General features: G+C 38.5%; 4 protein-coding genes across 9 annotated transcripts; 3 read left to right on the top strand and 1 right to left on the bottom strand.

Moving 5' to 3' along the window:
• The first annotated feature begins 11426 nt into the window (after positions 1–11426).
• Positions 11427–13262, top strand: LOC122652552 (transcription factor ORG3-like). The gene is made up of 3 exons (XM_043846329.1): positions 11427–11732; positions 11839–12195; positions 12848–13262. Exons 1-3 carry the CDS (start codon positions 11454–11456, stop codon positions 12965–12967), a joined length of 756 nt encoding a protein of 251 aa, XP_043702264.1. The 5' UTR covers positions 11427–11453; the 3' UTR covers positions 12968–13262.
• Positions 13263–21645: 8383 nt separating this feature from the next.
• Positions 21646–35353, top strand: LOC122651808 (protein MODIFIER OF SNC1 11-like). Of its 6 annotated transcripts, none has more exons than XM_043845353.1 (6): positions 21646–22043; positions 34272–34352; positions 34502–34627; positions 34760–34820; positions 34919–34975; positions 35230–35353. In XM_043845353.1, the coding sequence occupies exons 1-5, from the start codon at positions 21703–21705 to the stop codon at positions 34952–34954; spliced, it is 645 nt and encodes a 214-aa protein (XP_043701288.1). In that variant the 5' UTR covers positions 21646–21702; the 3' UTR covers positions 34955–34975; positions 35230–35353. The 6 variants fall into 6 exon arrangements, with proteins under 6 accessions (XP_043701288.1, XP_043701287.1, XP_043701286.1 ...); XM_043845352.1 differs by having other exon boundaries at positions 35143–35353; XM_043845351.1 differs by having other exon boundaries at positions 35126–35353.
• Positions 35354–37166: 1813 nt separating this feature from the next.
• Positions 37167–40678, bottom strand: LOC122651807 (probable protein phosphatase 2C 38). Its single transcript, XM_043845348.1, has 5 exons — positions 40200–40678; positions 39508–39851; positions 38326–38693; positions 37754–37990; positions 37167–37674 (listed from the first exon to the last, which is right to left on the bottom strand). Exons 1-5 carry the CDS (start codon positions 40256–40258, stop codon positions 37444–37446), a joined length of 1239 nt encoding a protein of 412 aa, XP_043701283.1. The 5' UTR covers positions 40259–40678; the 3' UTR covers positions 37167–37443.
• A 9997-nt stretch (positions 40679–50675) lies between these two features.
• Positions 50676–71820, top strand: LOC122649745 (deaminated glutathione amidase, chloroplastic/cytosolic). Its single transcript, XM_043842985.1, has 9 exons — positions 50676–50909; positions 51054–51190; positions 51314–51442; positions 53191–53249; positions 64679–64791; positions 64929–65021; positions 66039–66141; positions 71330–71412; positions 71785–71820. The coding sequence occupies exons 1-9, from the start codon at positions 50706–50708 to the stop codon at positions 71818–71820; spliced, it is 957 nt and encodes a 318-aa protein (XP_043698920.1). The 5' UTR covers positions 50676–50705.
• Positions 71821–72089: the final 269 nt, after the last annotated feature.

Here is a 72089-nt window from a genome sequence, read left to right as displayed (position 1 = left end):
TATTGTTTTTGTTGACTATTCTACAAGATATATTTTAATTTCAAGTTTCCTTGTCATCAAATCTACCCTTAACATCCTCTTTGACTATTGTAAGTGAAGCGAAATAAAATTTTCATTGATACAGTGAGGTGAAAAAAGAAAAGGGAACTCTTCAATTTACCAACCTTATGAGAGTATAGTTTCACCACCAGAGTCAATCTCATACCATCCATTTCATCTGGATTTATCCTATGGTCGATCAATCTTGAAGAACTTACATAGTAATCAATGTAGAGCCATGCACTTCTAATGGGGAAGTCCGCTTCTTAGCTAAGAGGCCTTTTTAAGTTTATTTGGAAGAAAAATTAGGAAAAACGAGTTTGTTCAAGAGTGCGGCCCTATAAAATGACCATCCAACCTCCATGAAAAGCCAAAATCCTATCCATATTGATTCTTCAATGTGCACTCCCATTGGCCCTATGTTGACGTAGGAACCACATTCCCAAAGAGAAACTCTCCCCTTTAAAGTTTAAACCATTATTCTTACACAAAAAAAAAAAAAAAAAAATCCATTATTCAAAATAAGGGAAAAAGATCTCTACTTGGTGGTGTTTCCTATGCCCTCTCACAAGGCACTGTGAGATGATGCCTCTACCCCTTGGGTAGATACCCAGGTTTGGTTCACCAATTGGCCCACACATTTGTGTAGGCCATGTGAACAAGTAGAGATCTCTTACCCTATAAATAATTATAGGAAAGCAGTTTCTTGTACGGGACTGTGGCCTATGCCAGCACTCCCATGTATCTATCTCTCTCCTCCTTAAAATAAGGGGGTAGATGTGTCTTTTCACATAGGGAGGAGAGAGATAGACTCATAGGAGTGCTGGCATAGGCCACACTCCCTGACAAAGAACTTTTTCCCATAATTATAATAATAAATAAGGGAAAAAGTTTTCTGTCCAGGAGTGTGGCCTATGCCAGCACTCCCATGAGTTTATCTCTCTCCTCCCCATGTGAAAAGATATCTCTGCCCCCTTGTTTTAAGGAGGAGAGAGATAGACACATGGGAGTGCCGGTGTAACCCACACTCCCGTACAGAAAACTGCTTCTCAATAAATAAATAGAGGAAAGGTGTGCACTGGTGTCGCTCTCCATCTCTTTCCCCCTTCCTCCCAACCTTAGGTTGAGTGTAACTCTTGTCTCGTACGTTATCTGACTGCCATGTGTTTAACTCTTGTTTCATTCGTACGCTGCCATGTGTCCTATAACTGATGGAGGGTAATCTCTTTTTTTTTTTCCTTTCTTTTAGAAAGATAATTGACAAAAATTGTTGTATTATATTATTAATAGGACAAGTGGCAGCACTGGAGCGTTTGATAATTCCCTTGGGTTTGCCTCAATGTCTCCATATTGCAAAAGAGGATTGGCCCATCTACCTACCCCAATTAGGTGGTCCTTCTGTTATTGTCTCCATGTATTTGGTGTCAATTGCAAATATTTGGGTTGGAAGGCAACGTGGCGAGAGAAAGAGAATCGAAACTTAGGCATTTTTTTTCTTCTTCTTTTTAACACCTCCCACTATAAGGGAAGAGACTTTGGATTTAAGACCTTGAGGTGAATGCACTCGGTAGCATGTCGGCTGTAACGATATTGTTGGAAACCTAATACCGATATGGAACGAAATATCAATCGAAAAGTGATTCATTTTTTAATTTACATTCGGATGGATGCGATACAACCCGAATCCGTATTGCATCCATATCATTATCAGTATTGATATTGGCAATTATCAAGATGGCCATTGATACCGATATCTATAACTCTGCTCATCGTCATGGAGTATCTTCTCCAATTCTCTAAAGTGTGCGGTGCGGCAGTTTAGGTTGGAGTTGCCGACACTTGGCAGATTAAACATTCAATGGTCTGAACTCATTGATTTCGATTTTTTCTTTCTTTTTGAACTTGGATTATTGTATGTCTGAGCTACCAAGTGTCAACATCTCCACCCCAAACTACCGCCCAACACACTTTTAGGAAATTGGAGAGATTAAAATCCGTCTCAATATGCCTTTTCAATCCCGAATAAAAAAAAAAAACCTATAATCTAATGACTTTGACAGTTTGACACATACATCATAACCCCATAAACAACATTTCTTAAAAAACAAAAAAAAAAAATTTTTGGTTGAAATTTGAGAATCAACTACAATCACTTATTTTATTTAAAAAAAATGAAAATAAGAGGAGAGGAATACCAAAAAAGAAAAAAAAAAAAAAAAAGGAAAAGAAAAGCATGAAGAACTTATAGCATTACTTGAAATGGCTTTATGTTTTATCTAGACAAAAAAAGCCTCTTTTTTTTCTCCTTTTTTTCTAATTTAATTTTGGGAAGTAGTTTTCTGCACGGGAGAGGACACACTCCCTTGTGTCTATCTCTCTCTTCCTTAAAACAAGGGGATAAAGGTGTCTTTTCACATGGGGAGGAGAGAGATAGACTCATGGGAGTGCTAGCGTAGGCCACACTCCCGGATAGAGAACTTTTTCCCTTCAATTTTTTACCCTTTAATTTAACATATAGCTACATTAATTTTTTTTGGGGGTAGAAACTCCAGTGAATTAGGTCTATATAGAAAGTGTGATTTGATTTGATTTCATCTCATTTCATGTTTGGAAAAACTGGCCCATAAATTGGGCCGGATAATGGTTCAACCTGATGGGACCAGCATTTTCAAAATTTCTGCTTTACTTCAGTGTCATGAAAATAATAAAACATACTCAACCATTAAGATTGGGGGTTTGATGGTTTTAAACTTTAAATTGGCTTGTCTATTGGAGCTGAATGCATAATCACGAGGAAGAAATTAAACAAATAATCACACACATGACAAGGAATTTAACATGATTCGGCACGAATATCTATATTTATCCAAGAAAACAAGGGATTTTTCATTAATCAGTAGAACAAAAATATTTACAGTACTCTCTATCTCAAAATGTGACCTCTCATATAGAAATATATCCTCTCAAGTGTGGTGCATTGCCCCATGCACCGCACTTGAAAGTCTCTCTCATACTTGTGTCTAGGGTTTTCCATAGAGACGATATATAGCAAACCCTATCAAATTTAATTCCCTATCTATTTAACATTACTCATTTACATGTAATTACCCAAAATCCGATCCAAACATATACAAGCTCAATAATAATTATGTGAACCATTACAGAGTACAAGACGTAACCGTAATATCTTTGTCTTGGCTTAGATTCTACAAGCCACCTGAAGAAGACAAATGTTGATGTCGATTTTGCAAAGTTTGTCATTACTCCTACTAGTCTGTCACTCTGTCATAGCCACCCGACATGATCCACATCCTTACCCAGGGTGCCCTGCACAACTCACCAATGCACAATGTGACTTGACTCCACCTCTCCTACCAATACAATTCAATCCGAGATATTACTTCCACTCACCAAATCCAAAGAGAAAGAGACTCATTTCTTTGCAAACTTGCATGTGTTCACAACCTGAGCTATATGTAGCCTTCGTGTCCATCTATACCTCTTACTTGAGTTCCAATTGTAACTCCATCTATTTCAACACTCCTTACAAGTTTATACAGTTTCTCAATCATTCGTCCCTACATCGCAACCATGACCCCTCTTAATCCTGAGAACTCCACCTTCAAATGAGCAGTTGAAACTTCTTGAATCCAATATTCTCAATGAAATCAGATTTTTCTTTAGATCTAACACATGTTTAACTCCAGTCAAAATTAGTACAATTCCATCAAATACGTAAATCTGTGCGGCCCCAATCCCGATAATATTTCTTTCATCATTATTCGTCATTTTGACAGTATCAGTTGATATGTACCAAATTGATCATTGATTACACATATGAAATGAACAATCAAAAATTAAACTTCGTAAAATTTTCATACCTGACGAAGTAGTGAAAAAGATATCACCATCACTTTAAGACATTTCCACGATAGCAACATTTGATGTTTTATCTCCGTTCTCCTCTTTATTTTCTTGTCTGTGGTCGAACTTGATTATTTATTTAAAAAAACAAAGAGAGACAAGAAAAGAAAAAAAAAAAAAGAAAACTCCCCTATTGGAGTTCACACGTGTTGCTTATTAACAATTTAGAATTAGACTAAGAATGTGCCTAACGCACAAAGCCCACAGCATCGTTATGTCCCTACCAATAGAAAGCTACTGGATAAAGGAAATGACACGTAAAGACATTATCATCAAATTAAATCTTTTTTTTTTTTTTGGTAAACATCATCAAATTAAATCATGATCATATTATATTTTATAATAGTGGATTCACCATCACTATATCATTACTATCTCTTAATTAAAGGGGATAATCTTTGTTGAACTTAGGGTTAGTGAAAAAGAAATTGTAGTTTTACTTTTTGTATAACATAACTTTTTTTTTTCCAATTAAGATTTTAAGACAAGTGTCAATAAAGAAAAAAGATTACAACTTCTCCTTCACGCTTTGGTCTCCCATATTTAAATATTGAAATGCTTGACTCATATCTTTCCATAATTTGATAAAGGTGAAGCAGTCATTTCCACAAGGGAGGGAGAGAGACAGACTCAGGTTGGTTAAGGCACCAACGTAGAGGTGCAAGTTTGGCCTTGTTGGCCTGAACCTATCATGGCCCGCATTGAGTTTGAACAGGGCCTAACCTAAAACATTTGGCCCTAAGGTCGGGTCAGGGCTGAAAATTTCTGGCCCTGAGTTAGAGTCGGGTCGAGTCAAGATTGAGGCCTCAAACTGAGCTAGACTCGGCCCTATTTTAAGTTATACTATAAAATATATATTGGTATAATATATATATTATAATTTTTAAATGTCACCCACATTTTGTAATATAATATATTATATATGAAGACAATAAGTGATATAATACATTTTATTATAATATTATTTTACGTAAAATTGATAATTTTTTCTCCTGCCCATTCCAACCCATGCATTTCCTTCCCCCTCCCCATGATCAGGGCCAATCAGGGTCAACCCGGCCTAACCCTAAGGGCTAGTCAAAATTGGATTTTTCTGTCCCTGAGTCAGGGTCGGGTCGGGCCTGGGCCCAGTTAAGAAAACTTTAGATTGGACTAAGATTCTATAAAACCCGACTCAATCCGACCCTATTACAACCCTAAAAATGACCCACCTGCCTTTACCCTCTTCATTAGGCACAACCCAACGACGTACCCAACCCTTTCTTATCTTTTAGATACTAAAATTTTGTAAATATTCTTACAAGTGTGACATGAAGAAATCACGTGAGAGACTAAATTAGAAAAGTCCTTACAAGAAAAAAAGAGAGACTCAATTAGAAAAGTCAGAAAAACTAAAAATATATATATAGATATATTAAAAAGTATAAAAGGAAAAATCTAATACACGATGAGTCATAGGAGTGAACGGGACATGATCTCTATTCAGGAGCTACTAAAAGATAAAAGCAACCATCTATCAATAAGGGCAGCCAAATCAAACTCCACTTGACACAACCGCACAACCCACAACCTATGAAGAGTTACTTATTCTCTTTTTTTTTTTTTTTTTTTTTTGAGTTTCCTTCCGCCTATGATGAATATTCACCACGGGAGGGGGAGGGAGAGGGCGGGAAAGAGTATTGTGGAGGGTATTTTGGAATATACAAAAACTATATGAAGGGTTTGTGAATTCTAGGATGGTGGGTGAACCGTCATCGAAGAAAACTTTGTCTTTTTTTTTTTTGGTTCACTATTCTACAAAATATGTTTTAATTCTCAGTTTCCCTTCCCCCATCAAATTGATCTTTGACACCCTCTTTTACTATTATAAGTGGAGTGAAATAAAATTTCTACGTTTCTTGATTTTAAAAATAAACCCAATATAGAGGGAAGGCGGGTATACTGTGTAGTGCCGTCACTCTCTCCTCTCTAGGGATGTAAATGGATCGGATTCGACTCGGATATGGATTGGATTCAGTTCGTATACAGACCAGATGTGATCTGATCTGGATATTCTCTGACCGAATACGAATACCTCTAAACGGATTTGGATACGGATTGAATTCGAATTTTCAACCATCTGTTTACATTTCTACCTTGTGTAACCTAGATCTTCCTTGGATTTTCAGATCTCTCTCTCTCTCTCTCTCTCTCACACACACACACACACATTGACAAAGAATTTTTCTTCACCATCTCTTTTTTTTCTTTCTCTTTTTTTTTGATAGATAATGAATAGAATATTTAATTTACAGAAAAAACAGAATTAATAATTAGAAAAGTAGTTTTCTGTCCAGGAGTGTGGCCTACGCCAGCACTCCCATAAGTCTATCTCTCTCCTCCTCAAAACAAGGGGTCAAATGTGTCTTTTCATATGGGGAGGAGAGAGATAGACTCATGGGAATGCTGGCTTAGGCCACACTCCCGGACAGAGAACTTTCTCCTTAATAATTATTATATAACTATTAGGACAAGTGGCAGCATTGGAGCGTACGTTTAAAGTTACTACTCTTAAAATTCCCCCAGGCTTTGCATCAATGTCTTTCTATTGCTAACGAGGGGCCTTACCACAAAAATTGATAAAACTGGCCCATCCACATATCAATCGGGTGGTCCTGTCTATCATTGTCCCCATATATTTGGAGTCAATTGCAATTATTTAGATTGAATGACAACGTGGAGAGGGAAGGAGGAAACACTCAGCATTTTTCTCGTGGTCATGGATCAAGGTATCGGAATATCGCTGGAACCTAATGCCGAAATGATATCGATATGGATAGAATATCAATAAAAAGTGATTCATTTGTTAATTAACGTTTGATACAAGCTGGATCTGTCATCTGTATTGTATTAATATCGGTATTAGTATCGATATCGGTATTGACCAATATGGCCATAGATACCGATACCGATAGTTATAACCCTGCGCATGGTCATCACGAGAATGGATCATCGGCGCGTATCAACAGGTGAAAGTACATATGAGAGCCAATCATTTGTTCTATTTGCCATTTACAAGGGAATGAGGGGTTTTTATAAAAACAAAATTAAAATATGATTAGCTCTCACATGGGGTTCACCTGTTGATATGTGCTGAAGAACCGAACTCGTCCATCACAACTCCATAAACAACATTTCTGAATCTTTCTACAATCTCTTATTTTATTTAAAAAATTAAAAGAAAAAGGAAAGGAAAGACATGTATCAATATCTTATAGAATTATTTTGAATATTTTGCTCTGGTCCCAATTTTTTTTGTTGTAATTTTTTTGGAATTACATGAAATTGCTTCATGTTTACCTACCGACAAAGAAAGCCTTACTTTATATTTTCCTTTTTTTTTTTTTTTTTTTTTATGAAAAAAATTTTAATTTAAGGGAAAAAGAATATTGCCTAGTCGCATTAAAGAATATTGTCTAGTTGCATTCTCTTGCGCTCACATAGAAGGGGAGACAAATGATCAACACGTCCCTCCTAATTGGTGCCCTTGAATGCCTCCTCATTGGTCCCATGCTGTTGCTGGAGCCACACGACCAAGCAGCAAACCATTCCCTATTTATTTTTGTTATGTATAGCAAATTAGGGCTATAAAGAAAATGTGACTTGATTTCATCTTATTTCATTTCATGTTTAGAGAAAATAGTTCATAAACTGGATCAGGGTGGTCCAACCTGATGGGACCAGCATTTTCATAATTTGTGGTTCATCACCATCTCCATCTTTTCTTTTTAGATAGAATCCCCAACTTGTTTGTAGTGTTAGCATTCCTCTTTAAGCTCTTCTACTTAAAAACTTCATTGGTGGGAACAAGAATATCTGGTTCTTATTACTTTAGGCCTACTGCCTACCATTGATTTGTCTTTTCTTTTTATGAAAGTGTAATCATACAAACCACACTTCAATCCCAAAAGGTTAACTGACTTTTAGGACCGGGGAATGACGGATATATACTGGCTACCATTATTCATTCTTATTGAATAGAATAGAGAAATATGGTTTACTTGAAAAGATAATCCAAACCAATGATACTTCTTGAATGACAAAAAACCAGCATCATCATCTAAAGAACCACAAAGAGAGATTCCTCTATAGAGCACTAGTGATCTTTGCAGGTTTACATCTATACATGTCTTCCGAGAGAGAAAACCATCATCATCATCCGAAGAACCACAAAGAGAGATTCCTCTATAGAGTACTAGTGATCTTTGCAGGTTTACATCTATATATGTCTTCCAAGCTTAGGAGTCCTTCATATTTTGCAATATGAGAGAAATTATTTGGTTCCATAGGGATCCACATCATTTTCTTTGTGCTCTCTTTGTATGTTTGAGCAATACGTAGCAAGTAAGGATGTAAACGGATACCCGAAAATCTGAATTCAATTCTCATCCGTTTTCATTTAGGGGTATTCAAATTTTTATTTGAATAATTCGGAAAAAAATTATCTGATCCAAGTAGATATCCAATTAATGATATATAGGGTTTTGAAGATTCAACAGGTTCTAAAGATTGAGGAAATGAGAATTATGAGACTAAAACATGGATTGAGAGTGAATTCTATCTATTGGGGAGAGGAAGGTCTATGTTACACAATCAGAGATGTAAACGGATGTCGAAAATCCAAATTCGATTCACATCCATATCCGTATCTGTTTAGAGATATCTGGATCCAATCACATCCAATCCGTATCTAATCCGTTTACATCCCTAGTACCAAGGAATATAATGGAACTTGTTAAAATATAGGATTCAAACACCCTGTTACACTATGAGAAACTCATTAAACTAGCTAAATTATGACCAATACCCAAATATTTGTTCTTCTTGGTTGTGTAGTTTAGTGGATTTTCTCTTAATTTCTTCTCATTTCCCCCTCCCCTTGGCGGCGGCATTTGGAATAGTATAAGAAGGTAGTATAATTTAAAATACAATTAAGGCTGTAATCTAGGAATAGGGGGTCAAAGAGGCATCACATATTCTAATATTCTCTTCCATTGTTGCTCCATCAGAACTAGACATTTGAACTCTAGCTCTTAGCCCAATTTCTTGTTTTTGGTCAAGAACATAATTATTTATTGGGAGAAAGAACGTTATCTGGTGTGGTGCGGGTCCCTGTGCCCAGACACAGGGCTGTGCAAAATGATTGTCCTGCCCACATGAGAAACAGAAATTCTTGAGACCATGGCGATCATTTTGTGCGGCCCTATGTCTGGGCGTAAGGGCCACACGTCCTATCAATCTCTCATGATGTGCTGCTGTTTAACAGTTTAAAATCAGAGTGAGAAAGTGGCTAACACCCATAGCCCCCATCTTTCATCGTTACGTCCCTACCAACACAAAGTTAGTGGGCTAAGAAATGACACGGAATGAAATTATCATCAAGTCAATTCATAATCCTACATATTTATATTAATGGATTCATCATTATTATATATTCATAGAGAAAATCTTGTAATGACAAAAGTTAGTGAAAAAGAAGTTGTAACTTTATTTTTTTTGTCCTTTTAAGATAAGAGACTTTTTTTTTCAATTATTAAGGTAAAATCATATCATTTCATATATATATTCGAACACTTGTAAGATAGTGACAATTATTAAGAATGATATAATGATAATTCACTTTTAAATTATTTTAAAAACCCTTTTTAAACCTTATTTAAGGAACATTTGGAATTAAGACAATTGGCAATAAAAAAAGGTTACAACTTATCAGTTAACCTCTTTGATTAGAACAAGATTCACCCATATTTAAATGTTATAATACTTGACTAATATCTTTCCTCAATTTGATTACATTTGAAAACACTATTATTTATTTTGGATGCTAAAAGTCTGTAAACATTGTTGCAAGTGTGATATGAAAGCACATGAGAGTCCTTATTGGTGTAGGAAAAATTTATAAGATTTTGAAAATATTTTTAGGGAGAAGGTTCCTTGCAACTCTAATGTGGGGAGGAATCCACACACCATACCAACGGCAATGAAGAAAATGATATCATCCATTTGGTCAAACAAGGTTTTTGAAATATGCAGCACTAGCTATTGTCAATGTATGCATTTTTTAGCAGATTACCGCCACTAAAAAAAAGATTTGGTTCACAACTCGAAAATTGGTAAATATAATAGCAAAGACTTGCCTTGATGGGATTACGCATCGAAGCTAGCCATAGAAAATGGGCTCTTCAAGTCGGCAAGGTAAATAAAACAACCGTGAAAATATTATATTTTTTAAATTAAATAAAAGAAATATTAGTAGTGAAAAAAATATTGCCACTAAATTAAATTTTTTTATTCAAAATAGATAGGAGGAGCCACGAAGGACCAACACTTATTCCAGAAAATAACAGACTTGCTGCAGGCGATAGGAGAAGAAGGGTCTCGAACTTGAGACCAACATACCTAGACATCATTACAACCAGTAGTCCCAACCATCAGTCCAAGACCGATGTCCCTAGAAGTGTTTTTTATAAACTATTGCCCTATATAATTACCCCCACTGAAAGTCTGAAACCTTACTTTTAGTGGCGGCAAAAAAATTACTGTAGCTAAAAGTCTCATTAAAGCATAGCCATTATCTACTTTTCTTGTAGTGGCATTCTTTTCCAATATTTTAAATAGAATGAAACAAAAAAACACGTGGAGCCCTTTCTGTTATGCCACCTCAGCTGCCACATTAAAGGTTTTTGAATGCCTATAAAACTTTAATTAGTTGACTCGTGGGAGTGATAACAAAATCTAACTTAACTCTCTCAATAATTTGAATTAGGTATTGAATTGAGATGATATCATATGCTTGTAAAGTGTGATCTTCATGGAAAGACAACTAAAATCTATAATAAGGGAACCCCAACACTTAGGAACTTTAATAACCCAAAAACTTTAATTAGTAACAGCTAATATCCCCTTCTAGAATCTAATTACTCCCTAACCCTTATTATAGATCATATAATTATGGCCTTAAGAGAGAGAGATGATTGGTGTAAGGAAGCCGAAAGCTAAATCTTGACTCTGCAATGGGACCCATTTTGTGTGTTTGGTGTTTGGCAATCTAAGTAGTGTTTTCAAACGTAGGAAACAATTGGAGAAGGCCACATCAGATTTGTCTAACGCGTCGAAACTCTATTGGCTTCTTATGCTTTATTATAATCTAGGTTAAAATTTGTTGCTTTCTGATAATTAATTTCATCTCCACTTCTTTAGATTAATAAAGCCAAGGGTTGTTTTCGGTTCTTGGTTAAATCTTTATAAAGGAAAATATATGAAAGTGTCAATGAACCACTGCTTCTGCCATGTATTTATTCTTTAATAATTGAGAGACTTTGAATAGGAAGATCGCCATGGAAGATTTACTATAAAAGCACGAGATTTTAAGAGTCTACGTCCCCTCCTCTCAGAAAGAAAGAAAAAAAGAAAAAACTAGTGAGTTCGTTCCCAACATTTTTCGCAAAACAATGTTGGCTAACTCAACTCCATTTCCAAGCTTTGGCTTGCCAAGACTTGATGAGCCTTTCATGAACTGCAACTACAAAGAAACTGGAACTTCAGAATCATTCTTATGTTTTCCTTCTTCCCAGCAATTAATTGATCTTGATGGCCCAACAAGTGCTTTAAGTGGTGATCAAGAAGCTTTCAAGAAACTGAATCACAACGCAAGTGAACGTGATCGAAGAAAAAGATTGAATGATTTGTATTCCATTCTTCAGTCTCTACTTCCTGAAAGGGATAGAACGGTATTGAGATTTTATTTTCTATTATTTCTCTGTTTCTCTCTGTTTCACTCTGTTTCTCTCTGTTTTCTGTAAATTGTTTCTCATGAATTGAATTGGGTTCCTGCAGAAGAAATTAAGTATCCCAGCTACTGTTTCTTGTGCACTCAAGTATATACCAGAGTTGCAGAAGCATGTCCAGAAATTAACACAGAAGAAAGAAGATATATTATCAAGTATCTATAAGCAAGGAGATACCATCAAACTTCACAAGCAAGGGAAAGGTACCGGCGGGGGATCATTGCCGAGTGTTTCGGCCAGTAAAGTCGACGAAAGAGAAATTATTATTCAGATTTGTGCATCCAAATCCAAGAACATTCCTCTTTCTGAGGTTTTAGTTGATTTGGAAGAAGTAGGGGTTCAAGTCCTGAGTGCTTCAACTAATGAATCTAATGGGGAAAAGGTCTTCTACAACCTCCATCTTCAGGTCTAAATCAAATTCTTCTCTTCCTTTCTTTATTACTTTTCTTATGGAATTTTAATTCCAAGTTGTCTTAATTTATATCAGCAAGCAACAAAGACATTTGATCCCATTTATGCTTTCTAATTGAAAGATACACCTTGGTAGCCCATTAGTTAGTTGTGCCTAAATTGAAAGAACCCACTTACCTAACCCAAATGCAATCCACCAATCCAATAGCTTATAGGTTTTGGGTCAATAAGGGTTGGTAATCTCAACCCAATAATAGGAGACTTGGGTTTGTTTGATATCTCTAGATAATTAGATAGGCTAGTTCTTAATAGTTTCATATAGGGATGTAAATGAATAGTCAAAATTCGTTTTTGTATCCGTGTCCGTATCCGTTTAGCACTATTCATATTCATATGGATTCGGGTAGTGTTATGGCTATCCGAAAAGCTTTATTTACATGAAAACAGATAAAATATCCGATCTGTATCCATGTCCATATCCATTTAGCACTATCAGAATCCATCCGAAAGCTAATCGGATGCGGATTGAAGAGGGTTCAGTTTGGTTATCAGTGATCATCAGACTAAGACTTGAGAGAGATTTTTTTATTTTATTTTTTATTTTTTTTCAATTCTAATTCTTCTTACCCTCACTTGTGATCCAACAGGGAAACGAAACTCAGAGAATGGAATCTGAGGTGTTGAGTCAGAAGCTCAAGTTGATGTATCAAAATAGAGAAGAGTTGAATTCATCATATTTGACTACAAAGGCAGAACCAGAACTTTAAAAGTAAAATGCAATGAGGAAGAAATTTGAAAGCTTCACCAAAAAGAATGAAAATGGAGTGGCTGAAAATTTTTAATCCTATGACATACATAATTCTTGTACAATTGGTTTGGGGTGTTTTTTTGCTACGTGTCTCATGTTCAGTGGATTAAGCCTACCTCAAAGATTGCCCACCAAAATTAGAAAGATGAAGCAACCCTTAACCGTCTGATCAGTAGTTTATTTGAAGCTTCTAAATTCATTTTTCACCAACTTTTCAATAATTAAAAAGGAAAAAAAAAGATACACTATTGTGATCATACAATTACGATGGTATGTCTATGACAAAGGCAATCTTTGAGTTGGGACCCATCTCATGGTTGGTGTGGATCTATTGGGTGTCCTACGATCGGAATCCATCGATGAAGTGCTCCAACATTAGAAGTCTAAATTAAGTGTATTGTTTATACCATATACTTTCCTTTTCTAATCATAAACTCCCCCCTTTTGTACATTATAAATCAGTCCTTAACAGAGGCTGGTTTCTCAATTTATCCCCTTTTTTTGGGCTTTATCAAGGGAGGAGAATTATCCTTGTATAGAGGATTTACAACTTTGTATATGGGCATTCCTGTAATTTCAAGTGTCTAAATTGTTAATATAAATATGCTTTACCATGTCCACTTGTCAAATTTAATGGCTTATTTCAACCAAATTGTTGTATTTGTTTATTAGGATTATGGATTTGTCTATGTTTTCTTACAATATAGGTTTTGTTGTTAACTTATTTGGTTTTTTTGATTTGCAAGTGGTGAAATTGGAAAAATAAATTTCAATGCTAATATCAAATAACCAAAAAGTATTATCATTTTTATGGGCCAGCCTGATAAGCCCAGCCCAAAGGCATTATCCTTAAGTGGGTTGGGCTAAGGATTGATTAGTGACCCAAGCCCAAGGTAGGAAACTTTGGACTGGGTTAGACTACCCCAAGCTAGCCTAAGGCCCGATTTGGTATGATTTCTATTTCAATTTTGGATCGATTTCTTGAAATAGTCAACAAATAGATTTTTGGTCAAAATATTGAAATTGTTTTGATTGTATCAATATGAAATATTTCAAGAATAAAAAAATCCATTTGATAGTTCAAATTCTAAGAATGGATTCTCTATATTTCTTTGGGAAGGATGGTGGTGGTGGCGGGGTAGTGGTGGTGGTGACGGTGGTGGCAGGGTAGTGATGATGTGGAAGTACTGGGGGTGGGGGTGGTGGCGATGGCAATGGTGGTGGTGGCAACAATAGAGGTGGCAACGGTAGTGGTGGTGATGGCAGGGTAGTGGTGGTGGCGGTGGCAATGGTGGGAGTGGGGTGGTGATGGTGAGACCATTAGGAGAAGAAGGGTGGTGTTTTATTTTTAATATGAAATTACTATTTTGCCCAAGAAATTAACCATGTGTTCATTCAAGAGCAAGAGTGCTAAATCAAATGAAATAGAAATTCTGAAACAGCTCCTCAGCTATTTCAGAATTTCTATTTCACTGAAATAAGGTGTAAAAATCAAACCAAACAATTTCACAAATAGAAATCACCCCCTGAAATTGAAATAGAAATCATACCAAATCAGGCCTAACCTAAACCAATTCCAATAGATTTAACATTTATTCTATTCGGTCAATCAAAAATCTTTTTTTGGAAGGTGAAAATATTCCTTGACCCATGGTGAAAGGTTCACTCACAAACCTAAAGTCATCACTACTCCTATATGTTGAAGGTCTTAAATGTCTTACAGTCCCCGACTTGGTCTGACGGTTCAGCATGTCTTGTCGAAGCATGCTCGGGGCTTTGATTGGCATGTACCACCTACACCCCCACCCTTGATCTCCCCCACGGCCCCACCTCAGGTAACCCCTTGGGCACCCAACTAGTGGTCTATGGGCCTTTGATAGACTAAGTTAAAAAAAAATTCCCTTTCACTATTCCTTGTCACTCATCCAAGCCAATGATGGCCATATAGCCGTGGCTTATGGAAAGCTGAGTCATTTCTATAATGCTCATCGTCTTTTTTGAAGATCATCAAAGCCAAAATCTTTTATTTCTACAACATTTTCTTCAGGTCGAATAATGTATATATATTGGACCGTTTTGAGGCAATTATAAACTTTGAGAGACAATTCTAATTGGTCAATAGAAGTGTGTGTCCATATCATTACTTTTATGATCATCTAGGCCAAAATCCTTCATTTCTATAAGATTTTCTCCACTCTTATTTAGAAGGTCCAATGATGTATTTATATTGGACCTTTTGAGGCAATTATCGAACTTTGATTGTACTAAAACTTAATACATGAGTAAGAAACTTGTCGATCCAGGACTTGCCCTGGTGGTTCGTTGCTCCTTTGAGAAAACAACGTCGGGAACATGATCGATGGTTCAAGTCTCCTTAGCGACACCTAGACCACATTTTCTTGCTTTCCAAGACGTGGAGCAAAGATAAGAAACCTAAGATGGGATATATGAGCAAGGATTTAGTTCATAGTCGGATTTAGATGAGAGGAATATTAGATGAGGTCAGGGAGTCTTGAAAGGGAAACTGTAGACACTGAATTTTTTCACCCCCCGACGATGATGACAACAGGACACAGACAGACAACGGTATCTCTCTCTAGAAGGGCTCTTGTCCCTACATCTAAGCCAAATCACCTAAACATCCCTAAAATGACTTATAAGACCCTTTTACCCAATGCTGAAGGAGGTATTGCTCACCTTCCCCAACCACGGCGCGGAGCCCCCAGACAGAAAATTTTCTAAAGAGTCAAAAGGGAGAAAAAAACCCAAGAAAAATGAGACCCATAGGTCCAAACATACTCCAAACACCAAAAAAGCCCAAAAAAGTGAAAAGAGGGGGACCAACTGTCCACGGCACCGTGGACAGTGTCCCACGGTCCTGTGGAGGTTCTCCATGATGATGGTGTACGAAACCACGCCGCCGCGGAGAGCTACGACATCAGTAGGCTGACGTCATCCACGGTGCCGTGGATAAGTCCCCCACGGCGCCGTGGAGGACCTATCCAGGTCAAGGGGTGTGGGATACCCCCTATAAATAGGAGGGTCCCCCTCCCCTCATTTCATGGATTCCAAGCCTAGGGAGACCCTCCCAGTCCGATTGTTGCCCTCTTTCAAGCCTTTGTGAGTGAGTTTTGAGTAGTATTCCGAGTTGTGGGTAGATCCATCGATTACCCGCTTGAGTGAAGAGTGCTCATCTCCTAGTCAAAATGTTATTCCGTTCGTATACGAATAACAAAAGTCTCCTTTTATAGCCGTTATTCTGTCTGTATACAGATAACGAGAATCTCTTATACAGCCGTTGCTCTGCCCGAAGTCTGAGTAACGAAACCCATCTCATATAGTCCTTACTCTGTCCAACAAGAGAGGGGCAAGCCGATCGTCCGTCTCCACCTGAGCCGTGGGACATCACATCTTTCGTATTTGGTACATTTTCATTTATTTCTTGTATTTCTTGACAGGTATCTGTCTCTTTCTTATTATTTTTGGCATAATGTTGATAATTAAAATAACTCGCTTTAATGTACATAGTACATGATTTTTCTTTCTTTGTCATGAGTAGTGCATCATAACTTAGCCTTGCATGTTAGTATAGGATATATTATTAAGGGGGAATATTCGAAAACAAGCATCTAGTCGAAAGACCGGTTTATCCGGGCGAGGTAGGTGCCTAATACCTTCCCACTCTTGTAACCTGACTACTTACCCTGAATCTCTGACCAGACCATATGGAATCACGTAGTTCTTTCTGTTAATCCCGAATGGGGCTACACCCATTGGATCCTAGGCCCTAATCCTAAGTGGCGACTCCATTTTTTTTATGACGCATGATCTTAATACCCATGATGATATGTCGGAACGATATGCCATTATTCATCAAAACCAACCCCTATCGTCATAAGGCTGAGGAACCCTCGTTCCGAGGACCGCGGTACTTACAAAAACCTTTTAGCGGGATTGGGCTCAACTATACCAGCCCCCAAGCAACTGCGCTAGGCGGTTGTGCTCTAACCATTTTTTTAAGAAACCTAAAAATGAAAGTATTCTCTTTTTTCAGCATTCCTGAGCATGGTTTTAGGGATCAATAGCGGATTTACAAAATCACCTGGATCGGATCAATATCAATTCTATGGCAATCTCGTATTGGTGGATTAGTACTAACCATGGGTAAAAAGGTAATAAAACTATATTTTAAATGAAAATTAGGGGTAAATCTGTTCGATTCAGACTGATCCAATTTGATCCAGATCGTATCTGATACTGGTTCCTAAAACCTGCACCCTAGTCCCTACTACCCAATAAGCAAGATAAGGAATTCAATAAGAGAGAGAGAGAGAGCGAGAGAGAGAGAGAGAGAGAGAGAGATCTCCACGTGGGGACAGGGGGATAGATCTCACGAGCTGGGATCCCACGAGAATGGGTGTGAGACGGTCCCACATGGTGGATGCCATCTGGGCGACTCACACCCATTCCCGTACATTTTCATAGGAGAATGGGATCCCACTTCCATATCTCACATCCTCCATGGAGTGTGGGACCCCACTTCTGACGCATTGGACTCATACCCCATGGAGGGCCTGGATCTATTCCCATTCGTGCCCACGTGGGGACGAGATCCAAACTCAATAAATTTTGCCATAAAATTTTATTCCTAGTTCTTGAAGTACATGTATGATGTGTCGCATGTCGTCCTCCCAAGATGATAGGATAAATGTGATCAGAGAAAAGAAAGAGAAGCGGATACACTTTACCCTATATAATTGAAGGGAAAAAAATGTTGTTTGATCATGCACCACGACGTTCAGATACAAGGGGTGGCGAAATGACCACACAACCCCCATGTTGGATGTCTAGGCACCTACTCTCTCTGGCCCCTCACTAATGTAGGGCCACGTGACAAAACAACATTCTCTCTCCAATAATTGAAATACTAAATGTCAATATGATTAGTGAAGTGTTACGCTTTGTGGCAAATAGTGTGTTATACTTCCCTATGCATAGTGCAGTCTAAGAAAACCCAACAAAAAAAATTAGGGTCTACTAGTGCCTCCCAGTGTTTCTCTCTCTCCTTCCTTTTATGAAATGCCATATTTGCCCCTTATTGTGAGAAGAGAGAGAGATAGAGAAACGCTATTGTATGCTACGCAATCATGGAACTCAATCCCAATTAAAATTAGGAAAACGGAATTATGTCTAGGAGCGTGACCTACTCCAACATTTTCATGTGTCTCTCTCTCCTCTCTATGTTAAAAAGACATCTTTTCCCTTTATTTGAAGAGGAGAGAGATAGACACTGAGACCGTTGGCGTATACCATGCTCCGGGGCAAAGAACCATTGATTGGGCTTCTCTCGAGCGCACCTCCGAGCTGGAGATCGTCCAGCGCGACAGTAGGAATCAACATGTGGCCTAGGTGCCATTTGGACGATGGAGAGAAGGATTGAAATCCTCATTTCCAGCTCGATCTGCGTCGTCCAAATGACACCCAAGCCACGTGTTCGAATTGTATTTTTTAAAACACCCTTTAAGATCCCATTTCATTGGCTGCCAGAAGTAAGGTAGTAGGAAGAAAATTTTTTTCGGGGGTAAGAAGTCCAAAGGAGCAACTGATGAAACAACAATTCAGCAATGATTAAAGAGAAACCCGCATAAGTGCCGTACTAATTCAATCACTGCTCATCTGCTTTGCTCAGTGCCCACTACTATAGACTTTTAGTTTGAGTTGTCTCGAGTATGATGGATTATTCACCCGAGTTTTTGTTAATTGTACGAAATAACAAGAATTTTGCTTCGATAATTTTGTTCCTAATTCATGAATTTCTTTTGACCAAAAAAAAAAAAGAACTCAATACTCATGGCATTTGATCAAAAAGCCAAGAACAAACAAACCCAAGAACACGAGCCTTTCTAATTAATATTTTTGTTTCTTTCATCATTTTCATTCCCTATATGGTACACGGCTGCTGGTGGTCGTTTGGTATGAAGCACTTACTGACCTCTCTATTTCTCTCTAAGAGTTCTGAGCTTTGACACAATGACACCCATAGTATGGTAGGCAAATCCATTTGGATAAGGCTTCTTCAATTGCTATGTTACCTATGTGACACCTCTGTTTGTAGTATCCATTCATTACAACATGTTTTCCCACATTAAAGGAAAAGAAAAAGACATGCATTAAATATTAAGGATATCTACAAAGTTTTCAGATATAACAAAATGAAGAAATATTAGGTACTTGATCGGTACGCCAAAAGCTCTGAAACTGATGGAACGCGTTAAATCAAGTCATTTAACCTATCCTATACTAAGCTAACCCAATCTAGTGCCCATATATTAGAGTGGGCCCCTATTAGGCACATAACAGACCACCACGCTTCTGCAGCCGTCGAGTATGACAGCTCTCACTCTAGACAGCTTTTACACTGGCAGTAAGTAACCCTTTCCACCAAGGTTTTTGCCTGGCGATAGGTAGCCCTTTCTTGACAGCTTTCACTCTACTCCAGGTAGCCAACTTCGTGACTCGAACCGGTGACATGGTGCTCAACTCTAATACCAAATGTTAAGTATTTGACCGATACGCCAAAAGCTCCGAAATTGATGGAACGCGTTAAATCAAGCTCTTTAACCTATTCCATACTAGACTGGTCCAATCTAACACCCATACACTACAGTGGGCCCCATTAGACACATAACAAGACATCTTACAGCTATAGAAGCTAAATGCTAGACATAAACTGTTTGAGCATGTTCATTAATACAAAAGATAGCATTGTCCAAACGAGAATGTAACTTAAGAGACAAAGAAACTAGGTGGCAAGGACATGCATTGTGAGCGGGGATTGTAATGAAAGCTCCAAGATCCTTGTTTGCACTCCAAACTTCTTTAATCTTCCAGCTCTTTTGCATAGCATGGTCGAGTCCCAAAGAATTCCATGTACATCAACATCTACTTGCTGTCTTGTATCTTAAAATCCTACAACACCCAAAATGAATTGTCCATCTAAAAAAATGTAAGAGGTCCAACTAGAAATGTTTAGAACTGGGTTAGAAATTCTTACGTAAATGAGGATAAGATACTTTTAAAACAGGAAGAGAAACAGAGATACTACAAGGGAAGAAGTGTTTAATACTATATCTTTATTTAGTATATTAAACACACATGTGTACGGGAATTTATACAATATACAATACAATAACAATAATTGATAGTGTGGTAGAAAGGATCCTATATTAGAGGCCTTATCAGGAATAGCTTGGAAAGACTAATCTTCGCCTTCTCATCTTTTGTTGGAGTTACTTATTCTGTAGTGGGTTCTACCAAAAAAAAAAAACAAAACTTATTCTGTATTGGCTGAAGCCCTTGCTGCTAAAATGGCTCTTCAGATTGCTACTCAGCGTCACCTCACCAAAATGTTATGCTGAATGGTGATTCTCAACTAGTTATTGACATTTTAGTTAGTAGAATTTCTGAGGTTCTATGGAATCCTCTAGTATTGAAGACTATAAAAGGCTGAGTCACTGTAAAACAATAATTTCATGTTAAGGACCTCTGTGGCATTAGCTATTATAAAAAGGGACAATCCTGGTAACTAAGGGTGTCAAAACCCAAACAAACCGATAAAACCGTCCCGACCCAACTCGATCGAGCTTGATCCAAAATAATTGAGGCCTTATTGGTTCCACTTTAGTTTATGTAATTCGATTTCAATTTGGTTTGGTCTAAACCGGCGGGCCACCAATTGGCCCATTCGATAGGATCGAACCCGAACACTCTAAACAACCCCCAAACCCTAAAAACTCTACCCAATCCCTACCCAAAACCAGTCTATACTCGGGTTTCAAATCGAACCGAAATGAAACTGATATCACAAACCGAATCAAACCAGAGTCCAACCCAAGCCGAAAAGTCCTTACTGGTTCGTTTTTGGTTTCCTTGAAACTCACACCGAAACCAAAAAAGAACCGCCCGATTGACACCCTTACTAGTAACTAACTGTTAGGAAACAAAGGCATGATCTTCATAAAAAAAAAAAAGTGGGTGGGGTGGGGTGGGGTGGGGTGGGGTGGGGAGGGGAGGGGAGAATGCAACTTGGTCATGCACGGCGTGTGGCTCTTGTGCCTAGACACTGAACTGTATGAAATGATCACCGTACCCCCATGAAAAAGCACAAATCCTCAAGGATGCTGTGGTCATTTTACACGGCTTTGTATCATAAAAAAGACACAAAGCCATGGTACATATTAACCGTTGGATTCCGTTCTCGAAGTCCTAACGGACGGTTCACAGTCTAAATCGTGGGTTACTAGCTGATTCACCAAATCATTCAAGTAACATGCAATAAGCCACGTGTCATATTAATCCGGAATCATCTTCTATATATAGAAAGACATTTTTTTGAGAATAAAGACAACACGTTAATCACGGAACAAAAGGACACAAAAAAGGAAAGGACGTAGGTACTGCCTTGGAGGATCTGAACAGTTGGATTAGAATTTTAGGGTGACTACTGTAATTAGAGGAGAGAAAGATGCTGACTAGATTCCAATCTAACGTTAAAATTCGGCAGAACCTCTGTAAGAGCGAAAAATCTCCAAATCCTCTCATTCGTCTTCTGTAGCGCACTCTAGCTCTCGCTGTCTCTCTCTCTCTCTCTCGCTTGCTCTGTTCCTGCTGCTTCGACAAGCTCTAGTTTCATCAATGGCGTCGACGGAGATTCAGAAACCTAAGGAAACAGAAGTCTCCGAACCACTTACTATAAAAAACCTAGACACAGTTATTCACCAGGCATCGCTTACAGAACGTCTCGATCCATCTACCGATCCATCTAGTCGACCTTCTGATCTTGCAACGGATGCACCGAAGAAGGAAGGAGAAGAACCAAAGGAAAGTTTCGCTGTGATAACCGAAGCTATGATTTGTCCTACTGATGCTGCCGCCGCAACTGTGTCCCATCTTCAGAAAAAGATCCGTCGTGCAGAGCGTTTTGGGGTGTCCGTTCAACTCTCGGAAGAAGAAAAGCGGAACTCTCGAGCGGAAAGGTTCATTTTTCCTTATATTTTTCTCCTAATATATTTTACTGCGGAGGTTTCTGTGAAGGAGGAGGGTTTAGTGTGTTCTATGATAAATGTTAGGGTTCTTGCGGTTTACAGCGTAAATTGCGTTATTGCTGACAATTCTGGGTTTTCTGTTTTCCCTTTGTTACTTAAGCATTAACTCTTTCGGCTAAATTTGGTGCTTTAAGCATTTGCAAGCTTGCTATTAGGGAACTAGAAGAGTCTTAGTTGTACTTCCCGGTCCCATCATTCGTGGACATTTAGGTAGGAGTATATTTGTAAGGATTTGACCTAAGATTGTGCATTTTCCTACTCTTTATGATGTGCTTTCTCTGGTCAAAGGCAATGGATTCCATTACTTTCAGCTTTTGAAATTGCTCGAGTTATTGTGGAACTTATTTTGGTTCGACTCTTGAAGATGCCACATTTACTGCGTTTCTAGAGTGAATCCCATATTCTCCAACTCCATCTAGATTCATGTGATACAGAACACCAAATTGGTTGCAACTAGGGCTGTAAACGGATCGGATTCGGCTCGAATAGTGCTATATCTGCATTCACATCCGATTAGCTATTGGACGGATTCGGATAGTGCTAAACGGATACGGACACGGATACGGATCGGATATTTTATCCGTTTACATGTAAATATAGCTTTTCGGATAGCTATAGCCTATCCGTATCCACATCCGTTTAGCTTTCGGACGGATTCGGATAGTGCTAAACTGGTATGGAAACGGATTTCGGCTATTCATTTACACCCCTAGTTGCAATTGCACTCTCTGTTGTCGACCATGTAGTGGATTGGTTTAAAGAGATAACAAGGAGATTCATTAGGGATGTAAATGGATATTCGTAAATCCGTATTCGATCCGTGTTCGTATCCGTTTAGGAGAATCCGAATCCATCTGAAACTAATTGGATACGAATATGATAATCCCCCTATCCGACCGATTAATATTCGATTCGTTTAGCAGTCCGACTGTAATAAAATATCTGAAATATAACTCTGTGTTTGTCTATCCTTTTAAGTTACTTTATTGGATTTTGTTATCTTATTTTTATAAATTTATAAGTTAAGATAATGTGATTCTTTTTCTAGATTTGCTATTGGTTTATATATATTGTTTTATGCAATGTGATACATGGAATTACTGAATAATATATCTATTAAAAACTCAAAAGTAAAAAACGTAAGAAAATAAAAGACTAAGAAAAGTAGAAGAAAGGGTAGTTATTGAACTCTCAAGTCTCAACCCTAATCCTCATCATAAAAACGGTAAATATGTCAATGGATAGTCGAAAAATCGTATTCGATCTGTATTCATATCCATTTAGGAGAACCTGTATTCAAAAAATAACTATCCGAAAATTATCTGAACCCGACTGAATTCGATCCGTTTACATCCCTAAGAGTCATGCCTTTGGTTTGGATGGTGGCTTGAGGTCTTTGTTACCAATTCGTTTTGAAACCAATGCAGTGGAATGCTCTCTCAAGAACTCTAGTCCATTTCTTTTTCCTCTGTGTGTGTGTGTGTGTGTGTGTTGGGTTGGGGATGGGGGGATGGGGTTCATGAGAAATTGGTCAGCCAATGAAGAAATGCAGCTTCTTCCACTAGACTATTCTTGTGAGGTATCATCAGGACCTTAAAGTGTTGAGGATTTGGACTTTATTGTAGTAACAATCATTGGAGGAAATGAGAAAATAGCTCAATTGAACTTGACTTAGGCTTAGCCCAAGTACTGGGAAACATTGACGACTCTTTCACATGAAAAAGGGCGTACCCAGTGCATGAGGCTCCTGCCACTGCAGGTCTGAGGTGGGTCATATTGTGCGCAGCCTTAACTCCGCTTTGCGGAGAGGCAGTTTCCTGATTCGAACCTGCAACCACTAGGTCGCAATGGAGCAACTTTACTGTTGCACTGAGACCCACCCTCTATTGATGACTCTTTCACATAATATGATAACTGTTGGATTGTTGTAGAGCAAAGTCCTTGTTATTGGACATGGTTTATGCTGTCTGTTCTTGTTGGTTGCTAATGGGAAACTTATTGAAATGGTAACTTTTCCATGTCATCTGCACCAATGTATACATAATACATGACACTCAATTTCTCTGGAAAAAGGTGTACAATAACATAACCTCGTATTTCTTTGAATTCCTGGTTTAGATGAAAAGTTTGGCTCTCTATAAATAAGAAGGTAAGCGATTGGATCTTGTATTTGTGCTTATCATCAATGAGTCCCTTTAATGTGTTTTTATCAAGGACACCCTTACTTCGCTTATGGGTAGGTCTGAAAAAGTTAACTCGGTTTAGGATTTTATCGTGGGAAGGAAAACAATTAGAGCTTTAACTGTTCCATCCTACTCTTTTTTATGTAACTTTCAAGCCTGGAATCTTTTAACTTTGACGTTTTGACATTAAGAGGGGACTTACAGAGACTACTTTGGAAGGATTTCAAGCTTGAAAGTTAACTTCAGTAACTGGTAAGAGTAGGATGGGGGGTGTGAACCTAAATTCATTGAATTTTGAGATGTGGAGGTTGAGGTTTTTTGCAGTATGTCTTTTAAAAAAACCTACATATTCTTGGAGGCTGGACCAGTATGTTGAAATCTACTGTGGCTGACCTCCCCGATCTCTATATCTTAGTTATAAGGATTCTGTCACTTGTCAAAGAGTTGGAGATCTAATGAAAAGGAAGTTTCCTGTTGGAGCCTAGTGTGACTACAAAGGACCATCTGGCTTGCCATGTATTAGTGCATTCACAAAGGGAATGGGGTGAGCCGGGGGGATTGTGGTTAGGAAAATTGTAGCATGTTGCATGTGGATTGGTTTAGATATGGAATTTTAGGTGGCAGGTGAGGCTCCTGTCCAGTCAATTGATTAAACATAGCTGTGATGTAGAAAAGGATTTGTTGGATTCTTCCTGAGTTTGTGAATGTTTACAGAAATTGCATGGTTAAGGTGATCAGATTCACCCATGGATGAACTTGTGTGGTGTCAGACCATTGAATGTTGGCAATGGTCTATTTTCTGTATCTAGATGCAAACCTAAGACCTCTTTGCAGTGTGCCTCTGTGATGAAGGAGTGACGTGTGGCTTTAACAATCATGAGGACCTTCGAATCGGAAATCTGACTCATGTCGAGTACCAAAAGCTCTTCGTCTTCACCAACTATGTGAATTTTAGAATCTAATGGTTTATACATGTGGACTTTTTTTTTTTGTTTTTGACACTGAAAAGTGGAAGTAATGCTTCTTTACCTATAATTCATTCAACTTAAAATTTTTTGTTTTTGGGGGGGGGGGGTGTGGTGGTTTAACTTGGAGGAAGTTCTACGTCTGATGCTTCAGGAGCATCAAAAGGGTTTTGCCTCTTTCTGCAAGTGTGTTGAAGTGCAGGGCTGGGGGAGTTTGACTTATTTTTTCATTTATTTGGGTGGGTGACCCAGCACTTTATTGCAGAAGAAAAGATAACATGGTACTTCCTTTTCATTAATCTGACTGGGTAGAGAATTTCTCAACTACCTTTTCAGTCATAGCAAAGTTTTGAGGATATGTTGTTTTTCTACCTGAGCTGGGTGTTGCGAAGAGACATCGTCAACCTATTGTGGAATTGGTGGAATGCTCCCCTTGAAAAATAAACAGGACTTCAATGTTCGTACAGTTTCATATTGGTGCTTAGCTTATGGAACATGTGGGGGTAATATTTACTCTCTCCCTCTGATCAGCAACAGGAAAAGGTTTATTAGGAGCTTAGGGGCTTACTGCGTTTTCTTGCAACCTTATACTTGTTTATAATCAGATGTAGGAGAGAGGTGGCTTACTCTTGTTCTCCTCCCAATCTTCATTCCCTGCCCAATTTAATAAAGTGCTGAGATGGTGCTTCTGCTTGGGCCTCATCAGACTCAATTTTTATAGCTGTTTTATGTCAATTGGCAAACCTGCAATATGGATTGTGAGAATGGCAAGTAACGTTCTTGATGATCTTGTGAGAGGAGTTGTTAGAAATATTATGTGTATTGGGGATTTGATTCGTTTGTGAGATATAGCCGATTGTATTTTCTCTTCCATTGCTGTTTCAGGTGAAGCTATGCTCATTGCTTGTAACCTTGCTTTTCTCTTGAATGAAATTATTAATTGTTAAAAAAAAAGAGGAATGCCCAAGATCTTTGGTTCTATCTCAAACATGTCATTCAATTGGACACATAGATCAGCCATTTCCTTGCAAATGGGCTAGTCAAGATGGAGTAGACAATCAATGCATGGTTGTCGATCTGATGTTGCATTATTTGGCTATAGAAATTGTAGAAATTAGTGAATGGCTTGATTGATCAATGAGATCAGTCAAGCTCTCTATTTATAATAATAATAATAAAAGAGATTACAAAGGGAAACACTGTTCACGACACTGTTCACGTGAACAGTATCACAGCCCAAATATAACTCTAATTCTAACTAGTTAAATAGAGCTAGAATAGAACTAGGAAAGGGAAAATAACTAAAATAGAAATAACACCCCATGGGTCGATCTTATATCATGGATCGACCCATGTCACACGTAATACCCAAATACCCATATTCCAACACTCCCCCTCAAGTTGGTGCGTAGATATCAGTCATGCCCAACTTGCACACTAGAGGTTGAAAAACTTTTCCACTTAAGCCTTTGGTGAACACATCAGCCAACTGTTCCCCAGATTGCACATAAGGAACACAAACCATCCCATTATCCAGATTCTCCTTGATAAAATGACGATCAATTTCAATATATTTCGTCCTGTCATGCTGCACTGGATTATGGGCAATGCTTATTACTGATTTACTGTCGCAATAGAGTCGCATAGGCAAAGTAATAGGAATACTCAAATCTTGTAACAAAGTCTTGAGCCACAATAGTTTACAAATACCAAGAGCCATAGCTCTAAATTCAGCCTCTGCACTAGAACGGGCCACCATTGTTTGCTTCTTGCTGCGCCATGTAACACAATTTCCACCCACAAATGTACAGTAACCTGTGGTGGATTTTCAATCATGGGAACCAGCCCAATCTGAGTCAGTGTAGGCCTCAATCTGTAGATGATCATGACGAGAGAATAATACTCCTTTACCAGGAGCCGACTTCAAGTATCTCAAAATCCTGAATACTGCTTCCAGATGATTAGACTGGGGATCATGCATAAATTGACTGATAAGACTCACAGCATAGGCAATATCAGGCCTAGTGTGAGATAAATAAATTAGTCGCCCAACTAGCCTCTGATATCTCCCTTTGTCCACTGGTTCACCATCAGTGTCTCGGAAACGAGCATTTGTCTCAATGGGAGTATCCACAGGAGAACAGCCTAACATGCCAGTTTCAGAAAGAAGATCTAGAGTATACTTGCGTTGAGATAAGAACAGCCCTTGAGAAGAATGGGCCACTTCAATCCCTAGAAAATAGCGAAGTATGCCTAGATCCTTAATCTCAAATTCCTTGGCCAAATAATTCTTCAACTTGGAAATTTCAGCAGGGTTATTTCCAGTTACAATTATATCATCGACATATACTAGGAGGAGAGTAATAATGCTGCCCGATGTCTTGATAAATAAAGTGTGATCTGCATTGCTTTGTTTATAACCAAATGTCAACATCGCCGTCTGAAAACGACCAAACCATGCACGTGGTGATTGTTTCAGACCATACAACGCATGCTTAAGTTTACAAACCTTGCCATGAGTTGCAGTAGATGAGAACCCAGGAGGGGCATCCATATATACCTCTTCCTCTAATTCACCATGGAGGAAGGCATTTTTAACATCAAGCTGCTGTAGACTCCATCCTAAGTTCACAGCACAAGAGAGAATTACCCTGATAGTGTTCATTTTGGCAATAGGTGCAAAAGTCTCCAAATAATCTATCCCATATGTCCGAGTAAATCCGCGAGCAACCAGCCTTGCTTTAAAACGATCAACAGTTCCATCAGCTTTTTATTTAATTACAAAGACCCACTTGCAACCAACAGTCTTTTTTTGTGGTGGAAGTGTGACAAGATCCCATGTACCACTCTTCTTTAGAGCTAGCATTTCTTCGATCATGGCCTCCTTCCACCTAGTATCTGCAAATGCCTCCTGCCAAGTCTGTGGTATGGAAACAGAGGATAAAGAGGAAACAAAAGCATGAAATGATGGGGATAAAGATTCATACGAAACAACTTGTGATATTGGATGTTGCGTACAAGACCTTTTTCCCTTTCTAAGAGCAATGGGTAGATCAAGTGATGGATCAGAAGTAATAGGAGAAGTAGCAGCATCTAAAGGATTAGAAATATTACCAGAGGAGGTGTCATTCGATCCTGGGTCAGAGGACAACTCTTGGTTTGATAATGCTGCAGTGGTGGGCTGTTGTTGCCCTTTTTCTTTCGATAATACTTTGTGTGAAATCTTTCACCGGCTGTACTGCTGCTCCCCTTGAACATCATTATCTAAAGGTACATGATAGTCATCAATAGGTTTATGTAGAGGAGGAATGGGAATCGGCACTTCTTCTAGAGTAGGAATGGACTCCCCCTGAAGAGGTGCCGAAGATGGAAAGAAAGCCACGGCCTCATGAAAAACGACATCCATGGAAACAAAAACACGACGAGATGTAGGATGATAACATTTATACCCCTTTTGGGTGGGAGAATAACCAATAAAAATACAGCGGAGACCACGGGGATCATGTTTGCCATGGGCATAGTGGTTTTGAACAAAACAAACACCCCCAAAAATTTTGGGAGGAATAATATAAGAAGAAGACCCCTTCAAAAGATCAAGAGGAGATTTATAGTCAAGTACCCGAGAGGGCATCCTATTGATAAGATAAGCAGCTATTAAAACAGCCTCCCCCCAGAAATGAGAAGGAACATGCATTTCAAACATAATAGAGCGAGCTACATCAAGAAGATGTCTATTTTTGCATTCAGCCACTCCATTTTGGGGTGGAGTGTCAACGCAACTGGTTTGATGAATAATACCTTGAGTAGCAAGAAATAATTGAAAGGCTCCATCTAAATATTCACGACCATTGTCACTCCTGAGAGTTTGAATGGTAGCTTGAAACTGAGTTTGAACCATGCTATAAAAGACTTTAAAACAGGAAAAAATTCATTCTTGTGTCGCATTAAGTAAACCCAAGTGGTGCGTGTGTGGCAATCAATAAAGGTGACAAACCACTTAAAGCCAGAAATAGAAGAGGTACGTGAGGGACCCCAGACATCAGAATGAATCATAGAAAAAGGCTTAGAACATCTTTTATTTGAACTAGAATAAACAGAACGAGCTTGTTTTGCAAAAACACAAGCCTCACATAATAAAGAGTGAGGGTTACAATGTTGAAATAAAACAGGAAAAATCTTAGCTAAGGTTCCTAAAGGTGGATGGCCCAGTTGACGATGCCATCGGTGCAATTCAGATAAATGATGTTCAACGGAAGTAGCAAGAAGAGCCTGGCCGACATAGTAACGAAATGAGAGATAAGATCATCGTCAAGCAAGTAGAGACCACCACGCATTTTACCAGTTCCAATCCTTCTCCCTGTCCCCAAGTCCTGAAAGACACAATGTGAAGGATAAAAAATAGCTTTGCAATTGAGATCAGATGTCAAACTACTGATAGAAAGCAAATTAGAAGTTCACTTAGGAACATGTAAAACAGAGGACAAAGATAAAGAAGGAGAACAATGGATGGCTCCCTTCCCTGAGACAGAGGAAAGAGAACCATCGGCTATTTTAATTATATCTTTGCCTGAACAGGGAGAATAACGAAAAATAAATTGGATTGACCAGTCATGTGGTCAGTGGCTCCGGAATCGATTATCCAAGGAAGAGATAATGCCGAAGCACAATGACCAGCGAAAGAAATACCTGGTTTGGAGAAAACATGGTTCGATTCAGAAGAGGGAACCACAGTCGAGGTAGAGGTAGGTGCAGATGAAGAGGCGAAGGTAATCATCATACGACGAAAGGCAACAAGTTCCTCTGCAGAAAATGTGGTAGTAGGGGCTGTTTCAGTAGCTTCAGAAAGATGGGCCTGTGTGCCACCACGACCACGGCCACGGCCTCGACCACGACCACCACTACGACCATCAGAAGAGTCAGATGGCCGACCATGTAACTTCCAGCAAAAATCCACAGTATGTTGTTCCTTTCCACAATGAGTACATTTAAGAGGTTCCTTCTCAGACGAGGAACGTGTACTAGTACTAGAAGAGCCACCTCTAGAAGAAATTAAAGCAGATCTCTCTGGCTGTGTAGTTGGTAACATGGTGGAACGACGAGTATCTTCCAATTGTATCATAGAGTAGGCTTGCTCCAAAGTGGGAAAAGGTGAACAACTCAGAACTTGAGACCGAAGCTGATCATATTCCACATTAAGGCCAGTCAAGAAAGTGTATACTCTGAATTTATCCTACCTGAGCTGAAATTTGGTAATATCAGAAGAACAATCAAGCTGAAAGTTATCATAATAGTCAAGCTCTTGCCACAGGCTACGGAGTTCACAGTAGTATTCAGATAAAGTAAGTTCACCCTGTTTGGTTGCATGGAGTTTTCGTTGAATATCATAAACTTGTGCATCATTCCCTACCTAGGAATAGGTACCGTTAACAGCTTTCCAAATTTTTGCGGCTGAATCAAGTAGTGTATAGCCACGGGCAATGGATGGAGTCATTGCACTGAGAAGAAAAGCCATAACAAGAGAGTTGCTGGAACTCCACTTGTCTTGTAATGTACCAGCTTCACTTGGTTTGACAGTGGTACCATATATATATCCCTTATAGCCCTTTGAATCAATGGAAAGAAACATTTATGTAGACCAAAGTAAATAATTAGTGTCATCGAGCTTTATCGGGCTGACTGGAAAAGAGGGATAATCATGATGGGTCCCTTGTGTAGAAGATTGGCCAGTGTTGGTGGTAGCAGTGGATGCAGCTGAATCAGGCATACTGATAGAACTTCAGTAACCGAGAAGTGCAGGAATTTGCAGAATATTCTGCAATAGGCAGCAGTTCTTCAAAATAAACTCTGCGGGTTGTATAAAGAAACAACTACAGTGTTGTCAAACAAAGAGAGGCTGCAGATTTGTATACAGAAAAAAATCTGCAGGGCTTAAAAAAAAAATACTGCACTACTGCAAAAAAAAATCTGCAGATCTTCAACAAAAAGGCTGCTGTAGGTCTTCAAAAAAAATTGCTGCAGGTCTTCAAAAAAAAGGAGGAAAGGAGTCTGCAGATCTTCGCACAATATGGATTTGCAGGTCTCGAAAAAAATTCTGCAGGTCTCGAGAAAAAAATCTGCAGGTCTCGAGAAAAAAATTTTCAGGTCTTAAAACATCTGCAGGTCTTCTAAATAAAATTCTGCGGTGCTTCAGTCTTCAAACATGGAGAAAAAAATACTGCAGGTCTTCGAGAGAAATAAATCTGCAGGTCTTCAATCTCTGAGAAAAATAAATCTGCAGGTCTTCTAAAAAAATTCTGCAGTGTTTCAGTCTTCAAACATGGATCTCACTGTGCATGGAGATCATAAAATAGGATAAAGTAAAGGAGGTAAACTCTAGGGTAAGTACTAGATCATATTTAGATCACCTCAAAGTACTGCCCGCATGAAATAATGGAAACGAGAGAAGGGAACAGAGAAGGAGGGTCTCGGTTGATTTAGGGTTTTAGGGTAATGGGTTAGTTGATCTAGGAGAGATCAATTGTGGAGGGAGACGATGGAGGAGAGCAGAATTAATTTCTCAGATATCGAGTTTAGGCTCTGATACCATGTAGAAATTAGTGAATGGCTTGATTGATCAATGAGATCAGTCAAGCTCTCTATTTATAATAATAATAATAAAAGAGATTACAAAGCGAAACAGTGTTCACGACACTGTTCACGTGAACAGTGTCACAGCCCAAATATAACTCTAATTCTAACTAGTTAAATAGAGCTAGAATAGAACTAGGAAAGGGAAAATAACTAAAATAGAAATAACGCCTCATGGGTCGATCTTATATCATGGATCGACTCATGTCACACGTAATACCCAAATACCCATATTCCAACAGAAATGTTCAATGGTTTCTCTCTTTGGAAGCTTTATCATGCTTATCTTTATATCTTGTGTTATTAATAAATGGAACTACTTCCTGTGGTATCTTTCTGTGTTGAGGTGGGACAAGTTAAAGGGAATGGTGACTGTCTCTCAAGGTTTACACCATAAACCTATGTTGTTGATTATTAATAAATACGCATGATTTCATTCTGGATTTGAGTTTGCCCAAAGAGGAAGATTTTGCATCTTGGTTCACTTGCAGCAGTCTGAGATCTTGGGAAATTGGGAAGAGCTAAATGTGTCCTATAAACAGTAGATTACAACAATTTCTTTTTGAAGGACATTGTGGAGAATGCAGTCTGATGTCTAATTGTCGCTTGTTCTCCAAGGAAAGAGGAACATTGCTGGAAGTTATATCAATCAATTTGGGGTGGAGTGAATCAACAAAGAGTGGACAAACCTCACTGACGTGTGGGGGATTGGTGTATTTGGTGTATGTTGGAGGAGATATTTCATAGTTGATACCCAAAGTCAAGAGTTGGGGGCGTGAGAGGGTGCCTTGACAAGGGATATTAGCAGGGGAGAAGGTTGCTGGAAGAGGTCGAGGGCTGTCTAGTATCTTTTGGCAGTACTTCGTGGATTTCGTCTGTGTTAATGGTTGTGGAGAAGTTGCCTTAAAATTTCTTGGGATGGATCAGTGTTTAGTGAGTTAAGTGTAGCTTGATGTAGTTGTTCTTTAGCATTTCCCTCCATGTGAGGGAATCTTGGTTTTCTGTTAGTTTTGGCTGCCATTTTTGTTCTATTGTTGTTAAATATCGCGATTGATGTCATTTCCCTGGTTGTGTTGTTCCCTATTTTTCGCCCAGCAAATAGCCTCTTCTTATTTGAGAGTTACTTCAACCTGAATCAGATATATGCTAATTTTTTAAGAAACAGGCTATAGAAAAAAAAATTCTGCGACTCTGTCCATTGCTTCTGACAGGCTTGAACATATGAGTTCTCTGGTTGGAAGGGACTGAAATTGCAACAAAACTAAAATGGAAACTTTTATAAGCATTATGAACAATGATTGTGTAACTAACCCAGAATAATTTCAAATCTAGTAGTTAAATTTCACCCTTTGCAACCAAATTCCTTTCATATGAATAGGAAAATAAAGATTTTTCAAAAGTTTATTATCGTATTTGGTTAGATAATAAGTTAGTTTCAGATTCATGATTACAAAAGGTTCTAGTTTTGTGTTTTAATCCCTTCATTTCCCTTACTTGCAATCAGACAAAGCCTGAGTCAACCCAAGGTCCTGGCAGGTTCTAGACTCCCGGCTAACTCAGCTTTTTACTTGCTTTGTGGGAATCCTTCTATGCTAAAGGATCTCTCTCTAACTTTGAATTTTCTAAATGTGGGATTTGTTTACCAATGGTGCAAATGCATGTTCTAATCCATTGGAAAAGGAAAAAAAGGGGGGGGGTATTGGGTCAGAAGACAATGTCCTGCCTGATTCCATCTTAGGTAGTTACAATTGGAGGCTAAGATATTTTATTTGTTCCAGTTGTTGGGCATCAACATAGTTGTCAAAGCCTCACCTAGGCCCCAAGGCCCTTCAAAATGGCAAGGCCTGCAGTTGCCTAGTTTTTCATGGCTTGGCCTTTCCTTGGTCGCCAAGGCCTCGTGTAGGTCTTTCCTTGGGCACCAAGAAACATTGCCTTTGTCGCTTTGGCCAGGTTTTGACCTAGGCAGGCACCATTTTGGGTCTTAGTTTAATGTATGGCCATATGATTTTACGGTACCTTATTGCAGCTTTTTCGCGTCTTTAAGGGGGTTAAAATTTAAAAAACAAATATATCCGAGTCCTAAAATCAGGGTTATGAGAAAAATTAACACTCTTTAATTACATTTTATAATGAATGTTAAATGATCATTGATTGATTGGTGAATGTATTTGTCTCCTCTTTTGTTTATATGCATGCCTTGATGAATAAAGTGAGGCATTAAGCCCTTGCCAGCATCTTGGCACCTTGAAACTTTGACCAAGAACTTTTTTATTGAACAATAAATTGCATTAGGTTCTGCTTTGCTAAAACTATGGGGTACATGTTATTTTTTTTTTTTCTTCCCTGTTTAAGCTTGTAAGACATGGATTCTATCCTGTTGTCAGGTTTGGCACTGCACCTGCCTCACATGGATCAAATGTCTCACAGAAATCTGAGGAACAGAAGAGGAAAGCTAGGGCGGAGAGGTCTCCATTTTTGCACAAATTTTCTTTCATGAGTCACTTGTGCTGCCAGTATATTGGATTCATTAATAACTAACAGATCTGTATCCTATGCGCAGATTGTGGTAACTACTAGAAAGGCTTTGAGCCCATTTCTTTATGTTGTTTCACAGGTTTGGGCTTCCGTCACAGTCGCTGACCAATGAGGAGGCAAAGAAGAAGGCTCGTTTAGCCAGATTTGCAACAGTTTCCAAGATGGATAATGCAGATGAAGAGAAAAAGGCGGCAAGAGAAATCAGGTCTGTATTTTGACTTTTATGTTTCCTCCTATGTTGGTGCTTTCATCAACTATAATTGTTTTATTGCAAGAATGTTAGCTTGGGGTGCCTGAGCTTTGTATTCGGAGCTGACAGGTTTTTGTATTTTCTCAGGTTTTCAGAACCTTCATCTGGTGTTTCATCACAGGTCAGTGGGAGGGCCAATTCTGTGCAGGTCGTGCCTTTTTTATTGCCTTATTGGGATAACTTAACTGGGTTTAATGGTTGGTACATTTGCTTTACTGATCTTTCTGTTAATTGTTAATTTCACAGACGGCTATTGTGGGTAAGGTCCATGGCGGGACTTGAGGATGGGGGCTTTATTTTAGAGTAAGTTGGTTCTGATATTCTGTTTCACTGGCAATTTTGAGATCTAAAATTTCCAATTTGTTGCATATATGCCTTTCTCTACTTCAATTTGATGGAGACATTTATGTTTTTTTTTTTTTTACTTATTGAACTGTTCTTGAATTATATCAGGCTCTCCCATTTGGCAGATATGATCTTCTGGCATTTTGTACTTCCCCTGATGGCTTTTTAAGCCAATGTTTACTTTTGCATATATGGACTTGCAAATGACTAAGGTTGCAGCTCTGCTAGTTCTCATACAATCATATACCTCTTCTACAAGGATGGAGAAAAATGTTGGCGACAGGGAGATGCTTTCTTTACGGTGATGCAATCTGGATGTATTTATGATGTGGGAGCTGGGAAAAAATCATGGACTGTTGGACTGGAGGGATAGATAGGTTCTTGACATGACTGACATTTTATTTGTTTTAGCTCCAATTTAAATTGTTTTATTTACAAACATTATTTATCGTCATTGGAATGATTAACAGTGCCTGAGTTTTGAACTCGGCTTCTCCGGGAAAATGAATGGCCGTTGCTCTGTTGGAGGAAATTGTGCATATGAGTTTTAAATAGGGTACTCTTCGGTTCCCCGAGTTGCCATTTATTAATCTTTTCAGTCTCTGCTAATTGTGATTTCTACACCTCTATATTATCAGGAGTTAGGGAAAGGTGGTAAAATTATTGTTCACTGCTTTAAGTCTCTCCTTTCTACAGTGACCCTTTGTTCACAAACCTCAACTCTGAAGTCAAAATTCAGATCAGGACGACTTGCTTCTCTAAGAAACTTTATAAGGTTACTGGGAATTGTTTTGTAGTAAAGTAATAGAATATTGTAACCTTTCTCCCGTACTCCCTTCTTTGGCCTTTGCTTTCAAATGTTGGAGCCACAGTAAAGTTAATTCTACAACAAGGTTTAAGTAAGTGGAATCGGCAATGAGATCGGCCGTAGCCGCTTCCAGACTGAATCCTAGAAATCCAATATGGATTGACCGATCAGTTCTGTAGGAATCTGTATAGGGCTCGTTGATTTGGCAGATCTGATATCGAATTTTAAAGAACTCTGTTTTACGAAGAGTGGTGGGTGTAAATGTCTACTCTGGATGAAAGAACAAAAGATGGCAAAACATTCTCTTTTGTCTCCTGGTAACCTGACTGCCCAAACGTATAGCAACTCTAACACGATAAATTAGAGCAAATCCGAGTGTTGCCCCTATTCATGATAAGTTGAGAAAAACTCTTTGAGATGGCATGGACATGTCCATTGGATGCTTTTGAATGCTCTAGCTTGTAGAAGTGATTTCTTTCAAATTAAAGGAACATATTTTTTTTATGAAACAAAGTGTAATCACACAAACCACACACCAATCCCAAAAGGTTAGCTGACTTCTGGGACCGTGGAGAAGTGGTAAGGAAAAACATGTATAACTTAGGACTAGAATCTTGTATGACTTTGAATAGAGTTGATTGGAGAAATAGGATCCATATGGCCGACATCATTCTATTGTGATAAGGTTGAGTTGAGTTGATGCGATAAGATTGAGTGGAGTTGATTTAAATTCGTATTATTTGTTCAAGTTCAGGATGCATTTGATATTCCTTCCAGTTTTATAGAATAATTCTTTTGAGATAACTTTTTTTTTGGGGGAGGGACCAATACATTTCTGGTGTATATATATGCACATGGAAGGAAAAGGAAGTGCATTACAGTTCGTATACAGGGGCCTCTATGTGATCAAGGAGGAGAGAGTGTGCCAGTCAAGAAAAAATATGTGTAAAATTTTCTTCTATTTTATTTAAATTTTATTTTTATGTTATTTTTACAGTATCATAAATGATTCCTACAAAAAATGACCAACTGATTCTTAGGATAAAAAAAGCTGTCTTAAACAGAACCCCTCTAGAAGAGCAAGAACTCAAATAATCATTGTGAAGAATCAATTTGTGCCAAAAGCACAATTCCATACAAAATCATCTGAGAAGTGGACACCCTGTAATTGGTCTTGTTTATGAATTGCCTCCTTTTAAAATAACCATTTGGATGGCTCTTGATGCATTTACATACAATCAAGTTGCTCTAACTCTTAGTGTGGTTTTAGTTTTTTGATACATTCAGATGATTCCCAATTTTCCTTAGAAACCAAATTATGGTTCTTGTTCGAGTTTGGTATCCAACAGCATCAGTCATCAAACCAGACTTTTGTAATTTTGAGTTACAGATGCTGAGAAAACCCAAAGCTGTTAAAGATGGCCTCTGTTCTAGGTTTTGTGCCGACCCCAGCAATTTTTACAAAGATTTTTTCCCCAAAGCATTCTCAGCTTAAATCAACATCTACTTTGTCTTGAGAGAGCCTGAGGTTAGTATACATAAATAATTTTTTGCCTTCTTCCTTGTACAAATGGGGAGAAGGAATCAAAAGAAGATGTAGAACTTCTTACTTCTTGGACTAGTATTTAGCATGTGTGGGCACCGCCCCGGCTCCTCTGATTGAAATAGAAGAACCACCACATGAGCTCCGGCTAACAAGATCAGGGTCTAAAAATAATACTATAACTGTGATATCATCGTGGAAATGTCTTCTCACCCCTCTCTCAATCTTTTTTAGGTCTGAGTACCTCATTTCTCTTTTTCTAGCTGCTTCTTGGAGTGCAGTTTTAATGAGTCTCCGAGCAATCCCCTGAACAAATAAGGAGGTATCAACACCAGCAGGCAAAAATACCATTAATGAAACTCAAAGTGAGCAGTTCTAATCTCACATTTCGTGGATGGTGATGGACAATGTCAACAGCCTCCTGATTGCTGAGGTGCTCCCATAGACCGTCAGAGGCAAATATAAGAAACTGATCTTGAGGGTGGACTTTTTGAACTAATATTGATGGCTCAGCACTAAGGATTGGTTTGTGGAAAGGTTTGGGCAGTCTAAACCTTGACAGCAGAGGTTCTCTGTTGAACTCTGTCCTTTTCAGATAGGCATCACCAATGGATCTTGAAACCTGCAAGTGACCAAAGTGATTTATCACAACAATGCTTTCATACAAGAGGAATTGTTCTGTGAGGTTTTTGTTGCAAAGCAGAAACAAGTTATCCTCATTAACGATGTATTTTGGTATACATTTTCGGAATAGATTTTGGGTCTAGAATGCATTCTCAAACCCGATTCTTCTCTATTTTCTTGCTTCAGAATACATTATAGACCCAAAAACTATTCCAAGAATACATACCAAACACAGCTTAAAAGTAGCATATGGTGCTAAAAATGATCGAGCACCAATGCATAGGAAAGAAGCATGGGAAAACTAAAAATGAAATAGGGTGCAAAGAAAATCACCTGTATAATGCCCTTCACACGCCAAACCTTGTGTTTTAAAACTACAATTTGTGAATCATCAGGATGCAACAAGTGCAGCTCCTCTCTCACAGATTCGATACTTGCATTATGCTCTGTTGACAACTGCATAGCTCTGACCTCTTTGGTGGCCATCTCTGATCTCCCTAGAACTGCCCGAGAATCTCCAGCATTTGCAATATATAACAATCCATTACATATTATTCCAACCAAACAGCATGAACCCACTGATGCAATTTGTGGGTTATTTTGCCACTGCTTCTTTACGAATGATAAGAATTCATCCTCTGTTGTTGAAAATGCTTTGCTGATAACAGCAGCTGACATCCCCTGATTTTCTGATGTGAATTCTGCATGGCAAATTATTGTCGAGTCAGAAACCATAATTAGCCATCTCTATTGACTGATACATTCAAAGGGAAAAGATGGCTGCACAAGGAGATCAAAGATTTAACTCGAAGGTGCATAGAATTGGAGTAAGGATTCATGGCTCAAATTTGATTCTTTCCTAGATTTGTCTGTCCTGGTTACTAAATTTCCAGATTAATACAAATCTTACAGTAGAGTCATTACTTTCAAAACCTAAAGTTGCTACACCTGTCCAAGTAACTGAATTCCCTCTAGGAAATGCATTTTAAGTGACATGGGGAACATCTTGGATTTGACCCTCGTGAGATGATTTGTAGTAAAATAAATTTGATTATGGTACTCCTCATTTGTCCAACATTTTAAATTTTGTGTCCTGGTCATGAATCCACATTTTTCAGAATAACCTTAACATCGAGCTGACCAGCTACCGACCATTGGGTTTCTTATATGTAGAACTAGAATTTGTAGGATCAGTATCTTTGGTTTCATAGTCAGGAGCATAATAAGTCAACTTATAATCTCTAACACCAGTTTTAAATCCGACACTTGCTTTAGTCTCTGTTTGTGATGACATAAGTCCCTCAAAGCAATTTGTTATGAAATTTCTGTTCAATTATGAACAAAGACATGAAAGTAGCTGACAACTGACATGATAACTATGGTGGGTATTTTAGTAGAGAGAACCAAAAATAGACTATGCTTGATAATCCCACAAGTCATACATGCTGGCATCTAACTGAAAGTTTTTCAAAATAAAAAATGGAGTAATAGAGAGTGATCAGATGAAGAACATACTCTTGAGATTATGAAAGAGGTGGTCATTTATGAACCGAGAAGCCTCTGGACCTCCATGACCATCATAGATCCCAACGAAAGTCCCTTGTGGACCTGTAATGAGTGAGCTCAATGGCCCTGATTCAAGTTGACTCTGATCCTCCAACAAATTGTTGGCTTGAATTACTGCCATTGAGAATTCGCCATTAACATGGTGACCTGAATCCTTGTACCATAATAACCCCTCCGTCCGGCCGCTTCCATCTTCGCTCCTACTAGAATCGTAGCCCCTTCCGGAAGGCTTCCAACAGAGTGTAATGATGTTCATTAATCCAGATGATACAGATGATACCATTACCTCACATCTTTCATCCAAACCACCCAGCAGTTGAAAAATTTGTCAATTCAATATAAAAAAATTGAGACTCATACCCAATTTCAATTCCAGCTTCTGCTTTGGTTTTAAACTCACCACCCAATTTCGACCCAGACCCAATTTCAATTCAACTTTCCATCCAGATTTGGAACCCCAAAACTTACTGAACCTAAATACCCACGAGCAAAGCAGAACCCTGATACCATTAACACGTCCAGATCTCCCAGAAAAATGAAATGGGTATGGGCAGAAACCACAGTGGATGAGTCTGGAACAAGAAATTCAAAGATTTTTAATACATATTCAGAGAGTTTAGAGGGATGTTCGTCTGACATACCTTGAATCTGGTTGTTGGGATTTTGACAGCCTATGTGTTTCATCTTCTACTGGCAGCATTAGCTGGACAATCCCATCTAGATTTCTCGCGTCACCTTTTGATCAAAGAGATCGGGAGTTGATGAAGAGAAGGAAGTGAGATTTGGAATTTTTCGGATGAAAATCTTGGTATTGTTGTGTTGTTGTCAAAGAGTGAAGATCTCAGAAACAAATAGCAGAGAGAAACGGCACTTCTGTTCTTACTTCCTCTTCCTTGTTGAGAGGAAGAATTAACTCAATATAAATCTCTGATTTCATTTTCTCTTCTCTCTTATCCCACGAGCTAAGCTCTCTTTCTCTCTCAATGCTTTAATCCGTGCGTCAGTTGATTTTCAAATTCGTTGGTTGATGTTTTGACCTTGACAAAAAAAATAACCCACTTTTTTAGGCTGCTTTTCCGCTCATCTCTCCTAATTCTTGTTTTCTGGTTTGAAGTGTGACCTTACCAAATTGAAGGCAACGCAGAGACATAAATTAACCTCTAGAGAGAGAGACCCAGACCCCAGGGGCCAGGGGTGGGCGTCTGGTCATGGAGAGAAGAAGGAAATGTTATCCAAATTTGTGCTCAAAACCTATTTAATCTTTGATGAGATTGTTTTTTTTTTTTTTTTGGGCAAATATAAGTTTATTCATCTGAACGAGTAGAACTTATGAGGTTAGAATTACACAGATCCTGAATCCATGGATTGGAATATGATCATTCTATCCTACTCGTTATGGATAGGGCTTTCCGAACCAGAGAGTCAACCGAACTGTTACACACTCTGGGCGTACATTGGAACTTACAATTGTGAAAGTAGGAGGCTAAATGGGTAATATCATTTACAATCGGCTGGAGATCAAGGCTGGTTGGGTGGTTACTCTATTCAAGGCCAAAATGATTTCCAAGCAATCAGAATCAACCACCAAATCTTCAATTCCTTCTGATAAGGCTTGATGAGATTGATTAACCATTACCCTTTTGAAGTTGTAACTTCTGTCTTAAAGGAGGAGCCTAGGAATCACGTACGCACCAGAACCAAACTGAAAAACTACAGTGCACGCGTTAGCCCAACGGTGCTCGTAGATTCGCTTTACTCCGCACAAGTGCTTGCTGGATTTGTGCCCTAGCTGATCTATAACCAAAGAAGCAACGGCTAGCTGATCTACGACCAAAGAAGCAACTATGAGCTGATCTACGGCCACTCTTTCCCGGTGGTCGAGCTGATCATAGAGCACTGTTGTGCGTTAATATGCTTTGACGCGGGAGCACGCTTATAGGTTGCACGCGCTTTACAAAAATAGGGGCTTTAGCTGTAGTGGGGCCCTTGATTTTTGGCTTCGCCGTATCTTGCTGGGAATGAATGGGAAGACTGGAGTAGTATCTTCATAAGCCGAAAGGAATTAGTCTCCACTAGCGTCAAGAACGAACAAGAAAAGAGTTACTGATTGGGTAAGATAGATGGAATCAGTGTTGTGAGGCAGCTCAAGGATACATGAGCCACACTTTGACACTATTCCTCATGAAGAGACATGGGCTGGGTGGGTATTCAATTTTGAGAGCTAAGTAACTCTATTGATAGAGGGCATGCCTTGGTGCAATGGTAAGGTTGTTCTATTGTGATCAAATGGTCATGGGTTCGAGTTTGGAAATAACTTTTATGTGAAAGCAGGGATAAAGCTGCTTACATTATGACCCTCCCCAAACCCCCACAATGACGAAAACCTCGTGCACTCAGTATGCCCTGCCCTTTGTAAAACTCTATTGAGAATTGGCATGGGCAAGGTTTTTTTTTTTTTTTTTTGGGGTCTAGCTATCAAACATTTTCCATGAGACTTCAACTACAGCAATTAGAAAGGGGAGGAGAGGGGAGGGGAGGGTGCTTAAGGCATAAAGTGGGGATAAGAGAATTGAATCCGTGACTTCTAGGGAGCCTGCACAAATCAAATGTGATAGTAATTGTCTTCAGCATGGGCAACTAATCATAATTGTATTTTGGTGCAAAATTAGAATGTGCTCCTTCTTTTCTTTGTTGCACTAAATTTGTGATTCATGAATGTGACTTGGTTGGGCACCTTCGGTGTGCAGCCACCTAATCTGTATGTTCTCCTTAGGCTCCTAGTTGCAAGCGCAAGGAATGTGAGGAAAGTAAAATTGGTTTTAAAAATAAAGAAATTTTTTGTAATCGATCCAGATTATGATTGTGTAACTTATTTGAACTCTTATCATATAATTATATTCATACCAAAAAGAAATATTTGATAATTATACTTTGGGAGAGAGTTGGGTTCGCTGCCGACTTTCGTTAAACTAGTGGCATGCACCAATCACAGTGTTGGATACAGGAGGGCAAATGAGTGTTTTCCAAAGGGGGAGGAGAGAGGATGACACATGCTGGGCATCGGCACCTTGCCCACGTAAAATAGAATCTTTCACACAAAGATAATGGGAACATGGAGGAGGCATCACACGGTTCGTATATAAAGGGGTCCACATGTCAAGAAAGAGAGTGTAAGAAGGGGCATGACACCAATAGTGTAACTGCAACCATCATTTTAGCTAAAATTTAATGACTAAATTTGAAAATATTTGAAATTAGTCACACAGTCGTGTTAGGTAGTGATTAAAAAAGTTTGCATTTTTTGTTTTAAATTAATTTCAGTTTCCCCTCCCCCCAACTGTTTATTTCCCTTGCAACCAAACAATGCCTTAATAGTAAGCTTATTAGATTGCCACTTTCGATAAACCAACTGTTTATTCGTGCTTGAGCTTGATAGCAACTAGAAACAAAATATTTTGATCATAAAGGTTGATGCTTCAAAAATAAAAAATAGACTTGGTTACCAATCACTGTTTAGGTGAGTTGGAAGCAGCACTGGTGGTATTTGTGAAATAGATGAAAAGTAGAAATAAGTTTTATTTAAGTATGGGAAAAAGAAACACATGATGCATACATATTCTAATGTGCGTTTTCTTAAATAATGAGATGTGGGGTCCACACTAACACCTTTTTTTTCTACTTCGATTCATGTGGGCTCCATATGGATGCCCTCATATGAATGGTACCATTCTCTGCACTGCTAATAGTGTGACATGCATATTCCTCTTCGCACTCGCAGCGTAGAAATATTATTGGTGATATAAAGAAAATAGATACTAATGCTCCATGCACTAAACAAGCGTGACAGCCATGCATGAATCATGCATGTCTGAAAATGAGATCCATAGTTCTAAGCTGACTAGTTAATTTAACTCATTATAGCCCATAGGAAGAAAAAGGAGTGTGCCTAATAAGTAACCCAAAGGCCATGGAAGATACTAATATGAGTAGGGGATTTTTTCGCTCTTAGCCTAGCCTATCATATCTCTTATGTGAAACAAATGGGCATAAACGATGGAATGCCTCACAATTCATATGAATCAGACCCTACATAGTCATGAAGGAGAGACTGTGTCAGGAAAGCCTTATATTACGTGGTGGAAAACTTCCTCCTCTTTCCGTCCTCTCTTTTGTGATGTGGAGGGGAGGGGAATAAAAGCCGGCCTAACCCTCAATGTAGAAAGTCAATTCACATACCCAACTGGAAGCCTCAAAAAATAAATCCAATTCTTTAAATTGGGTGATGTTCTCTGTTCGGAAGGGTATGGAGGCACAGGCTGCACCCAGACACATGGGGTACTAGATGGAACGGTCATTTCAGACATTTAGGAGAGCAAGGGGGTGAACCCTACCACTTAATTCATACCATGGTGATTACGTGAGACTTTATATAGTTGTTGGAGATAGCAGAGACCTTATTGAGACATGGAACTTTGGATTTATATGTTTACAGTTGTCACTCAGCTTCATTAGTCCATATGGCTTTGTTGTGTTTCCTGCTTCTCTCCTTGGCTTTTGCTTTTGCTTTTGTTAGGTGTTATGGGGGCTAGCTTTTGAGCAACTAGAGAAGAAAGAATGACTTCTCTTAGAGTGTGAGAAAATGTCAAAACAAGAAGAAGAAGAAGATGGCTTTTGGGTTTGCCCTAACTATTGCCTTATATTGGAAGTATGGGAGGGAATGATATAAGCCTTCTCATCAGATCTTAGTCAGGCAGGGACCACTGGTGTGTACGCCGGATTTGGTGAGGCGTGAAAAGATCACCTCACCCCTGCCTGAGCGCTTCACCCGAGCAGGGGTGAGGCGGTCTTTTCACGCCTCACCAAATCCAGCGCTGCACATGCAGCCCGGGCAAGATGCTGAACAGAATCCTTTTGATGTGTATGCCCCCTTGGCACATAATGCAAATAGGTCAGTAAAAATGGTGAGGAAGGATTTACTCTGCTCCTGCACAGCTGAGAGTTCAGCCATTGATACTAGCTATAGAGGTTCAAAGTCATATCAAATTAATGCATTCTTGTAATTTTCCACAACTTTGAATACGACTTTTAATGCATATACCGGCAGGGGTGCCAATCCGTCGGTTTCACCAATTTTGGTGTACGAGAATGAGTGAATTCAAAACAATCCAATAAGGGTGCATCAGTTTGAATTCAATTTGGATTTGGTTTGGTTTCAGTTTTTGTTCGAATTTTTTATCGGTTTGGAATCGAATTGGGTTCGATCTACCATGTAAATGTATCCATAAGTATGGAAAAAATCGCTATTTATTAACTTTGGGTTGGTATCGGTTTTGGTTTGGTTTCAATCTGGTTTTCTAAAGTTGGTTCGATTTCTTATCATTTTTGTGCAGTTTGATTTGGTTTGGTTCGAGCTGGGTTTGATTGGTTTGGTTCGATTTCGGCGAGGTTAGGGTTTGACACCCCTACATATACATTAAGGTGTTAAAATCGGATGGAAATCGGTAGCTTTCCAATTCTCCTTATTTGACCTGGGCCAAATTTATACTGAAAAAACCCTAGATGCTTGGAATAAACCAATTTTAGGACCGATCTAGATCGATGCAATTATTTTTAAATTGGCCACGACCGATATGGATCCCAATTCTGAGTTTTCAAACCCTAATATGCATTTTATTTTAAGTTGAAATTTAATTAATGAAATTTTTTTGTATTAACCAATAAGACCAATTGTACTAATTTTTTTTTAACTACAACATTGTGATTGTTATCAGCTCCAATGTGTTTGATTAGTCTCCACCTTTGGTCATTTCCTCTCACTCAGCTATCATTAACTTATCTAACCAAAAAGGGTATTAAATTTTGGATTGAATCACATTCACCCATCACCATATGATACCAAAACTATGAGTGGTCACCTTGGAGACACATTTGTAATGGCCCATCTATGGTTTCCTTCTTCATGTGGTATTTTCTCTCATTATCTTTTACAAGAAAAAGAATTTTAGCAGTTGCAGGTTTGTTTAGCTCAGTGACGCAATTACAGATCTTTTGCCTTTTCTCAAGATTTGTCCAACCACATGGACTGGTGGTGTATTGGAGTCACCTTTCTCTCTGGTAGTAAAGTCCATGCATGGGATGTGATACCAAAGGTTCACACTCTGGCCCAAAACCTCGAGTCAACACCATGGTTTTAAAAAATGGTATCCGGATCAGTCTCAGTCAATATCGATATCGATATCAATTATCGTTGATATTGATGTGTATCAACTAGGGATATAAACGGATCGGATTCGGCTCAGATAGTGATATATCCACATCCGCATCCGATTAGTTTTCGAATGGATTCGGATAGTGCTAAACAAATATGGATATGAATACGGATCAGATATTTTATCCGTTTACATGTAAATATAGCTTTTCGGATAGCTATAGCCTATCCATATCCGTCTAGCTTTCCAACAGATTCGGATAGTGTTAGACGGATACGAAAATGGATTTCGGCTATTCATTTATATCCTTGTATCAATCATATTAGTAAATCCATGGATTAGACACTAGACAGCGGGTCAGATCAAGAGTTGCCACCCTTTGTGTGGGCCAATGTGGTCAGCTAGGTGGATAAGAATGGACCCGGCCAATACAAGGTCTACCTAATTAAGTTTAGTGTTTTAAGGCATTAAGCAAAACAATTTGGGTTGGATAGACTGTCTTTATAAAGTTGTTTGCCGACTTAGTGAAGAAAGTCACAATGTCCAGTGAAACAAAACTATTTTTCACTTCTATTCTAAACATGTCAATTTTCTGTAGGAAGAAGTTTTCTCCTTCACAGTTTACACCACATTGTGAAGGATAACGGTCCCCGTCAATAGCTATAAAAATCTATGCTCCTATTCACGAATGGTCGAACATATCAAAGGTCACAGTCAATGAATACCTCACTAACCTCACTAATTGTGTTTGAAGGAAAACTTAGTTCTTTTCTTTATTTTAGGAAAAAAGCTGATTTTTTAGTACACGTGCTTTGAATTATAAACCTTGTCCTTAGACAAGAAATACATGAAGAAAGAAGTCTGAGTCTTGGACTATATAGACATCGATAGTTATTGTTGAGGATTGATGCATTGTATTGGGTTATGGGCTATCTTTGAAAGCTTGTTCAAAGTTTGATGGGTATGAAAAATTTTAGGGTTTTCATGGGGTAACTTCAGAAATTGTATCTTTATGTTTTTTCTTTAAATTGTTAGGGACGGAGAGTCAATAGAGTTAAGAGGGAATTCTTTGTAAAAAAACAAAGAAAGGCAAGAGAAAGAGTGTTTGTAGCTCTATTTTCCATTGCTACTGAAGTTGTTCGATCTCATAGACATAGACACCTTGCGAACCACGTATTTGTTGTGGTTGTTTGATTGTTTCTTTTTGATAGGTTTCAATTTCTACACTTATGTCATCCACCTTTTATTCTTTATTCATATGTCTAGTTTTAGACATGGTTTGAGAAAGCAGATCGGACTCGTTGGAATCTGCCGCTTCAGATTGAAATTGATAGAATTCGTCGATTCAGATCGAAATCGATAGAATTCGCCGATTCTGACAAAATCAATTGATCCTAATCAAAATTCTGGCAGAACCAAATCGATTGATTCATATTAGATTTCTAAAATTCATGACAATTCAATCAAAATCGAGAACGGGGGAGATTGATCCCATTGCCGATTCTCCTTACTTGAACCTTGGGTTCAGCAAGCATCAGTTATGACTTCAAAACCTGCATCAGATTTTAAGACAATGCTTGAAATGCATTGTGTTAGATGATGATTTTTTTTTTTTTTTTTTTGATGAAATAGAAAATATATAAAGAGATTAACGAGAAAACATATACATAGACTGCGTCAAGCAAGCTGACTTAGCAAGATTGTTAGCTAATGTGCGACAAAGAGAGTTAGTCGAAATAGTATAGTGTATGTCAGGGCCTAGGTTATGTATATACAAAAAATCTTTTAGTAATGACCATGGCCAAGGATTGGATGATGGAGATGGAAGAAGGTCAGCGATCTCTTGATTGAAGCACCAAACTTCTTTAATCTACGCGCAACCCCAAACTTCTTGAAATATCAAGTCCATTTCTAATACTAATGACCTCAGGGTCACCTCCAATGTTGTTCTTAATATACCCTGCCACAAAAAAGGTGAAAATCCCATTAAGCAAAAATATACACGACCACCCTGCTGAAGTTACTCCAGAGTTCTGGTAGACACGACCATCCTGTTAGATGATGAAACTTGGGCTAGGCTTTATTTCCCTATTGTCAACCCTATCTCAGCTTGAAATGTTTCAAGGCTGAGCCCGATCTAATCCCCAATTATAAATTATATACAACATACATATTTCCTATGACATTCAATTATGTTGACCATTGATTTAAAGCAATAAAACTAGGGAAAAGAAACGCTAATCGGTGCTGGGTGTGGGCGTGTACCTACGCCCAGACTGGTACATGCCCAGACACAACCCGACGTGAAAAGACCACCACACCCCTTGGAAAGATGGAAAGGTCCAGGGGTGTGGTGGTCTTTTTATGCTCGGCTGTGTCTGGGTGTAGGTACACACCCACACATAGCATCGATTAGCATTCTTTCTCCTATTAAGGACAAGAGATCTTTACTTGGTCGCATGGTCTCTATACAAGCGTCTGGACTAATGAGGGAACACCCCTGGGTATCTACCCAGGGGGTAGAGGCGTCATCTCACGATGCCTTGTGAGAGGGCATAGGAACCCCACCAATTGAGATCTTTTTCCCATAAAGTATTATAAACACCAGTTGACAAGGTTTTCACTTTTAAGCTCATGGGTTCCAGCCTATTGTTCAATCTTTTTGGTCTCTTTAGCATCTTTCCCCTGTATTTTTCAACTCCATCTATTTTATTTTAAATGTAATAAATCTTTAAATTAAACTTATACTACCACATTGCTGACTCTGATTGAATTCAAATTTGACTGATAGTCAGGGTACTATATATATGGAATCTAAATGCACACAAAATTAGATAGATTTCTAACTAATCCATCACGTGGCAAATACTATGACCACCACAACAGTTCCTGGGTGGAAAATATTTGTTTTCTTACAAAAATTTAAGGCAAATTGGTTTTTTTTTTTTTTTGTTGGGGGGGGGGGGGGAGGGAACGGGGTAAGGCAAGTGGTTTTCTATCATGCATAGACCACACAATTTCTCTACAAAATTATATTTTTCCACATGGAAGGTTGATGGTTGTGGAGTATCTAGAAAATATTCTAGATTGGTCAACCTTTAAAATTTTATTCTCAAATGTATACCATCTCATGTATGCCCAAGTGTCATTGTACTTTGCCGGCTGTTCATGTTTTGTCATGCACCCTTTGATAGTTCTGGTTTTTCTATAAAGCTATTTTCCTATATGCCACCTCACTGGTTAAACTGACAGCGAACGAGGCTTTGAGGCATACCTGTCCACAATATTAACCAACATCTAACTTGTCATATGTCAAGTAATGAGTACATACCAGGGATTCTTCTATCCAAATTTTGATCTTCTTCAAGACAAACTACCTATGAAGTTGGTGATTGATACCTTTGTCTGTAAACATTATTAGAGCTTCTAAGAGGTCATGGGATCAATTTTTTGATTCACTAGCTAAAGGAGTTGGAGTGTTCAGAGGTAGAGTTTAAATATAATATATTTCATATATGTTTGCCTTTCGATCTAATTTGTCTACACCCTCTAGGTGGAAGAGATTCATTGATGGTGATTTAACGTTGTAACTGAATTCTAGGATCATTAACTCACACCCACTATTGTTGAAAGATTAGAAATACTCTTCACCAGTCTAATGAGAGGGTTGCGTCTTGTGGCTGAAGAGATTATTTCTTCACCATAGGTACCTTTTATTTATCTTTTTTTTTAAGGGGATAATTTTATCACTCCATTATATTTGTCTTATAATTACTCAAATTTCCCTACTTTAAATTTTTTTTTTAATCCCCATAAATCCAAACTTTCAGCCTTCTTTATCCCTTCATATTTTGAAATCCCTAATTATCCCTCAATTTCTCTCGCAACTCCTCCTACAAGCCCTATTCTTGCATCATCGCGTATCTGTCTCTCTCTCTCTCTCCAATTGTTTTCCTTAGGATCTAATCTTTCCTTTTTTTCCTTTGAGATCTTCAACATTTCTTATCTCCTCCTTGTCTTCTTTGTGTTCTTCACTTGGTTCTTCCTTCTCTAGTTTTTTTTTAAACTTCACCTTTTCCTTTTGTTTTCCTTCATCCTTTCTTTTTTCCATTTCTCATTTAGATTGAGCTTTGGTTTTTAACTTCTATGTGGTTGGACTCTTTAGAATATTTATATTAGATTCATTAATTTAAATATGTATGTATGTAAAGCCTCTAATACTTAGTTTTTTTTTCTTTTAAATTTTATTCATTTTTTTAATGTTGTCCTAACAGTTTTAAAAGATCTCATGGGGGAGTGAGGACTCCGTGCGCACTCACCGATGTGAGATTATTTTAGTCACCCTTAGGGTTAATTTTTACCTAAAACAAGGGGCAATTTTGACATTTTAAAATACCACCAAGAAAGAAAGGTCAAGATTTAGAGTTATGGAAGAATTATAAAAGAAGTTTTGCACAAGAGAGTTTGAGTTATTACACCATAATTATAGGAAAAATATAGTTCCACTTCCACGCATGATTTTAAAAGAGGTATTGGATCTTATGGTCGATTCGTATTAGCATTTTGCCGTATCGATATGACAATTCAGATCTTCTACGGCGTAGGTGCCCGTAGCGGCCCATGTGGTGCAGACTGGGCCACACATGTAATGACCGCCTTACCCCTGCTCGGGTAAGGCGTTTGGGCAGGGGGTAAGGCGATCTTTGCGCATGAGGCTAAGTCTACACCGCTCAGGCCACTACGGGCAGCACACCATAGAGGATCTCGATCCATCGATACGATTGTACCCCACCTTGTATTGGTGAAATAGTTCCAATTAAGAGTACATCACGTGCGTGTTTGCTGGTCCCACTATTAAAATTTTAAATCCCAATAATATCACTCTTTTATGAGAACCTGAAATTGGCAAGAATCGGGCCGATCCTCGCGTGCTATTTGATGAAGACGATGTTCATGGGAGTTGGCCTGACTCCAAACATCACCCGTAGAGTTCTTCGTCCCCATTCGATTCGTTTCCGTCCATTCGTCTGTGAGCACTCCTCCTCCTCCTCCATGGCCAACACAGTGAGAGTTGCCGCTGTCCAGATGACCTCTGTCAACGATCTCTCTGCAAATTTTAACACCTGCGCTCGCCTCGTCAAGGTAAATTTCACCTTCCTCTTTTTTTCCCCTTTCCAAGGTTAGAGAAAGAGAGAGATGCGAATCCATCTACTCCTGTGAGTTCCTTGTCGCGCATGAATTTGTGTTCTGATTTATAAGATTCTTTGGATTTTTAACTCCGTCAAGGAGGCAGCTGCTGCGGGCGCCAAAATGATTTTCTTCCCTGAAACCTTCTCTTACATGGGTGCCAGAGACGGAGATGCTCTGAAGATCGCAGAGAGCTTAGATGGCCCCATCATGCAAGGATACTGTGCTCTTGCTAGGTCAATATCCAATAACTTTTTAATTTACGCTTAGTTTCTTCCCTCCCTTTTGAGGTTTCCGGGTTCTTTTATGTTTGCAAATGGTTGTCCTGTGATTCATTTGCAATTTATTATATATTGCAGAGAATCCAACATTTGGTTGTCACTCGGAGGCTTCCAAGAGAAAGCATCCGACGATTCACACCTGTTTAATACGCATGTCATTGTTGATGATTCTGGCAACATTACGAGCACTTATCGAAAGATACATTTGTGAGATGCTTTGACTCTCATCTTTCACTGAAATGTTGCCCTATAAATTTGGAGGCAAATTATGCTCTATTCCCCCCCTCCCTCTCAATACCACGCAATACTTAATCTTGTATCTAAATTTATTTTTCCCTCTTTCCAACATATGTGGATTTGCTTCTACCACTCCCTTTCCTTGCTCCCCAGCATTTACACCTCCAATCAAGATTGTTTGTATCCTATTTGTGATTATTACGTCCGTAACAAGTTTATGCTTGTGGGAAGCAACTGAAAATGCAGACCATACTGAAAAAAATGTTACTACTGACCATTTTTTGTGGGAGTGAGGCTTAGGTGGTCCCGGCGATGATTGATGAATTTGGGAAGATTTATATTCCAGAGGGGAGGGTTATGCTATGACACTTTCTTTTGGTTGGCAAGGATGGATAAAGATAGAGATGGGAAACTATAAGTTAGTGATTTGTTACTCAAAAAGTGGCCTCCTATGTTATACGGGGCCTAGAAACGAGTTCTACAGGAAAGACACTGTGTTGATTCTACAGAAAAGGATTGCCTGTCTTCTAGTGTCAGATAAGTTTTCTAAAATGCTTATAGACAGAACACATAAATCTTTTCCTTAGCTCTTGAAGCAATCCTATATGCATGTTCATAGCATTTCTCAGAATACCTTTGCTTGTTACCCTTCTGGTTGAATCTCTGCCTGTTCCATAACCTTAGCTGCCTCTCAGGGTTACTTGGCGTCACTCAGTAAAAACCAGCCCAACCTCAGAATTTAAAGCACTGAGAATGAGAAGATGAACATTTTCAGCATCAATTAATTGTCAACTTGCTAACTTTCTTGATTGTCCTAGCAAAAGAACTGAACTCTGGCTGCAAAAACAAGCGTATTGAATGAAAGAGTGGTAGGATTGCAAGTTGTTGGGTGTGGTTATGTCCAGCACTCATAGTCGATTAAATCATTGTTTAGAGTATCTCCCAAATCAAATCATGATAAGATATGGATGTTTTGAATACCTATCAAAGTGAAGACCTTACTCCAAATACACTATGTTCTTTTTTTTCTTTTAATTTTTAAATAAATTGGTAAGGAGAAGAAAATCCTGCCTCCCCAAGCTTTAAAAAATAGGACGTACCCAGTGCACGACGCTCCCGCCACTGCGGGATCTGGGGAGGGTCACCATGTATGCAGCCTTACCCCGCTTTTCCCTACAAAAATAGGAAATCTCACAATCCAATAATGGGAAGTATTACTTTCGAACAAACAAAAATCTTGGAATTTTGAATATATTTCTTCTTTCCTTTTATTTGTGTTGAGGTGCTGTATCACCCAGTTCAGCTGCCCCATTATTTTTTGGTGCCTTGAAAAATTATGTGATCCGTTGGACACACAGCAACCAGGAAAATAGATCAATCAGTGTATGGTGACTTTGCATGCTCCCTTGGGAAGGGAGGGGATCCTATGCTAGCTTTGTCTCCTTCTAGGTCTGTGGGCTATCTCATCTTCTATGTCCTTTATTTTTCTTCTTGATTTCAATAAATTTACCCTACTTTTACAAGACCAAGAAAGAATTTTGAGGATATTTAAGTATCACTAATTAAATGATCCAACTACTTTATACCCTTAGCTTTGTATGAATTGAATTTGTAAACTAACCTTTACATATCTAGATTAGTACTGCTGTTATAAGTTGTTATTGTAGACTCTCATTAACATAATAAGCTTTATGTAAGGTCTTTCTTTCTCTTTGAAGGTTTGATGTGGATGTTCCTGGTGGAATGGTGTATAAGGAGAGTAAATTTACAGAAGCAGGTACCCAATACCTTAAATATTCTTTTAATGTGTAATTCTACTCAGTATTATCATCTTGTATTGTTATATCTAGCTCATGAGATTTACTCAATATTTGGTTAGTGTAAATAATAATGAAGTGAAAGAAAAGGAGAGAAGGAGAGAGAGGCGGTAGAGGTTGCTGCAACTCTGGGAGTCACAACTGTTAAGTTGTAACTCCCCCAATCTATTCAATATATATAAAGGCATAGACCAATTATATAACCACACAATAGGGCTGACCTAATAAAGGATAAAAGGGAATATCCAAACCAAAACTGAAAAGAGAAGAAGGGGAGGTGAGAGAGTCGAGATTAGAGCCAGGTGCTAATCACGACTCGTCTCCCCCTCAACCCGATAACTTCTAACACTCTTCGTCAAGATGGAGCATAGATGTCAATCATGCCCAGCTTGTTACAAATATAATTAATCCTCCCACTTCCTAGAGACTTTGTAAACTAATGTGTCCTAGATTTGATGTACTCAAACTAGAAACCAAACCAGAATCTTTACTTAAAGGACGGTTCAACTTAGGGTTCAAATCAGGGAAATTGAAATTTGGTTAAAGTTGGAATAATTGGGAAGCAAGATATGGGAGGTTAGGGTTAATAAAGGGAGGTTGTCTCACTGATTTTAAGGATGTAATAACCTGATTTCAGCAAGTGAAGTGGTAGAAATAGAATCGGCAGCAAGCTAATAGGGATTTTATAGGGAAATTAGGGTTAGGGTTTAGAAGGGTGAAAATAGGTTTGCTAGGGTTTGGCTGGACAGAAACAGCCCAAATTTGGATTGAGTTTCCCAATGAGGCAGTACAGCACTTGACCAAAGTTTGGGAGGATTCCCACGGTTGGAAGTGGCTGGATTGAATGGAGGTCTTCAAAAGAAAGAGATGGAGATCTAGGGTTTGTGAATTAAGCTTACTAGTTGATGAAGAGAACCTTGATATCAGATTGCTTGACAGTAGAATAACAATAGAGATGTAATGAAGAACCAAAACGATCCACCCTGGCTTCCCACCGCAAGGTGTCAATCGAATCAAACACCGATTCCTTTAGCCTTGATCAAACACAAGACAAATATCTTCAGCAAAGAAGACAAGTTGCGGAGCAGCAGCTTTGGACCCGGTTCAATTTAAAAAAAAATACATCAAAATAAAATAAGTATGGAAGCTAAAATAATAAACTAAATACTAAACAGCTACTTGGACTTCTTCCTCTTCTTACAGATGTAAGTCTTTAGATCTGCATCATAAGTACATCTGTAAGTTGTTCTCTTGTTCGAATATCGCTCGTAGAAATAATCCCTTGTTGGGGCAATCTACGTCAATGTGTTTCGTCCTTTCATTAAACATTGAATTTGATGCAATGTGAACTGCAGCTTGGTTATCACACCACAGTTGCATGGGAGACGGATCTTCAAACCCAAGTTAAGCAAACAACTGCTTTACCCACATCAACTCGTACGTTACATGTGCCATGGCTCGATACTCAGACTCTGTACTGGATCTTGCCACTACACTTTGTTTCTTGCTCTTCCACGACACAAGATTCCCTCCAACAAAAGTGCAATAACCTGTAGTCGATCTTCTATCAGTAGGAAACCCAACCCAATTGGCATCTGAGAAGCCCTCAATTCCTCTATGTCCATGATCAGAGTATAACAGACCACACCCTGGAGCTTTCTTGAGTTATCTTAGAACTCGAATAACAACATCCTAATGAGATGTCCGAGGAGAGGACAGAAATTGACCCACATAGGTCGAGTCACAGTCAAGTAATTCAAAATTTCAACTAATCTTCGATACTTCTCAGGATCATCTAGAGCATCACCACTATCAATTGTAAGCTTTATGTTAGGATCCATTGGAGTATCCAGAGGTTTGTTCCCTAACATCCTCCTCTCTGTAAGCAAATCAAGAAAACGTACTTTCGTTGTGAAAGTGAAATGCCTTTCCTTGATTGAGCCACCTCCACACCCAAAAAATATTTTAATCTTCCCAGACCTTTAGTTTGAAACTTATGTTGTGAGTCGTCAAACTCTTAATACCTTTAGAGTCATCTCCGGTGATCACAATATCATCTACATATACTATGAGAAATTTTCTCCTTGCACTGGTGTAAGAACCAAGGGTTCCGAAAAATCCAAATTCCGCCCGACAGGGGGTTGGTTCTTCTCAATACGAACCGGGTCTCGCCGGTGAAACCTAAATCAAGGACCCTAATTCCTCCTAAGAGGGTAAACGGTTCGGTAGGAAGCCGCCACCTAGAAAGGGTCTAGGGCCCTCAGATTTCTCCCACGAATGGGGAGAAACTAATGACTCATTGGATAAGGTTGAGGTCTACCTAGGTCAATGGGTAAGTGTCAAGTTTCGGACTGGGAAGGTGTTAGGCACCCAGTCCGCCCGGCCCAGAGCCGGTCATCCTTCTTTAGACCATTGTTATGCCTAAGCTTGCTTGCAATCCCTAAAACTAGTTATTCTAGACTGGGCACCTAAGACTAGGTATCTATGTACAAAGATTTACAACCTGAACCAAATTTCTAAATTATTCTAGGCTAAAGTGTAAAAATAATTAGACAAATGATTAAGCTAACTAAGCATTACACTAAACATGCAAAGATATACTAAGCACGGAGCATGGAATACAGGACAATGAGCATGGAGCATGGAACATGGAGCATGGAGCAAAATAATCTAGCTAATCACATCATGAGGATTTTTAAAACATTCACGGGCTAGATGACGGGCTAGCCCAACTCCCGTCCTAAAGATCGTGCATCTACGTCCCAAGGGAACCCCAAATCAAACGTATTTCAACTCGGGCCACTGGTGGGCACTCTCTCTCTCACACACTCTAAATCCATGACTGATCACTAGGCCAGTGCTTGGACGCCCACGACCCAGACGATTCCTAAACAGGGTCTCAAGTGATCCGAAATGGGGTGGGGGACCAACATGAGAACTATGCCGAAGGATTGGAATTTAAAATCCCGATACAAGTCATAGCCTCATTGGTTTTCACGGCATGATGTCGAGATCACATAAGACCCTATATTCTACCCAAGATGTTTTTTTTGAAAATCATTTGGAAACCCATAACCTTGATTCGAAATTGAATGAATTCGGGGGAGTATATTTATTTAATCCTAAATTATAAACTAAACGCACTCAGACCCAAATCAAATGGGCCCCAAACTCTCCACTCGATCCAATTTTGGTTGATGGGTCAATTCCCAAACCAAGGCCAAGGTCAATTGGCTCCCAATCGAAATGGGCCTAAATTGGAAATACAGCCCATACCCAAAATCCGAATTAAATCAAATCCATGTCTCATAGCTTCAAACTCAAACCCGAATCATGATTAATTGACTTATCAACACTGGAGGCCCAGCCTGAATCTAGGCCCAAACCCACATTCAGATTCATTCACATTGAAAACCATAAACCTAAATTATTTTAACCTTCCCATAGCATGGATCCTTGCTCAAAATATTATTCAGGCCACATTGACCTAGAAATGGGCCCAAAGGCCCAAATGACAAATAAGCCCCAAACCAAAATTAAGACTAAACAAAATTTGATTGTTGTATTCGGAACCTGGTTCAATAGGAACTCGGCCCATTCAAAAATCCTTTTTATTAAAGACTAGAATGACCCTAACAGATGGAGTTCTCAATTCACCATACTCAACAAACCCCATGTGACACCTAATGTTGCAATTATATCCATGAAATTTAACCCAAACTAGAATTTGGCTATTAAACCCGAACCGAGATTGGGATTGAAAACACATACTTAAAACAAAATCCCACTTCTTTCTCAAAGTAATCTGGCCAAGCGTAGACCTAAAACCAAATAATATGAGAAACCAAATCTAATATCCAACCAGCCCAATGAAACGGACTTCAAACAAAGCCAAATCGGATTAACACGACATTAACTGCAAATCATAAACAGAGTCAAAACCGATCAAGAAGATGGCAGCCATATCACATACAAAAGAGAGTATTAGAAGCAGGAGACTATGGTCATGGCTTAAAACTGAATATAACAAGAGCCTAACAGGGTTGAGAGCATAGCATACCAGCAAGAACAGATAATAAGAGGTAAACCAGAACCTCAACATTCAACAGAAATAACCTCGAATGAAGAAGACATGGAATGAAATGTACTAAACAGAGATCAAATCATGCATAGCAACAAAGGGGTAGGGATATGGTAGCAATGGCAGTATATAGATAAACAAAATGAAAATAAAGAAGAGGTTAAGGCAATTCACAGCAGATGATAGTATTTCACAGACTCATGAAGGAACAATAAAAAGAAAGAAGGAGATGGAATGGTGAAACAGGGACAGACTTATTCACATCAAATAAAATAAGGGAAATAAAATAGGGAAGAAGGATATACCTGCGGGTCTTCTTGGAGCTCCCTAGTGCAGCCGGCAGTGAACTTGAGATCAATGGATAAAGAACTTATTACAGATTGGGGGTTGAAATGGGGAAGGGATGATTACAATCCACTCAAAGAAAAATAGCAGAAGCAAAATGAAGTAGAAAAATAAGAAAATAAAATAAGAAAACTAGAGGATGAAGAGAAGGATTCACGATCGATTGCAGCAGTTCCTTTTTCCTGGCTCAGGGAAGCTCGCAGCTCTCTGTCTCGGTTCCCATTTCATCAAAATCCAATCTCTCTTCTCTCCCTTTTCAATCCGTTTTTTTTTTGTGTGTTTCTGTCTTCTTCTACTCTTTCTCCCTTTTCCCTCTCTGATCTTTTCTTCCGAACGACGATCTAGACCCTCCTTTTTCGTTTTCTCTGAAATCCCTTTCACCCCGTTTTCCTCTCCATGAATCTCTCTTTTTTCCTCTCTTTCCCCCCTTTGTCACTCCGGTCTCTGCTCTCTGTCCTTTTTCCTTTTTTTTTCTGTGTTCCCTTCCTCATGACGATGACCCATTTTCCTCTTTTAACTTCCTCGTTTTCTCCCCTTTTTCCTTCTCTCTCTCCTGGATGACAGCTCTCCCCCCCCCCTTTGAAAATTCTTTTTTCTTTTCTTTTTAAAGCCTTCTCTTATCCACTTAGGGTTTAGGTCATTTTCCTATTCTACCCTCTTTCCCAAACTAGGTTTAGATATTTCTTTTTCTCTTTCCACTTTACCCCTTCCCTCTTTTGTTTCTTCTTTTTATTTTCCATATTTACCCTCCCCCTTCAATCAGTTAGGGTTTTCTTTCTTTCTTTCTTTTTTATTTTCCTTTTTTACCCTCCCCCTTAAATAGGTTTAGGTTTTATTGTTTTTTTTCTTTTTTTGTTTCCCATTTTGCCCCTGCCAAATTAATCCCTCAATGGGCTTGATCCAATAGACCTTCATGGGTCGGGACCTAGGCAGTCTAGTTTTTTATTATGATTATTTATTATCATTTGTTTTTTGGTATCTGAGACAGAGATTGCCGGTACTCCATGTATCGTCATCGCCAGGGGGGTGACAAAAAGTAGGTGTCTACACCTGGATTGATGATAAAACACTGAATGATCACTATTACATTGTGACAGCCAAACTCAAGTACAACCTCATTGAACTGACCAAACCATGCTCGAGGGGGCTGCTTCAATCCATATAAAGATTTCTTGAGCTTGCATACTAGGTTAGACTCTCCCTGAGCAACAAAACTAGGGGGTTGCTCCATATATACTTCCTCATGGAGATTACCATGAAGGAAAGTATTTTTACCATCCAGTTGGTATAACGACCAATGATGAGAAGCTGCAAGAGACCAGAATGCGAGCAGAGGCAAGTTTGGCAATAGGGGAAAAAGTATCTAAATAATCAACCCCATATACCTGAGAATACCCCTTAGCCACCAGTCTAGCCTTCAAACGAGTTAGAGAACAATCAAGATTCACCTTAACAACATAAACCCAACAGAAGCCAATAGCAGACCTACCCACATGTAAGGGCACAAGATCCCTAGTTTGATATTCCTCCAAGGCCAATAGTTCCTCCTCCACATAGTTTGAAATCTCACGATATCTCGGTATCTCGGGCTGGTTGAGATATCTGAAATATTCGAAATATACCGAAATTTTGCTGAAATATGGTATTTTTTCTGCCATATTTCGGCACCCATTTCGGTGGGTTTTTGGCCATATTAAGGCCTGATACTTCATGTACACCCTTATTTTAGCTAAATAAACATATTTAGACCTTCATATTGCAAAAATGAACTCAAAGTGGTGTTTTGGGTTTGCACCCTTGATTGGCAGTATACGGTCGGACCCCGATGTATAAATTGTTAAATACACATTGTTTAAGTAATATACCGAAATTTCATGAAATTTCGACCAAATATCACGAAATATTCCAAAATTTGGACTTTTTTCATTTGTATGGTCATCTTATCTCGGGAGTGTCGAGATATCTGAAATAAACCGAAATATCGGCGATATATCGCGAGATTTTGAACCATGCTCCTCCATAGCTATCCTCCAGCCAAGGCTAGACAATACCTTTGCAACAAACATAGGGATAGGATGACAAGCAACAATAGAAAGACATGAATCGAAAGAAGAAGATAAACCAGAGTAAGCCACAAAATTGAAAAGAGGATGTTGATTACAACTCCGAACACCCTTATACTGAGCAATAGGAATATCAAGGTCAGAGAAAGAAATACTTAGCTCAGGATCAACAAATGAAGATGATATGGTGGAGGCCGGAGAGACGAGGGGTGCAGGATTTGCTTGAGGACGACGACTGTAAACAGACTTGATAGCTGGAGGAGGACGCGGCTGTGGAGCAGAAGGAGCTTGTGAAACATCATGTTGAACAATATAGATAGGAATATTATCATCTAATTCAGAAATAACAAATGAGTCATACTTATAGGACATGACTCAAAGAAAGAAACATTTGCCATGACAAAGTATTTATTCAAGTCAGGAGAGTAACACCAATATTCTTTTCGAGTACTAGAGTATCCAAGAAAGAGACATTTGAGAGCTTTGGGATCTAATTTCAATAACCTAGGACGATGATCACGAATAAAACAAACACACCCAAAAACTCGTGGAGGTTAAACAAATAAAGGTTCAGAGGGAAACAATAATGAATGAGGAATACCACCACATAATACGGAGGAAGGTATGCGGATAATGAGATAACATGCAGTCAGAACAGCATCAACCCAAAATGGCTTAGCCACCTTCATCTAAAAAAGAAGAGACCGAGTAACTTTCATCAAATGTCTATTCTTCCGTTCAGCTAGACCATTTTGTTGAGGTGTATCTGGACAAGAAGACTGGTAAATCATACCATGTTGAACCATAAAACGAGAAAATGGGTCAGAAAAATATTCTTTGGCATTGTCACTTCTTAGGAGTATTAAATTGAGTCTAAATTTTAGCAACAAACGCACAAAAAATATAGAATAATTCAGAACGACTTTTCATCAAATAAAGCCAAGTGGCTCTGGAATAGTCATCAACAAAAATAACAAAGTATTTAAATCCCAACTTAGAAATAACTAGCCAAGGACCCCACATGTCCGAATGAACTAAAGTAAAAGGGTGCGGATACCGTTTATTGACTCTAGGGGAATAACTCACACGATAAACCTTTCTAAACAGACACGCTCTCACTCTAAACTAAAAAGAGAACTAAAAAACGATAGTAAACTTGGTGAGGAGAGACAACACTTGAGCAGGCAACTGAAGGAGAGTCTTAAAGTAGATACAACCCGCCCTCCTGATTCACGTCCTCTATGAATCATCTTCTTCGTCATAAGATCCTGAAAAACACACGAATTAGGGTAAAAGATTATTGAACAATTGTATGCTTTAGTAAGTTTACTAACAGACAAGAGATTAAAAGGAAATTCTGGTAGGTAAAGAACGGAAGACGAAGTCAAAGAAGAATTTGGATGAATAGTCATTTACTTCTCTTCCATGGAAGTTTCATTTTCCCATAATGTATCCTAATTTTTGGTCTAATTCTTCTTCTGATGATCGATTCAACCTCTGATAAAAAAGATATACCTTATATTTCATCTCTTCAACAAGTTTAGTAATGAGCATAATGGCCCTATTGTTCCGATGGAGAGAATAACCTATGATTAGCTTTTCGGGAAATTTCCAAGTGAACAATTTCAACGAAATCTTTCAATTTCTTATTTTACTATGTTCAACTCTATGTATTCCTCTATCCGTAGAGTATATTGAATGTACAGAATTGGCTATAACAGAGTTTCTGTTATGCGTATTAACAGCTACTCTAGGAGGAATGTTTTTATGTGGTGCTAACGATTTAATAATTATCTTTGTAGCTCCAAAATGTTTCAGTTTATGCTCCTACCTATTATCTGGATATACCAAGAGAGATGTACGGTCTAATGAGGCTACTACAAAATATTTACTCATGGGTTAGGCAAGTTCTTCTATTCTGGTTCATGGTTTCTCTTGGCTATATGGTTCCTCCGGGGGAGAAATCGAGATTCAAGAAATAGTGAATGGTCTTATCAATACTCAAATGTATAACTCCCTAGGAATTTCAATTGCGCTTATATTCATCACTGTAGGAATTGGGTTCAAGCTTTCCCCAGCCCCTTCTCATCAATGGACTCCTAACGTATACAAAGGAGTGCAGTTCGTTCGAGAAATTCCTACCTCTATAGCTATCTCTGAGATGTTTGGATTTTTCAAAACTCCATGGACATGCATGCTATCTCCACTCGGACCAAGACATAACTTTTACCAAAAGTTTATTGTGATTCGTTCTCAATAGCCATGAGATGATCATCTTAGGGTGATCCTTTTGTCGACGGATGCTCCTATTACACTTGTAGTCTTTGAAGGATGAGAACCAACTATGTAGCATCTGCATTGAGAATTCAAGTGTTGTATACATCATTAGTCCAATCCTTTGTAGGAACTACCCGTAATAACAAACTTGCAAAATGGATCTGTTTATCATATAGAGATTCGTTGTTCCTGACCCTGCTTCGCCTTAATTGTCCATTGATCTTTGCTAACAAACCATCAGCCACAGTGCCATTGGAAGAAGAATCGTGGAAGGAGGAAAATATACCTGAAACACTGGACATGTGATCGAATGCATCTGAATTAATGATGCATGGTTGGGAAGAAGATGAGAGACATGCAGTGAGATTACATATCTAGACAAAAGTAGCAGTAGGGGCTAGCCCGTCATCTGACCCTGCATCTGTTTCATATCAGCACTTATAGGAAGTAAAGAATTCAACTCTTAATACATCTGTTTAAAATCAGCAAAGTATTGAGTCAGAGGACGGCTCTTCCGATCAGCACAATAAAATTCCTATGACAACTCATAAATACGGGAAAGATTATTCTGTCCTGAATATAAATATTCAAGTACCCCCACAACTCCTTCATAATATCAATGTGAGTAACAAGATCAACGATATGATTTTCCATAGAATTCAGCATCTGCCCCAAAATTCGTGCATCAATGGTATCCCATGATGTATCTGTTGCAGGCTTAGTCTCTGTCAAGTGATTATGTTGGTCACGGCCTGTCAAGACCAATTGAACAATCATCTTCCATTGTTGGAAATTATTAATACCTTCTAGTTTTTTCTTTGTAGCCGATTAGATGATGAAGACACAACCTCAGTCACCATATTCTTTGTGTTTGCCATCGTCCTCACGTCACAAACAACTTAAGAACCAAAATCAGCAACTGCAAACAATCGATCAGACCTAAAAATATCACGAACCAGCAACTATTGACATATATTAGCAACTAAAAAAGCATACCAGCCCCCAAAAATTCGATCAATCAACTCCAAACAAACAAATCAGTATATTATGATGCTTGTAGAAGAAACCAAGGGGTGAAAACACCCCCTCTTACTGTAATCACAACCTCGTGGTTTGTGTCAATTACAATCCAGCCAAAGAAAAGTGAGAGAGAATGAAGTAGAACATGATCTTGATTGGATGTGCAGCAGTACTTAAGGATCTCACTCTGATACCATGTACATAATAAAGAAGAAGTTAAAGAGAAGAAGCAGAGAAGAAGGAGAGAGGCGGTAGAGGTTGCTGCAAGTCTGGGAGTCACAACTGTTAAGTTGTAACTTCCCAAATCTATTCAATATATATAAAGGCATAAACCAATTACATACCACACAATAGGGCTGATCTAATAAAGGGTAAAAAGGAATATCCAAACCAAACCAGAAAAGAGAAGAAGGGGAGGCGAGAGAGTCGAGATTAGTGCCAGGTGCTAATCACGACTCCTATCCCCCTCAACTCGATAACTTCTAACAGTTAGCAAGAATCTTTTGGTGGTTGATTAAATCCTTTGAACCAATTTCTTTCATTTTATTTTGCTTGTAATGAATCCTCAAGTGAGGTAGGAGAAGTGGAACAATTGTTCCCTGCTCATAGTAAGTGTGACTCAAGTGTAGATCATGACCAACAGTCAATAGTACTGTGTAGGTTTGTTGGTAATTTTACAGGAGCATGTGTCTAATACCTTACATATTTCATCGATGTTTTGTGTAAATTATTGTGTTACTTTACTCAATGTTGTCCTCTTAGACTTATAGATCCTGTTAATGAGATTTCCTTGATGTTTGCTTATCAAGAATATTTAGGTGGTTGATTAACATTTTCATGCTATTATGCTTGCAATGAATCCTCAAGTGTGGTCGGAGAAGTGGAGCAGTTGCTATTACTATTGTAAATGTGCCTCATGTTTAGTTCAAGACTGACAAGTATTAGTTCTACCAAGGTTCGTTAGAATGAAATAACCTATTGGTCTTGGGTTCGAGTCTGGAAACAGCCTCTCCACAAAAGGGGGTAAGGCTGCCTACATTATGACCCTTTCCAGACCCTGCAATGGCAGGAGCCTCGTGCTCTGGGTACGCCCTTTGAATGATTCTAACTGTAGTTTTCCAATATCATATTATTTCTCACTTGTTTGTTGTTTGCACATGGCCTGTAGTTTATTGACCATGAATATCTTACATTATCCGTCATTTAAAAAGAAAAAAGAAAGAAACTAACGCGTAGGTAACACTGGGCTCTCCAAGGGACTCTGTAAAACAAGCTTGGTAATGCAGGTTTTGGGGGGGGGGGGGGGGAATAAACATTTGATGGTTATGTTTATCTGGTTAAGTCAATCTTCTGCTACAGATTTTTTTATATTACTTGGCACCGTAACCTTTGGAAATGTGGGTTCTTAAATTCCGCATTTGATCCATGTTTATAGACTGATAGATTGCTGCTTCTTTCCCTCCGATGAGATGTGTGTTCCTCTAATTTATGTGTCATGTAAAATTTAATGTTTCTTATTTTCTAGGTAAGCTCTTGCTTCAAAACAAGTAAGTGGTGTGATATGAACTTAGTGCTGGACTCTTAAAAGTGGTGAAGTTTCCAGGGACGGATATTGTTGCAGCAGAGAGCCCCATTGGACGTCTGGGTGTGACAGTATGCTATGATTTGAGATTTCCAGAGCTTTATCAGCAGTTACGGTTTAAGCACGAAGCACAGGTTTAAATGGATTGTTTAGCTTTACAGTTCTAGAAGGTTCTGCTTCTTTGACTGCTTTGGTGCTTCCACTGTTGTTTTCTTGACCTTGTTTTAACTGGGAGGGAAATCAGAACCTTATATTTAAAGTCTGGGTGTAGGTTATGTTAGTACCTTCGGCTTTTACAAAGATAACTGGAGAGGCACACTGGGAGATTCTTCTTCGTGCTCGTGCAATTGAGACTCAATGCTATGTGAGGAGCCTATTTTAACACTTTTCTTGTATGCTATTTCTTTTATTGGATTATTTTCTGAGAACTATGAACCATTTTTGCTATTGTTTCTAAAATTAATGGAGTGGGTATTGAGCAATCGACTACAGAAATAATATCAAGAGTTTGAATTTGAAATCAATGGCTTTCTCAAATGAAAAAATATTGAAGGAATTGGGTATATGATTCACAGGAACTGTTTGTGTTACTTGATCTTAGTATCTGGGGACAAGATTTCCACAAAGTTAGAATGGGTGCCATCTTAAAGATTTTACTCTATCCTTAATCATTTGGAAGCAAAATATAAGGAAGAAAAGTACTTGATCAATGACAATACTCATTACTCTTATGAATATATTGCATCTGTTTAATCAATTTATTTTGAGCTAACTAATGTTGGACAGCGATTCAGTTATGCTGTAATCCCCAGATACCATTTTTTTAAGACTTCTGGTGAAAGGCAGTTAATGAGATTATGAAAGTTAGGACTCACTGAAGGTCTCATGCACCGACTTGCCCTAGATATCATGAAACCGTTGCACTTTTGAAGATAAGAGTTGCTATGTCAGATGATCTGGAAGGAGCAACCATTGCGTTTTCTTGAATTAAGAGCTGGTCTCTTAAGCTATTTGATCAAGTGAAGAGATTGCTTTTTTTTTTCGTCCTCACTCCACAGATATATCAACGGAGTCAAGTTTGCCATATACAGCATTGTTGGGGACAGTTTTCTCTTTTATTCTTTTTTTACCATAGTCTTTTTTCGAACTGATTAAACATACTCAGCATGCTATCATTGGAAACTTGCCCCCTCTCTCCATCCCTTGTACATAATCCATATTTTGATGTTCTATATGTATTATGAATGTACTCAAAAAATGACTAATGGAGGTTTAAGAGAATTCTCATTAAGCTTTATGGATTTAGGGTTGTGAGTTTGTGACCAGTCATTTTATGTGTTATTGTGTTCCTAATATTTGTTCCTGATGGATGTTTTATTAGGTTATTGCTGCTGCACAGACTGGAAGGCACAATGATAAAAGAGAAAGTTATGGTGACACCTTAATTATAGATCCATGGGGGAAAATTGTAGGTCGGCTACCAGGTGAGATACTGCTCTGATCCTAGTTGTGGGGCTTCATCTCTGGTTATATACACACCCCCACACCATAGTTCGAGAACTCATTTCGTTTCGGTATTTCGAGCTGACCGAAATATCCGAAATATTCGAAATTTCGGATATTTCGGTCGAAATATTGTATTTTTTCTGGTATGTTTCGATAGGTCATTTCGGTGGGTTTTAGGCCAAGTTAAGGCCTGAAACTTCATGGAAACCCTATTTTAGGCTATATAAACACATTTAAATGTTCAAATTGCAAAAATAGTCACCCAAAATGGTGTTTTGGATGTGCACCATTGATTGGCAACGTACAGTCGAACCCTAATGTATAAGTGGGAAGTGGGAACCCTAATATTTAATTCATCACCATACAATATACATAACCCCTATTATTTTTTGATTTTTGTTGTAAATAAATCCAATTTTTTAAGTAGAAAAATAAATAAATAATATCTATACCAAAAAAAAATTTCGACACTGTGAAGTCGTAGAACGGCTTCCGGTGTCTAACATATATTTATTTCATCACAAACAAACATGTTGATCAAGCATTTCCCTAAAAAAAATCAATTTTGAGAATATGGTGTTACCTGAAATAGTGGAAAGGCTTCACAGATGTGCTAAGAAGTTTGTTCTCCAAGTGATTCCAGCGTAGATGCGGCAAGGATTCAAGTGGGAAGTGGAAGATTGAAGAAGAAATAAGTAAAAACCTTCAAAAACCAAGCAAAAGAGGAAAAATGCTCTGTTTCTCAGTCTCGGTCGAAATTTCGACCGAGACTATCGAAACATGGTATTTTATATAAAGCATTTTCTCGAGATTTTTGAAATCTCGTGAGATTTTGAGAAAATCTCGAAATATCTCGAAATCTCGAGAATTTCGATCGAAATTTAGTATTTTTTTTATTCGAGAGGTCATTTCGTTTTGAGGGGGTCGAAATTCTCGAAATCTCGATCGAGATTTCGCGAGATTTTGAACTATGCCCCACACACACCCAAGTTGGATTATCTGTGCTAGGTGAGATGATCCATGATTCAATCCATTCCATGGTTCTAATGATGGTTGTTTGCCTGTTATACTGGTTAATGAACTGTTAACGGAAGCCCGATGATGCAGTTCAAAAGAACAAGAAGGCCAGCAGCAAACCAAGCCATCAAACTCGACCAAGAATAGACTAATAATATCTTTAATTTTGAGTGTCCAATGGGTTATATGGGACACGAGCAGTATTTTTGGGTTTTCTATTGTAATGGGCAATTATATAAGCCCAAATAATAGAAATCCGTTTGTAACACTTCTGTTTTCCTATTTCTCGTTTTTTTTGTTAAAAAAACTAGAAATGCGTTTTTAAACACCGGTTCATTTTTTTGTTCCTGGGAATGAACCGGGAAAGAAAAGTTGCTGAGTAATAGAGAAAAAGAAGCTACAATTTGAAGCTTCTCTGCCCCAAAAATAAAAGGAAGAAATAAAGGAGGGAGTTGCTCTTTAATGAGCACATGGTTAATTTGATGGGCCAAGCAGTAATTTCATGTTTAGAATAAAATACCACTTCCAATGCAACTTCAACCACCACCACTGCCACTGCCACCTCCTCCTCTACCATCACCACCACCACCACCAAATTTTTGGGTATTCAATGGCATTTTTTGAAAATTTATAGAAGCTCTAGAAACAAAATTTATTGTGCATAACATGTGTTTCTATTTCTTTCCTGGCCCAGAAATAGAAATTACTATGCGTTACCAAACGCGTTTTTTTGTCCAGAAATTCGGCCCAGAAACAGAATTGTTATCATGCAGGCCCTAAGTCCTATACGGGATTAGTGTTAATTTCTATTTTAGTAAGATGTATAGATGTGCTACTATCCAACCATAGATTTTATTTTGTTAATATTCTAGAATAGTTGTATTATTAAAGAAGATTTAAGTTGTAAGGGATTCTCCATACTATACTTGGGGGTTTTCTATTGTGTTTATTTCCTTGGAGTTATAAACAAAGAGTAGGAGATCATACCCACGACCAATGATTGGAACAATTTGTTAAGCCTATGCTTGCTGATTGCTGTGAGATTCAAAACTTTTTTACTGTGAGATGCAGTGAAGCCCTTGGTGGGATGCCAAGTTGGAGTAGTGAGATTCTAGTCAAGTTCTAGGTGGGATAATGTAGGACAGGAATGAAGATTCAACCAGTCCCAAAACAGGATCAGAAATCAGGGGAAAAAGAGCTCAGTTCGTTAGGGTTAAGGTTGGGTTGGAGTGGTGGATTAGTGGATAGGCTTAAGGTACAGGTAAGGTGAGGGAATAGGTCTGAAATGATAGGGAGGTCAAGGGATTAGGCAAACAGATCTGCAGCAGGGCAGTTGTCTCTGCCGATTTGGTCTGCAGGCTGGGAAAGTGGGGTTTTGATGGGTTTAGAGAGATTTCTTGTGGAAGGTGATCTTCAGGTCAGATGGGGCTAACAAGGGGATTTAGTGGAGGTCTTAGAGGGGGGGGGGGGGAAGATTTGCTGAAAAGCTTGAAGAAAACTAATGGCTGGATAGGGCAGGAGAGAGAGGGAATGGAATTAGAAGGATAGTCAAAAATAGAAGGTAACCAGGGAATGAAGGTCTGGGCAGCAGCAATGGAGCTTGGTTGAAGGATGAGACGAAGAAGGAAACTTGCAGAGAAGGAACTGACTGATTTGATCTCCTTCAAAGGCAGCAGCACTTGAAGCAGCTTGATAGCACAAAAGAAGAACCTCCTGATCATAAACTGATGCAAGGAGTCGTGAGAATCCAACCACCCTGTCCACCTTGAGATCCACAAGGATGCAAGCACTCACAAGGGAGCAATAGCAGCAGCAGCAAAGCAAGCAAGCAAGCATAATCGATTCTTTTTTCAAAATTAAAACTGTCTAGCTCTTAGGCTCCCCTTAGCTTGTATTTATAATCCTTGAATGAGGTTACATAGCACTATCAACCATAGTTGTCACGTCGTCACGGCAATCCAAGTCGGTGGAGGGGTGTCATGTCGCACGCCATGGCAACGCCATGGCGATCATATTGACCATGTTTTATTTTTTATTCTCTATTTTTAATATCTTTTAGTATGCTATGATATATACCCTATAACATAAAAAATTAACATGAAAGTGTACTACTAATCTACTATGGTTTAATTCCTGAAAGTGTAATATCCATTAGTGTATATGAAATCATGGATTATCAAATAATTGATAGCAATAGTCTTGCTGATAATAAAGTTGAAAAATCATGAGAGTTGAGATATGATTCATATGAAAGTGACTAGAAAAGTAACAAAACAAAAAAACAATTACAAGAACGTAATTTATATTGAGTGAATACAGCTAATAAACTACCCATCTAAATAAAATAAAAAAAATTGTTGATGTGAATATGTGATTGTGTATTAGTCAATAGTGTATTAGTGTTTTTTGTTTGATGTTTTTTTAATATTTTTTTATGTTGAGGAAAAAGCATTAAAAAAAAAAAAATGGTTCAAAAAAATTATTGTTAAAAAATTAAGTTTTATAATTTGAAACAACCATGTCGCCCGATATGGCCATATGTCGTGGTATGGCGTCCATGGCGGCGCCATGGAGGCCATATCGGTCGATTTTCTTACAGCATCCATATCAGTGGTCGATATGCCCCCTTTTCCAGCGATATATCGCCATGGCGTAGATATGGAGACGCCATGACAACTATGCTATCAACAACTAGGTTGATGTGAAGATTTCTAATTTCAAAAATAGAAACTAACTACTAATTACAAAATCGCAAGTACTAACTTCTGATTATGAAAATAGAAACTAACTAAAGCAACTAAAGTTTCTAAAATATAAAAGACTGAAAATAGAAACTAACTAAAGCAACTAAGTTTCGAAAATATAAAGGCATCTTGACTGGTCAAAGGCCAGCTGGCTCCACTAAGGGCTGTGACACTGTTCACGTGAACAGTGTTTCCTGGACCAAAACTGGCCCAATACTTGGGCTGGTTCGATCTGCATCATGGGAAGCCTAGTTCTATTATAGGTAACAGATACTGGAGGGACGAAGATACAGTGCTCATTGGTGAGAGTTCAGTTTGCAGCCACCTAACCATTCCAGTACAAAAGACTCCGCACAAAAATCAGAGACTGGGAATTAGAAAAATCCACTATTCTTCTACAGAAGGTTAGCCAAACCCATACCAGATTAGCTCTTTAGGTCCACCTCCTATAGAAAGAAACCCCAGAGAAATTTGATTTTTCTATTTGACTAAGACCCAATAATCCAATTGAGGTAAGATACTTTCATGAAATGTATTAAAACCCATCAAACAATATGCTAAATAGCACTATAACTAAACACTGAGACTAAAAGCTATAGAATGCAATCCTAATTCCAAACCTGGAGTCTTAATTCTTTGAACCCCAAGACCAAAACTCAAAACAACCCCTAAAAATATAGCAAATACAACTTCAGCTCAAAATCAAAATCACAGGAAAAAATGTATTGTATTATAAATTTCAAAATGATCTTGGACATCTGCAACCAAAAGAAGCAGAAGGCACGTCAAGCTTTGCCTCTACCTGATTGGGCATCTAATCAGCGTATGGACATTTTTGTCTATTTTCTGAACTCATGCATGAGTTTGTTCACGTTCAAGTTCATTCCTGGTATCAAGAAGCGAGCAAGTTTCTTTGTAGCCATTGGGGTTCAGGTGGATAGGCCAATGCATTGCTTTTCATGGGATCACTGAATGTTGTGTCACTACCTAGACATGTATTCCATGCACACAGCGAGGTTAATGGTAATGGAAGATGACAGGGGTAGAAATGTGTTTGGATCCGTCCTGTGTTGTATTCCGTGTCTTTATTTTATTCGTTTTAACTTCTTTTTTTTTGGGGGAGGGGAGGGGAGGGGAGGGGGGGGGGGGGGGTTGGTGGACATCTGTTGTTGCTTGGCTAGTATTTTGTTAGGCTTTTTTTTTTGTTTTTGATGAAGTGTTAGGCTTATATTTTGGTGGAATCCTTCTTTAGCCTGTTCTACTTTATATTGCTTTCTCTTGAATTGAATATTATTTGGAAAATAAGTCCTCAATATCCTGCTACTATGTTGTTCTCATTGCCATTTATTTAACGAAGGTTGAAACATCAATATTTGTCACTGATCATTCTATTTTGCCATTTCAGATAGATTATCAACGGGCATTACTATAGCTGATATAGATTTATCACTTATTGATTCGGTCAGAACTCGGATGCCCATATCTGAGGTGAATGCCCGTATTTTACAGAATTTTTAATTTCTGAGGAAGAGGACAATAGAAGCCATTGTGGGAGGGAGGGTAGATAATACTATGCGAATCTTTGCTAGCATGTGTGGTACATGCATGGAGGTTGCAATCCAGCATTTCATGTCAACCATGCTGGAATTATCATTATGATATTCTATTAAAGGGGAGATAGTTTCTTCCTAATCCTAATGACATAATATTCTCTTTGCTCTTTCAAGAATCATCATAAACATACAAGCAAAGTAAGGAAACAAATTTTAGCTCCCCGGGGGGGGGGGGGTTGTTTAGTTCACGATTATTTTTCTTAATCATTTTTTTTTTATGCTTAACTTGTATATTTTTCTTTTCCAGCATCGGAAGCCCCTCGATTTCTGGAAAGCAATATGATGGCATGAAGGACTGAATATGCTTGGACAGGAGAAAATTAACATTAAATACCTCTATAAGTGCATTAAAAGTCATTTTTCTTTGTATTTTTTTGGGTGAACCATCGACATAAACTCTTGTTCCTCTTGGTCTTTGTGGTTCCTAATACCATGGGACATTAACTTTATTGGATATATCACTGGAAGTGCAAGAATTCTGCATGAATATCTATCATGTATTACTGAATGTGTTTGGGTGATTTTCCTATGACCTTGTTTTGCATGTTAATT

The sequence above is a fragment of the Telopea speciosissima genome, chromosome 2 (genome assembly GCF_018873765.1).
Source record: "Telopea speciosissima isolate NSW1024214 ecotype Mountain lineage chromosome 2, Tspe_v1, whole genome shotgun sequence".
Classification (NCBI taxonomy): Eukaryota; Viridiplantae; Streptophyta; class Magnoliopsida; order Proteales; family Proteaceae; genus Telopea; species Telopea speciosissima.
The sequence above is the reverse complement of the archived record's forward strand: the minus strand, read 5'-3'. Positions and strand labels throughout refer to the sequence as shown.

Bases quoted from the DNA above. Each gene is read 5' to 3' on its own strand.
- LOC122652552 (XM_043846329.1), top strand. From the start codon at position 11,454: ATGTTGGCTAACTCAACTCCATTTCCAAGCTTTGGCTTGCCAAGACTT. The intron at 11,733-11,838 runs GTATTGAGATTT...GGGTTCCTGCAG, and splicing joins TTCCTGAAAGGGATAGAACG to AAGAAATTAAGTATCCCAGC. The intron at 12,196-12,847 runs GTCTAAATCAAA...GTGATCCAACAG, and splicing joins TCTACAACCTCCATCTTCAG to GGAAACGAAACTCAGAGAAT.
- LOC122651808 (XM_043845349.1), top strand. From the start codon at position 21,703: ATGGCGTCGACGGAGATTCAGAAACCTAAGGAAACAGAAGTCTCCGAA. The intron at 34,353-34,501 runs GTCTCCATTTTT...GTTGTTTCACAG, and splicing joins AGGAAAGCTAGGGCGGAGAG to GTTTGGGCTTCCGTCACAGT. The intron at 34,821-35,125 runs GTCGTGCCTTTT...GAATTATATCAG, and splicing joins GGAGGGCCAATTCTGTGCAG to GCTCTCCCATTTGGCAGATA.
- LOC122651807 (XM_043845348.1), bottom strand. From the start codon at position 40,258: ATGCTGCCAGTAGAAGATGAAACACATAGGCTGTCAAAATCCCAACAA. The intron at 39,852-40,199 runs GTATGTCAGACG...TTTGGATGAAAG, and splicing joins TCCCAACAACCAGATTCAAG to ATGTGAGGTAATGGTATCAT. The intron at 37,675-37,753 runs GTGAGATTAGAA...TTATTTGTTCAG, and splicing joins TCCATCACCATCCACGAAAT to GGGATTGCTCGGAGACTCAT.
- LOC122649745 (XM_043842985.1), top strand. From the start codon at position 50,706: ATGAAGACGATGTTCATGGGAGTTGGCCTGACTCCAAACATCACCCGT. The intron at 51,443-53,190 runs GTGAGATGCTTT...TTCTCTTTGAAG, and splicing joins ACTTATCGAAAGATACATTT to GTTTGATGTGGATGTTCCTG. The intron at 53,250-64,678 runs GTACCCAATACC...TGAAGTTTCCAG, and splicing joins GAGTAAATTTACAGAAGCAG to GGACGGATATTGTTGCAGCA.